The sequence below is a fragment of the Bidens hawaiensis genome, unplaced genomic scaffold, assembly GCF_021521415.1.
Source record: "Bidens hawaiensis isolate Kalapana, Puna unplaced genomic scaffold, B.hawaiensis_p1.1 tig00029892_1, whole genome shotgun sequence".
Classification (NCBI taxonomy): domain Eukaryota; kingdom Viridiplantae; phylum Streptophyta; class Magnoliopsida; order Asterales; family Asteraceae; genus Bidens; species Bidens hawaiensis.
The window spans coordinates 148,387-220,475 of NW_027494966.1; the positions used below are offsets into that span (position 1 = coordinate 148,387).

The 72,089-nt window shown below is 36.7% G+C and overlaps 2 protein-coding genes and 1 pseudogene across 2 annotated transcripts; 2 read left to right on the forward strand and 1 right to left on the reverse strand.

Annotated features, from left to right (window-relative positions):
- The first annotated feature begins 24,957 nt into the window (after positions 1–24,957).
- LOC143579664 (aluminum-activated malate transporter 9-like) lies at positions 24,958–27,478 on the forward strand. The gene is made up of 5 exons (XM_077062906.1): positions 24,958–25,255; positions 25,596–25,736; positions 26,058–26,327; positions 26,400–26,539; positions 27,071–27,478. The coding sequence occupies exons 1-5, from the start codon at positions 24,958–24,960 to the stop codon at positions 27,476–27,478; spliced, it is 1,257 nt and encodes a 418-aa protein (XP_076919021.1).
- Positions 27,479–29,441: 1,963 nt separating this feature from the next.
- Positions 29,442–35,688, reverse strand: LOC143579651 (6-phosphogluconate dehydrogenase, decarboxylating 1, chloroplastic-like; annotated as a pseudogene).
- A 16,164-nt stretch (positions 35,689–51,852) lies between these two features.
- LOC143579659 (ethylene-responsive transcription factor CRF2-like) lies at positions 51,853–52,896 on the forward strand. The gene has a single exon (XM_077062903.1). It carries the CDS (start codon positions 52,157–52,159, stop codon positions 52,865–52,867), a length of 711 nt encoding a protein of 236 aa, XP_076919018.1. The 5' UTR covers positions 51,853–52,156; the 3' UTR covers positions 52,868–52,896.
- Positions 52,897–72,089: the final 19,193 nt, after the last annotated feature.

The window sequence follows — 72,089 nt, forward strand, 5'->3', positions numbered from 1 at the left end:
TATGCAGATAATAAAGCTAATAACGATTTAATAACTAATAATAATATATAATAATACACTAATACATGTTTTTTACGCGTGCGTGCGTGCGTACGTAAATATATCGTTACATCATTATATTGCATCCCGTTCGAAACCCATTCCGCATACCGTTTGAAGACCAAAATGTGTAAGTGGTAATATTTCTAAAGCCAAAATCAAATAATCTATATATGTATCATTCTTCTGCTAGTTTTTATTTTGTTGTCACACCGTGTCTAATTTTGTTTAAGATGTCAAACATTTTAAGGCTGAGTGTAATGGGAGTGGGCGACAAACGGGCGCGAAGGGGCTAGAACCCCCCCCCCCCTGGCGATAATTGGGCGAAAAGGAGCCGGGGCGGGTTGTATTTGTCGCCGGTTGGAGAAGAAAATAATAATATTATATATAAATGACCGTTTGACAACGGTCAAATGTTAAAAAAAATTAATTAATTTAAACAATACATATATATATATATATATATATATATATATATATATATATAAACATACACCCTTCTTCTCCATTTCATACACAATTCATACCCAAATTCTTCAAAAAAAATCTAGCAAAATGAATCCTACAAACAACCCGAACCAACCGAAACTCGTGGAACTCGCCGCTACCATGAAAGAAATCATCAAAAAACACAAAAAAGTGTGTCGAGGAACTCAACGATGTCATGAGAGAAACCAACAAACAACAAGAAAAGATTGCTGCTATGTTGGAATTGCAGGAAATGAGTGAAGAATACGAATCTCTCAAAGCGGTCGGGTTACACGAAGAGGCCGCATTATTGCAACGACAAAGAATTGAAAAAATGCGCGAATATTATGGATATTAGTATTTTTTTTAGTTATGTATTTTTTTAGTTATGTATTGTCACACCCCAACCTACGACGGAAATAATGGGGCGATTGCCACAGCTCACAAGGTACTATCATGCAATTGTAAAGCGACAATATCTAATTAACTTATTAATTGTCAACGAACATTTAAGTCCAACAAAAATAGAGAAAATTACAATACAAAATCAACTATTCTTGTCTATGTTTATCATCCTAAGTTCATCTCTACGTGAGCTTCAGTTCGATAAGCAATCCAATCTATAACCTGCAAATGCGTACAAAATATATATATATATTTGTCAACAACACATGTTGAGTGAGTAGATTCACCAGTTTTGACATGAACAAAATGATAATATATAATGATATAAATTATAGAGTAAAAATAAGCAAAACTGTTATATGTGAGTATAAACAATTAAACCATAGCACATACATAAACAATCAACCATAAAGAAAGGGCTATACCGTTGCCATGCGAATGGGCATTGGTTACCAAAAATGAGGTGTCTGTGAAACCATTGCCAATGTGATCGGGCTCCGGCCACTACAACGGTCGTATGATCATACTATAATGAGATTATGTTGGACCTCTCCGAATGCAATTCAAGTAAGCAAGTAAGCAAATAGCAAGTGACAGGCAATCATTCAATTGATACACAACACAAAGATCACTGTTTGCGTTTGAGAAATAATAAGATAAATAATATAATAAATGGTACGCAAGTGTCCCCAAAACATTTGAAAACAAGTAAAATACGGAAGTGATTACTCACCTGATCGGATGAACGAAAATATAAATGAGGATGGTGATGAGGAAGATAAATCCTTCGGGATATACCGTCAAGGATTCCTATTTAAATAATAGTAAGAATAAATTATAAAAGATAACACCTTTTACTTAATTAAGATTTCGATATGATTTAAGTTATGCTTACGATTAGTGCGCTATTTGGTCGAACGATTGATTTCTAACGTTATAATTATAGTAAAAACAATATAATTGTCTAGCATTAAATCATAAGAAGCGTTATTATTTTGAGAATACCATTAAATTGAATATAATATTTATACGATCGAATTTTAAACAGTTAATTACGAGCCGAGACATAATACAATAATAAATGTTTATGAATATATAAATAAATTATTTTAACGATAATAATACGTAATAAGTTTATCATATAAATAAATACTTTATTTTAAATCTCTTAACGATAAATTAACAGTTAAAATATACTTAATCCCTTTAATACGTTTATTATACTTTTGTTTAAACGTAAAACATATATATAATATAATATAAAGATAATAAGTTTTTTAAAAAAACGCGCAACAACTAGAAAACGTGAATTTAATGTGTCAAGTTTTAAATAAAATAAAATGAATAATGTTTATTATTAATATTTACTTATATATATATATAGTACGAAAGCTTGTAACGGGATTATTTGATAAGAAACGTCAATTCAAAAAGGTGTGGTTTCATAAAATAATATTGGTTTATTATTAGTAGTAGTTACAATTTGTTTAAAACTAATTAAAAACATAATTTTTAAAAATAAAACTCAAAAACCGGGCTAGAGGGTTCGAAGCCGCGCCTCCAGCCGGTTCAAATGGGTTAACCAAACACGCACCTTCCATCAAGGAAGGTGCTTGACTTGTAAAATGAATGGAACCGATTAGATATAATACAAATAAGCAGATCAACCCCAAATCAAACCAAACTCTAGATCTATAATCCATCAATCTGGTACATGATTTCCCAATTAGTGTTAGGGTTATTGAAATACATGATGAAACGACCTAGAAGCAGGAATCAGTTACCTATAAACGTGCTGCGTTGATAATGAACGACGGGTTTCGGTGGCGGCCAAACTTAAATCACGATTAGGATACTTGCAAGCCGACATACTTGAATCCCTTTTAAGGTTTTGGTCGCGGACTGATATAGATGGCGAGGACCAGTTTAATTTGATTATTATTAAGTGTATACACGCAAACCCTATTCTCCTAATGGCGGTTCGTTATTTTTAGGATTGCAATCAAATTGGGATTTGATTTCTTAATTAATTGGGATATAAGAACGGCTTAATACGTATTAACGATATGGACGAATCAAATTAGATTATAAACGAAAATTAAGGTGCAAGTAAACTTAAACGGGTCACGGGTCTTCAGATTTGATAATCTGGGTATTGGTAAACGGATCATTGGATTGTAATAGGTATTAATATATAATATTTGCAGTTTAGACCCTGAAATATGAGGAGAGAAACAAATATAGGTAATACTTGTGGTTTGGGTTAAAATCGTATATCTTTCAAAGTTAGTTAGATATATTAAATATATATAATGAACACATAAAATAATATAAAAAGTTACTCGCTAAACATAAACGCGATAATTAAATTGATAAAATTTTCCAAACATGAAATGGGTCGGGTTATTTAAAATGAAAAAGACCGAGTTGTTACATGTATCTTTTTTTAGTTATGTTTTTTTTGTATTTCTTTTTTATTTTAATGCATTTTTATTTTATTATTTAAATAAATTAGTTTTTATTTGATTAGTTTAATTATAAAAAGGAAATAATAAAAAAAGACATTGTGGGCCCAACTTGTAACCCTTACACCATTACATCTCAAAAACAAATTCTCCCCTTTTATTGATTGGACGCCACATGTCACAATTCGCCCCATTTGTAGCCTCTTCACTACGCATAGCTTAAGAGATAACTAGTAAATAAGGTCCATTCCGTGCTTCACGATAGGTTAAAAATACATAAAGAGAATCCTACGAAGCTGTAGCAACTTCATTTTTAATATAAAGTAAGGCTGCCCCCCCCCCCCCCGCGATAATTGGGCGAAAATGGGCGGGGGCGGGTTGTATTTGTCGCCGGTTGAAGAAGAAAATAATAATATTATATATAAATGACTGTTTGACAACGGTCAAATGTTAAAAAAAATTTTAATTAATCTAAACAATATATATATATATATATATATATATATATATATATATATAAACATACACCATTCTTCTCCATTTCATACACAATTCATATCCAAATTCTTCAAAAAAAAATCTAGCAAAATGAATCCTACAAACAACCCGAACCAACCGAAACTCGTGAAACTCGCCGCTACCATGAAAGAAATCATCAAAAAACACAAAAAAGTGTGCCGAGGAACTCAACGATGTCATGAGAGAAACCAACAAACAACAAGAAAAGATTGCCGCTATGTTGGAATTGCGGGAAATGAGTGAAGAATACGAATCCTTAAAAGCGGCCGGGTTACACAAGAGGCCGCATTATTGCAACGACAACGAATTGAAAAAATGCGCGAATATTATGGATATTAGTATTTTTTTAGTTATGTATTTTTTTAGTTATGTATCTTTTTTTTAGTTATGTATTTTTTTTAGTTATGTTTTTTTTGTATTTCTTTTTAATTTTAATGCATTTTTATTTTGTTATTTAAATAGATTAGTTTTTATTTGATTAGTTTAATTATAAAAAGAAAATAATAAAAAAAGATATTGTGGGCCTAACTTGCAGCCTTTACACCATTACATCCTAAAAACAAATTCGCCCTCTTTACTGACCGGAGCGCCACGTGTCACAATTCGCCCCCATTTATAACCCCTCCGCTACGCATAGCCTTATAAACATTCCTTATGATTTCGAATAACCAAAAGAGAAAACCCACATTAAGCCTAAAGGAAGAAGTTAAAGAAAAATTACAAATAAGCAAGAAAGTGAAAAATATAATATAATATAATATAATATAATATAATATAATATGACTTATAACATGAACGATACGGCTATGCGTAGTTGAGGGGCTATAAATGGGGAGCGAAAAGCGACACGCGGCGTCTTGTCAGCAAGGAATGAGAATTTGTTTTTGGGGTGTAAGGCTATGTGTAGTGGATGGGCTACAAATTGGGGTGTTTTGCGCCGTGTGGCGCTCAGTTAGCAAGGGGTGAAAATTTGTTTTTATGGTGTAATGGTGAAATGGCTACAAACTGGGCCCACAATATAATATATATATCCCCCTCTGTCAATCACAATATAATAATAATAATAAACACTTTTCGTCCCCCACAAATAACACAAGCCGACGATAAAAGCTTGCCCCCCCCAATTCGCCCCACATTTCGCCCAGGGGGCGTTGTTGAAGCCCCTTTTAGCCCAAATTCGCCAAAACTTCTCGCCCACTACATATGGCCTAATGGTGTAGGGGCTACAAACTGTTTATCCAAAAGATAATCGGGTAAAACCATCATCACCAACTTAAATTAGCATTGTAATAAAGTATTTAGTTCGATCATAATGGTGTTCGGGTTTTACTATCAGTGAGCCTTCAGAGGAGTGAGTTTTCCCCGGAACTGGAGATAACTTGGAGTTGCTTAAGGGCTTCGTGCAGCTGGGTTGGGCCAGCTGGCGGTGGCCTTTGTCATTAGGTCACCCGTATGGAGTACCTAGGTAATTTTGTTTGTTGGCCGTTAAATAAAATAAAGCATGTAGTTAAAATTAGAAAAATAGTTACATAATAAAAGAAATATAAAAAATAAAAAAGGAAAGGTAAAACAACCAAATTAAAAGATAAAATATCTAAATATTTTTTTTTAATGGGCTTGAAATGAGGGGCCTGGATCCATTAAAACAAAACAGTAAAGGCGCGTTTGTGGTTGTTGAATGGGATCAAACTCCAGGTGCATGCAGCAACATTTGAATGCGGATAGGTTAACAGTTGCTCATTGTTAAATATGAGTCGTTAATTTATGAAAACTTTTAGTCACGTACTGGCGAAACCTGATTCTTTTTCTTAATGTGTCAATTGTTCCGGTGTCAAAATTTTTGGGTCGGGTCAAGTTACATAACAAAAGGACAATATCATAATAAACATACATGGTCACTAAAAAGACATCAACAACATAAAAATTCATTTGAAATTGATTTAATAACTTGTATTTAAATTTAAAGTTGATCGAATTTTTTTGTCGAGTAATCTAGCAAGAGGAGTGAGTGACCGAAAATCCAGAATGACACAATACGGATTGTTAGTTAGAGTTCACCAAATACAGAAATTAATTAAACTAATATGGTTTTCGGCAAAGGTTATTATATTTAATTGGCTAACTTCTTTTCCAATGTGGTGTAGTGGTAAAGAGCATACGTTTCTCAACGAAGACCCAAGTTCAAACCTCACTCACAACACTTTAGGGGGATATTGGTGGCTTAATGAAGAAATAATGAGATCTTTGTGATCTCCAATTCGATCATGAGGGCGGGCGGGTTTTCCACCAGTGGGCCTTCGGGGGTTGAATTTTCCCCGGAACTGGAGATAACCTGGAGACGCTTAACGGTTCTGTACGGTTGGGTTGGCCAGCTGGCGGTGGCCTTTTGCTACTAGGTCACCCCGTACAAAATACCTAGACATTCTATGTTTGTTGGCCGTTTAAATAAATATATTTAATTGGGTAAAAATTTACATTGGATCATTGTCCATTCGGTCTAAAATGTTAAGTAGTTGGACAATATCTTGGATGTTATAACTAGACCATTGCTTATTGTGTTTCGATTTTTCTGTTTTTTAATTTAGACAATTATTTTGAGGTAAGTTTACATTAATCAATTTGTATTTTTATTTTGATCAAAAGCTAAAACATCAGTTGGAAATCCGGATAAAATTTAGCAAAGTAAAACGTGAGACAAGTGGCATATATATTCAAAGACCAAGCGTACTGGGGCGGTTTCTCCTATCGTTTTGGCCCAAAACGCTGGGTACACTGCCCCTTTCGATGTTTTCGGCTATAATTTTGGGCCATGCATTTTCACCACATCGTTAACTTGGCTCTAATTTTGAGAAAATGGACCATTGGTACAACTGAAATTAAAAATAAAATAAAATTATTTATTATAAAATCTACCTCGTTTCATTTTTGAGTGAATTGCGGTTTTCGTCTCTATGGTTTGTCCAAATCTGTAGTTTTAGCCAAACAGTTTCATATTTGCGATTTTTATCCCTATGGTTTCATTTCACTTGCAATTAAACCCGACTTCACTAATCCTGTTAAATATGGTCGTTAAACCAATCAGAGTGTCCTTCATGTGAGAAGCAGTTTTGTCCATTCCCCCCCCCCCCCCCCAAAAAAAAATACACCCCACCCCCTCATGCCAGAGGGCTTGTGAATTAGGACCAAGGTTTATTTGGGGCCCCTTATGTGAGGGGCATGCTGATGGGTTTAACAACCAGACTTAACGAGGTTAATGAATTCGGCTTTAATAGCAAGTGAAATGAAACCACAGGGACGAAAATCGCAAATTTGAAACTGTTTGACTAAAACCGCATATTTGGACAAGTTATTGGGACGAAAACGACAGTGTACTCTTCATTTTTTTTAAAGTATCTTCATCATCTTCTTATCAAAAAAACCTTCTCATCCTCTTTCATTTTTTTTTTCAAATTACTCGACAAATATGAATTCATTCAACAATAATATGCTCCGTTTTAGTCAATACTATCGACAGATTGACTCAAACACTCCCAACACAAATTATCCACAACCGAGCACCACCTAACCAACCCGTCAATAACCGTACCCGGTCTGTGTTAATTTTGACCGGAACATTTAAAAAAATACAACCTTTATTTTTTTTTATTTTAATGTAATTTTTATTTTTAATTTTAATGTGTTTTTATTTATAAAATTTAATACAGTTTTTTTTAATTAAATGCAGTTTTTGTTATTTTAATGTAAATTTTTTTTTAGTAAAAAGTATTTGTTTAATTTTAGTTAAAAAAATTAGAAATGCAAAAAAGATAAATGATTGAGTACTGATTGTTGCAGAGTTTTAGGGGATTTTTAATTTTTGACTCCATTCATTTTTGCAAAATGTTGAAATGCTAACTTGACGCCAGATGACGTAAAATGTTAGGAGATGTCTAGTTTTGACTATGCATAATTTAAGGTAATATTACTATCGACCAGCTGTAAAAGAATGATGTTATAAAAATTTAACTTTTTTTTTCTTTGATGATATAAAATAGCATTAAGTAACTTTCTATGGCCATAAATTATTTTAGCAAATCAAACGATAAGAATCACATGCTCTTTCAATGGACCATTAGTTGGTAACATAATCACTTTTGATTAGCATATTTGTCTCATGGCATAACCTTAACTTTGACCGCTTTGAAATATACCAAATAGAGTTAAAAACGTAACTAAACTCGTACGCTCTTTAAATCAAATTCGATTCCGTGTTATCATTCGAAAATTCAAGATTACCACATGACACAAACATCACCTATCACAGATAATTTACGAACGCATTGATTTGATATGCTGAATGACCATGAACACACTGAATGTGCACATATATATTATGACTACATTAGAATTTAAATTCATGGTAATCATATGTAGAGATAGGGTACCAAAAAGACTCAAATATCCTTAAGTACCACCTGCGGGTCACAGAAAAACCTCTCACAGGCCACCCGTGGGACATATGGATCACCCGCATATCACGGTAGAGGAGGAACGTCCTCATACCACACACGGAAACATCCTGGCACCCTCAAAAGTCATCCGCAGGGCGGAACATCTATTCGCCAAAATGACTGGAAGGCAATGCCAATTGGACAACTGTCACCAATTAACTACCATCTAAAAGAGTACCCACGATTGTAACTTGAGGAATACGTGACCTACCAGCCAATGAGCAAAGGACACCTGGCTAGGTTGTTATAACCGTGCACATGGCCAAGGTGTGTTTCGTCCTATCGTTGGGTGATGTGTGTCCAGGTTGTTACGCCCATGCACATGGGACGTATGGCTCAACCTATCATGAGAGGACACGTGCCCAGGTGGTTACCAAAGATCTTCTAGAAGAGGACAGCTGGCCCAATCATCTTCCTACATCATTCGGCTATAAATACCTTGTCAAACGGTATGAGGTATTCATTCACTCACCTACATTCTGACTACACTTAGTCTACTTTCTCCATTTACGAGGGTTACTGATTCTCACGCCGGAGGGTGGTTACAGGAAGACCCCCCCTCTTGTCCCTCCTGTAACGAGACTCAAGGTGTATGTTTTGCAGGTTCCGGTCATCGGACTTTGGGAAGTTATACTCATATTGTGTTAATAATTACCGTATAGTACCCTGTAGACTCATTGGATCCAGGTCCCATACCAGGGGAACTGATATGTGTTTCTTCATTAGCGCCATCCGTGTTTGGTGTTAGAACAGCAAAATTTTTCGTTGGTTTTTTGGTTCGTTCGATATGAGTAAACTTCCTGAAGGGCCGACGGGAACCCCTGCACCTGATTCACGTGTAACTAACACAGACGCACCTCAGGGTCTTAGTGTTTTTGCACGTATTACGACTCCAAGTGGCGTACTCTTGAACGTGTCACAGCTCCGGGGTCACGAATCACTGACGTAACACCTGGGGGTTTTACCCTAGAAAATGTTACAGCACCAACCGGTCCCACTCCCACAGACATGGGACGTGTCTCGGCACCGGAAGGTTCCAATTTGGGTATTCTCAGACGAATTACGGAGGAGACTCGCCGAAACCGGTCAGTATTGGATCTGGAAGATGATTCAGGCGATTCTGACATGGCGAGGTCTGATCAACGTAATTCTAGTCCAGAGGAACGTTAACTCCTAAGGAGGGGCTCCACGTGCAACAACAAAGTTTGGTGGCTGAATACGAGCACAGAAAACATAACGAACGACTTCATGCTCGCACTTTGAATTATGAGGAATCTCCCAAGAGATCTCCTTCTCCTCCACCAACAGTGAGAGGAAGTCAGATCCGTTACAGCCAACAGACGGAGCCAGAGTTTGGCGAACTACCGAGGTTACGCCCTCGTCCTCGCATAGATATGCGGATGCCGTCTTACTTAGAAGAGTTTGACAGTTATGATCCCACTTATCAACCGGGAGACAACAGTCTGTACACCAGAGATAGTAGGATGAGTGTGCGGGCAAGAAGCAGCTATCCGCAGGACATAGTACGCCACACAGAGTATCATAGTAATGCTGAGAGGGACTTTACCAAACCATACCGCCCGAAAGCTTTTGCCGAGAAATCAAAATTCATAGCAAGTATTGCTACGACACCCTTTCCTGTTAATGCTAAAATACCTACATCGGTAGGTAAATACAATGGTATGACTGATCCAAGTGATCATCTCCAGAACTTCGTGGCAGTAGTGGTGTTAGCGGTTGGACGCTCCCCTATTGGTGTCACATGTTTGCATTGACACTAACAGGGGCAGCGAGAGAATGATTTGAAAAGTTACCTAATGGTCAAATTTCTAGCGGGATGACCTCGTAAAAAAATTTTCTCAACAATTCAGCCAGCAGAAAAAGCATACGCGAGACCAGTCTGAAATTTTGGATGTCGTTCGCCGTGATAACGAGTCTATAGAAGATTTTATCACCAGGTTCAACGACGAAAGTCTGAACATCGGCGGTATCATCAGCAAAGACATGCTTCGCGGTGCCTTCCGCAAGAATGTCAAGTGTGATGATCTAGTCCGCACACTTACTGGTAGAGATGAATGCCAAAAGAATGGGATGATCTTATGACCGCGGAAAAGTTGTATGCCAACACTGAGAAAACATTGAGAAATAGTAATTCGAAGCAAAAATTTAAAGTCGAGTTTCGGACTCCAAGACCAAATAGACAGGCGAAAGGCCCTATCTGGTCAAGACTTCAGCCAAGTACGAAAGTGTCAAAACCATTTGATGCGAGATCTCTCATAGGCAACAAGAACAAAACGGGACCCTCAAACCGAGGTCCCAATAGTTGGACTCCTCTCTCAAAGACTCCCGCCGAAATTCTCACTACAGAAAATGTGAATTTTAGAAAGCCACAGCCACTGTCAAGAAGGTCATTCCTAGATGCCAAAAAGCATTGTTCGTTCCATGATGACATCGGTCATAACACGAACGAATGTAAATCACTAAAAAATGAAATTGAGGCGGTTGTGAAGTCTGGAAAACTCGGACACTTGGTAAAAAATGGGAACCTGACAACGGTAAATCTCCCGCTCGGGACAACCAAGGCCCGAGTAAAAAAGCAAGTTAAAGATTTGAACGTTCATATGATACAAGGCGAGTACAATACAGGGAAAAGAGGAGAGAATCTGATGATGAGGAGTGAAAAAATGAGCCAGTGATCTTCCCTCGAATCAAAGGGGGGCCCGAACAACAAGAATCCCCTGATCATCACTGCCCTCTTCGGACACTATCGCTCCCAATACGTCTTCTTCGACACCGGTAGTACATCGGATATCATGTATGAACAATGCTTTGAACAGCTTAACAAAGACGATAAGGAAAGATTGAAACCCTCCACGCTCCAGTATCGGGGTTTGGGGGGAAATAATGCATCCGCGAGGGGTAATTTCATTCCCAGTCACCCTAAGCGACAGAACTCATTCGAGGACCGAGGAGGTCGAATTTCTGGTTCCGCCAGCAACATCGAAAAATGATATTATCCTCAGACGAGAGGCAATTGGTGAATTCAATGCTCATCCGTCCACGGCGCATGGTGCAGTAGGAGTTCCAACTTGCACTGGCATAACAATTATTCATGTCAATCGACATTGCTTTGCAACCGAGAGCTCAAAACCCAGTAAGATTCCAAAACAAACTGTGAAAACCGAACCAGAAAAAATGGTTTTGAACAAGAAGTTCCCTGATCAATCTGTAACAATCGGACCTGCTATCTCCGAGATAATAAGGACTTTCCTGAAACAGTTATTATCAAAAAACATTGATGTTTTCACATGGCAACCCGCGAACATGACTGGTGTCCCACGGAGCATCGTGGAACACAAATTAAGAGTAAACCCGTTGTTTACACCAATTGTTCAAAAACAACGTAAGATGGGTCCGGAACAAACAAAGGCAATGAATGAGCAGGTTCAGGACCTCTTACAGGCTGGAATAATTCGTCCAATCCGTTATCAGACATGGGTCGCTAACCCAGTTATCGTCCCCAAGAGCAACGGGACATGGCGGATGTGTATATATTTCAAGGATCTAAACAAAGCATGCCCAAAAGATTGTTATCCTCTGCCAGAAATTGACCTCAAGGTCGATGCTGTGGCACAATTCAAATTCAAATGCTTCCTGGATGCCTACAAAGGCTATCACCAGATCCGCATGGCAGCGGGCGATGAAGACAAGACAACATTTCGTACTGATCAGGGCACCTTTTGTTATAAAATGATGCCTTTTGGATTGAAGAATGCGGGAGCCACATATCAACAATTAATGGACATAGCGTTTAAAGATCAAATTGGTCGAAATCTGGAGGTTTATATGGATGATCTCGTAATTAAAAGTGTTGAGGAAGATCAGATGTTGAGAGATATTGAAGAGACATTCGAAACCTTGAAGAGTATCAACATGAAGCTGAATCCAGCTAAGTGTTCATTCGGAATGGAGGAAGGAAAATTTCTTGGAGTAATTGTCACGGATGCGGGATTCAAAGCTAACCCAGATAAATTTTAAGTTGTAGCCCGCATGCCTTCCCCCTCTTCCCTCAAGGAAGTTCAGACACTCAATGGTCGATTGGTTGCTTTGAATCGTTTCTTGGCGAACCATGCAGCCAAATCTCATCCTTTTATCTCAACATTAAGAAATTGTCTCAAGAATGCACAATTTAAATGGACCGCGGAAGCGGAACAAGCTTTCTTGGAAGTTAAAAAATGTTTAATGGAACTGCCCACGTTAACAGCACCTCGCGCGAGAGAACCTTTAACGTTATACCTATCAGCTTCTGACATTTCCATTGGGGCTGTCCTTCTGACAGATCGAAAGAATGTTCAAACGCCGATCTACTATGTCAGCAGAATGCTGTCAGACCCAGAAACAAGATACTCCATGCTCGAAAATCTTGTTTTGGCACTGGTCTATGCTGCCCGACGCCTCCACAGGTACTTCCAAGGGCATCCCATCAATGTCCTAACCGGATACAAGCTCAAGAACGTTCTCAGTAAACCGGAATTGTCTGGGCGATTGGCCAAATGGGCCATCGAGCTAGGTGAACACGCAATAGAATACAAACCTAGGCCAGCAATCAAAGGGCAGGTGTTGGCGGATTTTGTCACCGAGGTCCCGCGACACAAAGAGAAGGAATGTCTGATTGAACAACAACCTCAAACGCCTCCAGAATTAGGACAGATCTGGTCTTTGTTCATGGATGGGGCCTCAAGCAGCGAAGGATCTGGCGCGGGCCTCAGGCTAGTCATTCCCGAAGGTCACGAGTTTACATACGCCATAAAATTAGACTTCAAAAGTACTAACAATGAGGCATAGTATGAAGCTTTCTTGGCAGACTTACGGATAGCCAAAAATCTTGGGGTTAAGCATTTGGAAGCCCGTGTGGACTCCATGTTGATTGCGGGACAGATTAATGGAACATATGAAGCAAAGAATGACATAATGGCTTCATATGTGTCACAAGCAAAAGATTTGATGCTTCAGTTCTCCTCATGCAAAGTCATCCATATTAAAAGAAGCGAGAACAAATAAGCAGATGCTCTTAGCAAATTGGCCTCCACAAACTTTGAACACTTTGCTAAAGACATCCGCATCAAAATTTTGGACCGCCCATCTGTTCCACAACATCAAGTTTTGGTAATTCAAACCGGAACGGAATCTTGGATGACATCAATTACAGCTTATTTGTCATCCGGAACCCTCCCGGAAGAAAAAGCCGCGGCCCAGAAGATAAAACACATAGCCTTGAACTACCAGATACTTGACGGTGTTTTATATTGACGATCCTTCCTCGGACCACTACTTCGATGTGTGGATGCCAAGGACGCGAACTATTTGATCAGAGAGGTCCATGAAGGCATATGTGGTCTTCACGCTGGCCAGCGCATGGTCTTAGCAAAACTAATGAACGCCGGATATTATTGGCCAGGAATGCATTTGGATGCTGTGCAAGAAATCAGAAAGTGTGATTCATGCAAGCGTCATGCTCCTAACACGCTACGACCAAAGAACGAGTTAGTTCCAGTCACTTCAGCTTGGCCGTTCCAGAAATGGGCGATGAACATAATGGGACCTTTTCCCGAAGCCCCCGGACGTGTCAAATTCTTGATAGTAGCCATCGACTACTTCACAAAGTGGGTGGAAGCTAAACCGGTTGCTTCCATAATAGCAGCAAGTGTTAAGAAATTACTGTGGGAATTCATAATATGCCGGTTTGGTCTTCCTCTGGAACTCGTTAGTGATAACAGAACTCAGTTCGCGGACAGTGGGTTACAAGAATGGTTAACCTTCCTTAAAACCTAGTTGGCGGCCAGCCCGCTTGGATGCCTTCAGAAGAACAGCAACACAGTTTCCAAGCTCATCACTCGCTCCGAACATCAGCGATGACCTGTTGGAACAATTATGCATAAATAACTCTAAAAACTTAGATTATTTATACCAAAAACAATGTACATACCTTGGGGATAGCTTCCGCTAGTAGCCATTTTTGATCCGCTTTGGCCTGGAAAGCTCCATCTTATGACCGGCGCATTCCAAGGCTTGATCGCGGCTCTTGGCATTAAGGTCAGACAAACGCTTGTCCTTGGCCGCCGACTCAATTCGAAGAGCTTCCATTAATTTGGCTTGCTCATTCATTGATTTGACATGTTCATCAAGTTGTTTCTGGAGAACAATCCTGGCCTCCTCGGTAGCGGACCGAGCAACCTTCTCCGCTTCCAGAGCCTGGCAGTTTTCTCTGGCCTCGTTCATGGCCTTCAAGGCTTCTTTTTTGGCACTGGTAGCAGAAGCCGCCAGCTCATCCCATTCCTCGTTCATCGCCAGCCAGTCTCGGGTTATTTCTCGACTAGTGGAAACAGTATTCGCCAAGTGATAAGAGTTTGAGTTCAGCAACTCTTGACGAATACTACGACGACGACGCTCCTTCTCAGTAGGAGGAAGACTCTCCTGCAAAAACTCGAGGCATACGTCCACATCATGAAATGTTGAATCTCGACGTAAAGACCAATGTGGACGATGCGGAGTAGGGTCCTCCTCTTGAGGAGCTGGAGAAGTTTGAGGAGCATGAGGAAACATGCTCACACCCCCTTGATCTCTAAAATGATGAACATTATATCAAGGTGACATACTGACACGATCAGTGTTGTCAGATTCCTTGTTCTTCAATGGAGAGTCATCAATTACAAAGATTGGATCTTTGGCAGTATTGGAAGTTACAAAGATTGGACGATGCGGAGTAGGGTCCTCCTCTTGAGGAGCTGGAGAAGTTTGAGGAGCATGAGGAAACATGCTCACACCCCCTTGATCTCTAAAATGATGAACATTATATGAAGGTGACATACTGACACGATTAGTGTTGTCAGATTCCTTGTTCTTCAATGGAGAGTCATCAGTTACAAAGATTGGATCTTTGGCAGTATTGTGAGGCGGAGATGGTGGTGGCGGAAGAGGAGTTGAATCTTCAAACCAGAAACACCTTCAGAAAGGTTATCCAGTTAAGGATCATCCGCGTCAAGTTGGTCCAAATGCGCTTCCAAAGTAGAAGGCTTCGCCTTCTTAGACTTTTTCTTAGGGGCGGCCTTAGCAGGATTCACCTTACGCTTGCCAGCCACCTTTGAAACGTTCGCGTCAACAATGGGACGTTCACCTTCAGTAATGACATCATCAGGTTGGGGGTGGTCCCCTTCCGCAGTAATTTTAGCATCATCATGGAAAGTAGCCTGGCTAGTGGTGGCTCTTTGGCGGGTGAGACATGCAGTTGAGTCCACAGCTTTATTAGCATCAACTGGAAAAACTTCTTCACAGAGTGACGACTCCTCGTTTGACGAAAAGAGTACAATCACCCCACTAGAAGTAATAGCAGTCACAGGTCGGGGTCGTAGAATGCCCTCACCTTTGAGAATGGATTCTCGAACATACTCCTCACCTTGGGCGTACATAGCTGCAGACACCACAGGCTCCGAGCGAAGTTCAGAAGGGAATAAGAAATTAATTCTGGTGCGGTCCAAAAAGGGTCCGTCCCTTGGGTCAATCGGGTGACGCACCATCATTCCCCCTTCATGATCTAACAAAGTAGAAAAGACGGAACCCTCACCTGTGCAAACAATAAAAACAAGTCAGAAATTACATGTTCATTAAGAAAAATACAGATACAACAATAAGCTTACCCTTGTCGGTCTTCTCGTAATATGGCTCCAACTCAGGAAACGGCCACAAATGGCTCATCTTCGCACTCACCATCGCTCCCTCATGAATGGGACGCATGGGAGTTGGCGTGGCAATCAGCGTATTATACCACCAATGACCTTCATGAGCAGTGACCAGAAACACAGGCATGGCACCTTCCGCCTTACGTTTAGTCATCGTGAAAGGAATAACATCCTCTCGGATCCAGAAAAATTTTGGTTTCTAACCATGAAGGCTACGGATCCATTCTGTACCTATAACCCTCTTCTCAACCGAAGCAAAACTGTACCATCCGTCACGGAAGGTCATCTTGTAGAATACGGCAAACATGCCGGCAGACGGTTCAAGTCCACGAGATTGACAATAGAATTCAAAATGACGAATCCTCAACATCCCAAAAGGATGGATCTGCGACACATAAATTCCATAAGTTGTCAGGATCGATTGGACGAACTTCGTCACATGAAGCCGGAAGTTTACTGTCATAAAATGATCTATATATACAACCATTTTCCTCGGAGGAGGACTACTGGCAACAGAACCACTAGCCGGGCGTTCCGGCTCCCATTCTGGTGCTAAGCCGTATACATTTACAACATCATCATCATAGTCTTTTTGTTTAAGGTTCACAGTGACCTCGGTAATAGTAGGAGTACTCTTCTTATCCCCAGCCATTTGGTCAGATGAATAAAACTTGATCGGAAAGACGGCAGAAAGAAATCTCAAAGGCCTTAAAACCTAGAATATTTGAGAAGGAAAATATTTGAAAGCGATAAGAGTTGAATGAAGGCTACAAGTGGTTTATTTATACTCATTGCAATTAATGCGACTGATGGGACGCCAGAGGAGAGAGAAACCGCGGGCCGCTAGATGATTGACACGTCAAGCGGGAAATTCAAGAAAGTGTAAACAACGACGTCATACACGTTTGGTCAGTCGCCCTCAGGAAGTTTCCCTCTCCGCCACGTCATCATAGTTATCCAAACTTTCAAAAAGTTGTAAATTTCAAAAATATCTTCTAAGAATATTCTCTTCAAATAGTTGAATGTTCACAAAAGACAAAAAACTCTTTCTCATTAATTATCCAATAAATAATTACAAAAGGAGAAAGAAAAATTGCAAGTTAAAAAACATCTAAACCTATCCTAAAGGTTTGAGACCGTCTTGTCTTCCGGAGACTTCGGCGACGTGTCTTCCGAAGAATCATCCTCCGACTCATCACCAAGAAAGATCTTCAACTGGTTCACACCATCAGGGGCGGACACGAACTCCGGAAGCATGTTCTGAAGCGGGAAGACGAGGTTTTCATGCTCCTTAATCTGTATCTCCCGCTCCTGCTTGACGTCAAGGCTATGAAGAGGATGATCCTTGAATGAATGACCACTTTGTATATAAGTCACCCCTTCATTAAAGCCCCTCACACGTCCAAGTTGGGAAGAAGCAGTCATCAGGTTGGCAAAACTGTCAACCATTTCTGGACTCCCCTTGATATAGCGGATGACCTACAAAACGAATCACACAAGTGTTTAATGACAAAATACAAAACAGGGAATAAACTAGTAAAGTTGAATAAACTTACAGCAACAATTCCCCGAGTAAGGAACCATTGACGGTTACGCTCCGCACGTTCTGCCCGCACTCGGAGCTCTTTGGATTCCACAGTTGCCTCCTCATGAGCTTGAAGGAGGGAGTCATAGGCAGTTTGAATTTCAGCAGCACTCTGGTCCTTAAGTTCGACTCGCTCCTTCTGCAACTTTAGCTCCGCCTCAAGCTCTTGGATTCGATCACCTTGAAAGGTCACCTGATTTTCCAATGCAGAGTTGGCTTCTTGAGCACGGGCCAAATCATCTCTTTCCTTTTGAGCCTTTGCCCGAGCAGCTTCAAGAACGAAATTTTGTTTTTCACAAGCTTCTTTCCATCGGCGAGCAGCGTCAGCATTATGATCTTGCTCACTCTTAAGGGCATTCTCCACGTTGGCTTGCTTCCATTTAGCAGTATGGGCCGCAATACGGTGCTCCTCAGCCTCTTTCTTCGCAGCCTCAGCGGTTCGACGAGCTTCTCCCACCTTCCCGCCTAGAGTACGCCACTCACATAAGACCTCCTGGCTACTGGCCAAAGCATTAGCCAGATGATAAGCTACATTCGTATGAAGGTCGTGGCGGGAAATGTCACGTTGATACGTCATCTCAGCAGGTGGCGCACAATGCTCGACAAAGTCCATACAGGTCCCAGGATGAGAAAACCGAGACCCGTTAGTAGTGTCCCATGGAGGGACAAACAGATCATGTCTGTCACCCAGGTTCGTATCCCCGTAGTAACGGGAACCCGAAGGTTTAAGACGAGTCGGGGTGGAGGAAGGCTGTTGTGGAGGAGGTCGAGGAGGAAACTCCTCGGTCCTGGAATCCTCCTCATTAACAACAGGATTGTTCTGCTGATCACTAGTAAAACTCCCAGTCTGAAAAAGATAGTCGAAGCGATTATCAGGTTCAGACTGGTTGTTGGGTCCTTCCGCTGAAGCATCAATCGGAGGAGTCGGCATCCTCTCCTCTACGATAATCTCAATTAGAGGAGAGGTCGGTCGGCCCTCCGTATCAGCACCACTAGGTTGAGCAGGCGGTTTATCTCCCACCCCTCCCCCTGGAGGAGGAGATGATTGTTTTTCAGTATGAAGAGTTGGGGTGGGCATCTTCTCAGATATGTCTTCCCCAAAGATCGACGGATTTACATAAAAAGCTATACTCAGCTACACACCCTAAAAAAGTATAATGTTTAAGGGTCAACACGTACCTTCTACAGTATCAATGCGGTCGGCAAGACTGTACTGTGGCTTCTTAGGGCGATGGATTTTTCGTCTCAACGGTCCCGCCTCAGTATCCGCAATCTTCGCATCCGCTTGACCCGCTTGAGAAGCTAAGAAAGCTCTCTTTTTCTCCAACTCTGCCAGTAAAGATGAGACAGAGGAAAGTTCAGGAGCATCCTCATCAGAGTCTCCTTTCTCTTCAGAAGCAGAGAACTCAGAAGCATCGCCATCATCATCGCTTGATGATAAGATGGCGATCATCCCGTTGGAAGTAACGACATTAAGAGGATGAGGGTTTAGAACATACGCACCTGTTTCAAAGGTGGCATCCGAAATGATAGGTTCAGCTCGAACCTTCTTTGGAAAAAGAAATCGAGACTTGGTTTTTTCAAGAATGGGTTGGTCCCCCGCATCGCGGATGCCCTTACGGACACAACCCCTATCCTCAAATAGAGCATTAATTATCGAACACCGACCTAAAAAGATAGAAGTTTAATCATAAACACATTCAGCAAAAAAGAAGAGACAATAAGAAATAACTTATGCTCGTTCAGGTTCACGAAAATAGGCTCCATAAATTCAGCCGGCCACAAACGGCTCATGCCTGCCCAAACGAGGGCTTCCTCTGGCAAGGCCCGCATGGGTGTTGGTTCTGCAGTAAGAACACGATACCACTCACGACCCCCGTGAGCAGCCGTGACAACGTCCGGAAGAGCGGAACTCGCTGGACGATGAACCATGGCCAGAGGAACCACATCCTCAGAAATCCAAAAGAACTTGTTCCGCCAATCTGTGGACACCTTTTCAACTTCGTACCCAATACTCCGATCGGAAAACCCTTGACATGTATACCAACCATTACAGTTAGCAAGAAGGTAAAAAACCGGAAATCTATCAAAGTAGGGCACCATGTCACGTGCTATACATACAAATTCGTAGTGACGAATTCGCATCACAGCACGCGGGTGCAGCTGGGATAAATGGATCCCATAGGCGGTTAAAACTTTCTCGAAAAATTTCGTTATGGGAAAACAGAAATTCCTATAAACGAAATAATCAGCGTACACAGCCATTTTCCCAGGCGGTGGGAAACTGGCTATAGAACCAGGGGAAGGGAACTCCGGTCCCTATTCAGGTGGAATACCGTATGTTTCCAGCAGTTTTTCATACTCTGAGTGATCCCATGAAACTTCTATTTCATCGACTTCAGTCTGAGCGTTCGACATTATAATGGAACTCAGTAAGAAGAAAAGATATATGAGAAGTTCAGAGAAAAGCAATAAGATAATCAGAAGGAAAGAGCGATAAAACTTCAAATAGAAGGAGTCTCTCCTTATTTATACCCATCGCAATTAATATGATGGGATATGAACAGTAGAGAGAGAAAACCATCGCCCAATCAGTGACCGCCACGTCACGCGGGAAATTCGAAAAAGAGAAAAAGTTGCACAGTCGGGTACAGTGACAGCCGTCAAAAATGTTCCATCGTCTGTTCACGCGCATGCGAGTGGTCAACTTGTCCTTTTTTCATGATTATCCATACCAACAGAAGATATTTTCTACCTAATTTCAAAATCCAAAAATCCCCAAACATACATTAAGTCCAGAATTTCACCCGCGTAAAGACTTCACACGGAAGAAACACTGGACTGTGGGGGACTTGTAGAGGTAGGGTACCGAAAAGACCCAAATACCCTTAAGTACCACCCGCGGGTCACAGAAGAACCTCTCACAGGCCACCCGCGGGACATATGGATCACCCGCATATCAAGGTAGAGGAGGAACGTCCTCATACCACACGCGGAAACATCCTGGCACCCTCAAAAGTCATCCGCAGGGCGGAACATCTATTCGCCAAAATGACCGGAAGGCAATGCCAATTGGACAGCTGTCACCAATTAACTACCATCAAAAAGAGTATCCACGATTGTTACTTGAGGAATACGTGACCTACCAGCCAATGAGCAAAGGACACCTGGCTAGGTTGTTATAACCGTGCACATGGCCAAGGTGTGTTTCGTCCTATCGTTGGGTGACGCGTGTCCAGGTTGTTACGCCCATGCACATGGGACGTATGGCTCAACCTATCATGGGAGGACACGTGCCCAGGTGGTTACCAAAGATCTTCTAGAAGAGGACAAATGGTCCAATCATCTTCCTACATCCTTCGGCTATAAATACCTTGTCAAACGGTATGAGGTATTCATTCACTCACCTACATTCTGACCACACTTAGTCTATATACTTCAGTACTTTCTCCATTTACGAGGGTTACTGATTCTCACGCCGGAGGGTAGTTACAGGAAGACCCCCCCCCCCCTTGTCCTTCTTGTAACGAGACTCACGGTATATGTTTTGCAGGTTCCGGTCATTGGACTTTGGGAAGTTATACTCATATTGTGTTAGTAATTACCGTATAGTACCCTGTAGACTCATTGGATCCAGGACCCATACCAGGGGAACGGATCCGTTTTTCTTCATCATAGGAGTTACATTGAATAAAAAAAAAACGAACTACTAGTAACTGAGAGATGATTTTTATTATATATACTTTATTACAAAACATATTCGATAATTAAGGCGTGTAAGTTTTTTTTAAAAATGATTTTTGGCAATATAAGTTTTGAGAACATATACAATATAAGATGAAGATGGCATGACCATATCCAATTTTGTTATGATAAAATGCTAATATCATTTATTTTCTAAACTAACAGGTAAAACTGATTTGTTAAAAGTATATAATTAATATGTTTGAGAGGGCAAAAGAAGAAAACCAGTTAACCATTTTGCTTTTTATTCAAATGTAAAAAAAAAACAGTCAAGTCAATTATTTTAATGTAAAATTTCTCTATTATTTGAAAGAAATGGCGTTTTACAGGGTCTTGGGCGTTAATGTGTTATTAATTATAACGGCATGTCCAGTCGCATTACAATGATGCATCTTGCTTTATTATAACTACAACGCTGGTTCTAACTAATTATAAATACGCGTCAAACTTTTTAGTTTTTGATTTGTTTTCATCTTGAGTTTGACGCATTGTTATAACAACTATGAGTTCGACACATTACAATAAGGTGCCCCCCTTTCAGAGATCACACAAGTGCTTTATTCTCATTACAAAAATATATTTAACCTATTACAATAATGCATTTTATATCCACAAATGTATTTAACCTATTACAATAATGCATTTTATATCCACAAATGTATTTAACCTATTACAATGGTGCCTTGATTTTAGAATTTGTTTTAGGCAACAAATAACCCGAAAATAAGCTATAGGTGTAAGGTTTTAACCTTCCTGGAGGAAAACAAAAGAAAATATACAAGTACCTCAAAGCAACCAGAGCATTAACATGCATGTCCTCCAATATATGCAAATAATTCAACATTTGATAAAATCTAACATAAAAAGAGTTCAAAAAGATTGAAAGGTACGCATGGTACAAAGGAATAGAGCATCTATCCATCTATAATCTACACGAGCAGCCAGATGTGAGAATGAAATCATCCATCTAAAAGCATGCATTGAGCGAAGAATATTAGCTTAAACTACAAAAAAGTGAAATATCCTCTAATCTAATGTAGGGAACAGTCAGGATAAATGAACCGATACCCATCAGTCACTTATTTGATTTTAATAGGTCACATTTCTGTTATACGAAAGTATGACATGTACAATGTAGACAAGACAAGACATCTACCGTTCTATGGAGGAGGAAAAATATGCTTCCACAAATACTAGTAATTAAATAGGTGACACAAAATAACGTGACGGTTCATGTGAAGTCTTAAAGAACTATCTCCATTTGACGAATTTGCATTACAGGCTTCGTAAGATAGTGGCAAGAGTTTTTAGACATGGATAATTTGAGGAATTAACATGCACGCCGAAGTTCTTTGTATATTTTCAAAATTGCAAAATAAATTGTGCATATGAGATTAAGTCTTAGACAAAATAGAGATTTTGGGCGAATTTCGTATCCACTTAGGAGCAACTTCCCTAAAAATCACCAATTTTTCTTTATAAATAATTCCATAATTAATATAAGGAGGAGGTGCTCATGGGTGATGGGTTCGGAGAACCCTTAAGCACACCCTTGGCGACTTAGCTATCCATCAGTATGGGTGATGAGGCTAATGTGGCCTTCCTTTTTTTGACATCAATGGTCTCATCCGGGTTCATCGAAAACCGATTCACTTTGATTGGTGCAACCCATCACATATAGATGGCTAAATTTCAGTTCATGATCGCATTTACTCATTTAGTATGGAGTGGAAACTAGTCATTGCGACTCATTTAGTAAGGATAAGGAATGGTTCTAGGACTGGACATGGCGTCTTTTTGGTTATAAAATCATTAAGAAGAACTGATGAATACCCAATTTTATGTTACTTACCACTGATAGTTAATTACACCTAATGAAGAAAGTTCCAAATGATTAGATGAGCTGACTAGAGTTACGAGCCAAGTTTTGATGAGTAATTACCACCGACGAGTAAATGCCACTGACTAGGAGATCTCGGCTACAATGGATCTTTACACTCACAAGTGATTTATTGCTCATACGGTAACTTGCTATTGATGGCTAGTTACCACCAATGTTTTTATAACCAGACCGGATATCGAACCAACAGCATTACTGGTCAAACAAGTCAGATCGTTCGGATCGGATTTAAGAACCTGGCGGCAATATAATTTGTTTAAAAATTAAATATAGAAAACTTTAATTACAAAATAGTTTACTTTGATTACTTTTTTATTCAAGTATTTGAATACAGTAATGCTCAAAGGTTTTTAATCGTTTTGTGTGATTTAATTGTGAAATAGTTATTTTGTTTCAAAGTATTGTCGATTATTGGGTATTTAGATTGTTTAATTGCTTAAGGTTGAAAAGTAAAAAATATAGAATAAGTTTTAAATTAAGCTTAGTAATTTTTAAGGGTATCTCGTGAAACATATTAATAATCTCAGCAACACAAATATCAAGTTAGTTGAGTTGGAAACATTTTATTCGCAGGCCCTGTCATGAAAACCTTGGTTACCACCAATGATGATGAAGTTATTGCTACTAAAGGATTCTTAGGCTTGATACAAGTTGTGTCGTGTGGCTTGCTTACGAGGTAAGTTACCATAGATTAGTAACTTACAAGAGCATCTATAAATTACGAACCGTCACATCTACTACACATCATATATCAAACTCTTCTAAAAAAACACCAATTTTCTTCCATCAACAAACCTTTACAAACTCACATGTCAACAATAACATGGTCACAAATTTGTCCCCGACTAAGTCACAATCAAACCACCAAAGACATTGTGGTTGATAATATCGGCACACACTAGCCTCATTTTAACTTGGTTTAACGACATGGCAAATTGTTGTTGATCGGCCTAAGGCCTCAAGATCTGGTGACAAAAGTTATGCTTTGTAATGGATACTTATTGTATTTGTGCAATTATGGTAGGATCCGAATAGGATTGTAGTTCCTTGAAATCCTTGAAAACCCAATAAGTCAGCTTATCACTATCAAGTACATTGTTGACAAGGGATTTTATACATGTTGTTTCATTTAGTCATGTGAAACTATTCGCTGCCAAACAGTACGTTCAGCCTTAAATTAAGCTATGAGAAACACTTGATTTCTTTAAAGATATAGCCTTTCTTTAAGTTAATAAACTATATATTTTGATCGTTGCTATGACTTAGTTTTTTATTCTTAACCCAAAACAAGAGAAACACTTGGGACTCACTTGGGTTGTATTTCTGATCGATTATTAACGGTAAGCAAGATCAACAACAATAAATTAAACCCATTTAGAAGTCTTTATCTATGAAAGAACTGTTGAACTGAGCATCTATTCTCTAGTTACCTTGGTGTTTATTCCTGCCAATATTTTCTAGTACCTTCTATCAAGCATTATTCTTTTTCTATGTCTCCGGGACAAGACACACTTTTGCCAATTAAATCACACTCGTATTTAAATGCCTATTCCTTAATCCGAAACCTCATTCCTCCAAAACTTTCCTATAAAAGCACTAAAGATCAATGGGAGTTCATAACAAGAGTTCGAGAATGAACGGGAAGGAGGACAATCTTGTCGTTAAAGTATCTTCTAGCACAGAAGATAAACCCCAAGAAACCGCAAAAAAATCCAGATTTTTATTGCATAAAATTTGGGAATTCGATAAAGAAGATATCAGTAGAGTGACATTCTCTCTAAAAGCTGGTCTTGCTGTTCTACTTGTGTCTTTACTCATTCTGATCCAAGCACCTTATCAAATGTTTGGCAACTCCATTATCTGGTCTATCCTGACTGTCGCTATCATGTTTGAATATACCGTAGGTATGCCATCTAGACTTAAAAACGAAAGAAAACAGAATATTCTTGTAATTAGGAATGCATAAATATATATATATATATATATATATATATATATATATATTGCAACATGTTCACTTCATAACCAATAATATGTCGAGAATTGCAAGAACCAGATAATAGAAGAGAAAGTGTGGCTATTACATAACCATCTTATGTATCACATTAAAAACTATGTACAAGCTAAAGCTAGTAAATTGTACGGTTCTTGCAGTTCTAAACACCTTATTAATTCTAAATAAATAAATATAGTTATATAACAACTAATCACCAGGTAACTTTTTTTTATTATAATCTGTTGAAGGGGCAGCATTTCAAAAAGGATTCAACCGTGCACTTGGAAGCTTGTTTGATGGAGTCTTAGCCATTGCAGTTGCCGAATTAGCGTTGATGACAGGTCCCACCGTTGAACCTATAATAATAGGCATCAGTATTTTCATGATAGGTAAACTCATAAGCAAAATAAGATATATATCATGGGTCGATTTGGGTTGTTCTTTATCAAAACGCATTAAATTGGTTGAACTGCCGTTTTGGAACTTGTCCAAGTCTATTATTTATACATCTCCTTTTATTCACAGATTTAATAATAATCAAAAGAATACTATGTTTGTAAACATTAATTACAATTGAGATGCTTAAACACAGACCATTTTGATCCATTACCCTAGCCTAACCCACCCATCCTGCCATCTATGTGCCTAGAACACATGATGAAAACATAAGTAATAAGGCTAAGCAAAAGTTTTTTCTTTTCCATTTGCAGGGACGATAACGTCATTCATGAAGTTATGGCCAAATCTTGTGCCATACGAGTATGGTTTTCGAGTTATACTATTTACATACTCTATGATCATTGTTTCCGGGTACCGAATGGGTGATCCAATTAGAAAGTCGATTGATCGGTTTTACACCATCTTGATTGGAGCAATTATAACAGTAGCTGTGAACACTCTAATTTTCCCCGTATGGGCTGGTGAGCAGTTGCATGAGGAACTCGTCAAAAACTTTAGTTCCGTGGCTGATTCACTTGAAGGTAGCTTTTTTGCTATTTTATATCTCTTTATCTTACACTCACAATAATAAACTTACAACTTTATGTCTTTAGAATGTGTCAAAAAGTACTTGGCTGATAGTGGATCAAATCATCCAGTGTGTACCAATACTTTCATGGAAGAATTCCCAGATGAGCCTGCTTATGAAAAGTGCCGAAATACATTGAACTCATCGGCTACAATCGAGTCCTTGGTAATACGGTTAATTTGTTTAAATTTATCAGATTTCTTTGTTTTTCTTCCTGACTTTAAAAGTTAATCTTGGTGGTGAAAATAAGGCCCTTTCAGCTAAATGGGAACCTCCGCATGGTAAGTTTCGACATGTTTTTTATCCTTGGAGTGAATATGTCAAGGTTGGCAGAGTTTTACGATATTGTGCATATGAGGTTATGGCACTTCATGGTGTTCTTCACTCACAAATTCAGGTTCCTTACTTTTCCTACTTTTCATATCTTGTAATTTGTGTAAACGAATAAGATGAACACGAACGGGCTTGTTCGTGTTTGTTAGTTTAACTTTAATAGAACAAATGAAAAAATGCAAACAAGTAACTTTAATATATTGGTTAGGGTTTATTGCATAAATAAATTTTACTATAGTTAGGAGATATGATTCGTTTGTAATTATACTCATTGTACTTGAAGGAGACTAGAGTTGATCAATAGTACATAGTAAGTGGTCAAAATTGTAACTTTTATTGGACTTGTTAATTTGTTTCTCATAGGCACCGTATAATTTGAGATTCATATTTGAATCAGAGATAACAGAAGCAACAATCAAGGCTGCTGAGTTAATAAGATGCTTAGGTAAAGATATATGTGACATGAAACAAAGCCTAAAGAGTTCTTTAGTGCAAAGTGTACACAAATCAACAGAAAGACTCCAAAGAGCGATAGACATGCATTTGTTCAGCAAAGATAATGCAAAGGTTCAAGTAAACTACCAAAGTCAAAGGCGGTCAAAAAATGGTGCCAATGATATTGCAAAGATAGAAGCATCCGGGAACACTGAAGCATTCTCACTTGTTACTTTCACATCATTGCTAATCGAGTTTCTTGCTCGACTGGATCATTTAGTTGAAGCGGTTAATGAGCTTTCGAATATAGCGAAATTCAAACCTGAGAGTCCATGAATAACCTGTTGTTTCCCTATACTGATAGACGAAGTTCTGAAGTTAATCGTCCAACAAAAGTTAGGATTGTGATTGTAGTTACTATAACTGTTCAGTATGTTTTGGAGATTGGAGTTTATGTTGGAATATGAAACCTATACTTTGTATTTAATTATTATGTAATTATGTCACATTAGTGACAAGCATAAGTTAGATAGGTGCCTAAATAACTTTGGCTGGTTATTAACTTATTAGGAGGCACTCCAACTGAAGGGGGTGTCCCTTCTTGGTGTCATTTCGATTTGTATAAATAAAGGCGGAAGATTACAATTAATATAACAATCATGATTGGTATGCTCTTAAGTTTTAAGGATTCCATCTGCATTGAAACCATTTTGCCTAGGATCAAACTTTCTGAACAAACATACTTATATTCACAGCAACACTCACACGTAAACTTTCTATCTATCGCAATCAAAATCATTTTGTATTGATACCATATCATCTTTAGATCCAAGAACTTTGTTTCATTGGGCACTACAAACTCGAAGAATTTGTGATTGCCCTGTGAATACCGAAGCAACCAAAAAACATATTGTTCGTCATGTATACCAACCAACTTTGGACTGACAATTGGAAAAGCAAACAAGTATGGCACACGCTTAGACTTTGTAGAAACAAGAAGAAACTCTAAAAGCAATTTAGCTTTCCTACACATCCTATGAACATCACCCACGTTTCTAAATTCATGGTACTTGGGTCGGGTTCTAATCTTGGAACCATCTATGGTACATAAATCTGAATTTTCAGAAATCATATGTTCAATAACAAGAACTTAGTCAGCATCTTAGAAGATTGTTTGGCAAATGACATACAAACCGGAAAATGCAGACTACTATCAATGCATGGGATTAGCACCATTAAAACTATCACTAGACATGGAATAGAAGAATTTTCTTAATGTTTACTATATATGTTTTTAATCATAGATATTAATGTTCTTACTTCTTAGCATGGAGCAAATAATCTTTACAGGTTATGAAATCAATATTGATATAAGTGTTTGTGATTTGATTAACAATCATCACAAATAATTTTCGGTTGGAAATAAATCTTGCACATAGTAGCCCAGTGACTAGTCGGTGACGAGTATGGGATGACACTGGACGATTCAGATTAGGCTCATCTAGGCTGGGACACAGCATGGAGAATGGGCTGTCCCGTGGGATTTAGGGTTGACCAATAAAGAAGATTATTGGGCCTTAGTAATTATAGAGGAACTGAACGACAGGTTTGGTGGGCTATGGATATGGGTTTGTAATGCCATGTGGGCTTGTGGGATAGTGAAAGATGATCCACGAAGGGAATGACCCCGATTCAGATACGTTGATCGAAGAACTTTAGTTATCTGACACCAGTTCGAGAACATATCTAGGAGTTAGAACTAAACCAGGATCAAATGGTTTCGAAAACAGATATGAGGGTTGAGATTCGAAACTTTGACAGAAGTGTTTTAGCTAATGACTTCATTCATTGGATCAACAATGCTGAGAAGGTATTAGCGGGTGAACTATTTTAATACTTTAAGCTTTAAAATGACTAACTGCACCTCAAGCTCACTTTAGTCCGAACTCATTTTAACCCAAACTGGAAAAAAAAAATAAAGGTTCTTTCGACTGCACAGAGCCCGATGTATCAATTAACTAAAATGAACTTTTAACCACCCCTTTTGATCCAGACCTATTTTGCCATGTATCAATTAACTAAAATGAACTTTTAACCACCCCTTTTGATCTAGACCTATTTTGCCATGTATCCATAAGCTAAAGAATTCATTAATATACAAAATCCTGCAACCAATATGGATCGAAACCAAAAAAGTGAAATACCTAACACGAGCACACCCAAATAGAACTCCTTTAGTCCTTTTGCTTCTTTAATAAAGCTGCTAAAACACTCATCAACAAATCAATAAATTAACACCTCACTGGGTATGAAAAGCACCCTCGCGATCAACCCTCTCATAAGTGTGAGCCCCAAATAAGTCCCTTTGAGCCTGAACAAGGTTTGCAGGCAACTGAGCCCGTCTATAAGTGTCAAAATAAGAAAGACTAGCACACATTCCTGGTATACTAATCCCAGCGGACACCGCTAGCCCCACCACCCTCATCCATGCCGCCTGCCGCTGCACCATCTCCTTAGCAAATTCCGGGTCCATCACTAGACTCGCAAGATTAGGATGCCGCTGGTACGCTTTTTTAATCCAGTCCAAGAAAACCGCCCTAATAATACACCCACCTTTCCAAATCCTAGCCAACTCCCCAAAATTCAAATTCCAATTCCAATTTTTCTCCACACCTTTAGCCCTCAACTAATTCATCCCTTGTTCATAACTACAAATCTTAGAAGCATACAAAGCTTGTCTCACATCATCAATCAACTTCTCTTATCGATCCCACTTCTCACACCCCAACCTCATCTTTCATCCCAACAGCCGCCAGCACCCCAGCAGCTGCCTCCCTCTCCTCCTTCAACCTACTCAAATACCGCCAGTCCATTTTCCGTCTCCCAGCAGCTGCCTGCTGAACTGTCCATTTCCCTGTCCCCTTCATCCCCGTCTTATCAAGAATCTTATCCACCAACCCTGCATCCCCATACTCGTCCTTAACTTTAAAACTATCCGCCGTAATCTCAACCAAAAAAACTTTCCAACTCCCCTTTATTCCACTCATCAAAAATCTCCGCCAGCTCATCATTACTCTACCAACCAACATGTTTCAAAACATCTAAGGTTCATATATTAACTGCATGTCACCATACTCTATCCCATTATGAACCATCTTAACAAAATTACCGGACCCACCTTCACCAATGTACATCACACACGGCCCATCTTCCACTTGGGCCGCCACTTTAGCGACAATATCTTTAATTTTATTATACGCCTCAAAAGACTCACCCGACATTAGCGACGGCCCATTTCTTGCACCCTCCTCACCACCCGACATTCCCATTCCAAGATAAAGCAGTCCTTTACTACTCGCTTCGATTATTCTGCGTTCGGTATTTTCGTACCACTCGTTTCCACCGTCTATGATCGTGTCACCAGGCTCCATGTGAGCAGATATAATACCTGTACATTCCAGTTCGTTGTATTACTAATTTAATCCCTTGTAATTGTCAAATCTTTCATTTCGAATCCTTGTAATCTTAATTTTGTGACTAATGGAATTATATTTTGAATCAAACATTGCTTGTTAATACATTATTCATGTTTAGTCAATTAAACGCATACTATTATTCAAAACTATAAAGAAATGAAAATTATATTTAATCTATCACATTAAAATACTTGATTTTGAACGCATTCAAGCCGATCAAATAGTGCACGAAACCGAGCTAAGGCACAGTGGGAATCACAAACAAAAGTTTGAGAACGTAACCCTCGACATGCATCAAAATTCAAGTTTTAAACCCAACTCTCGACACCATGAATGTTGAATTACTCTCTTGCATATCATAGTACTTTGAAAATAGTGAACGTAGGTGAAAACCGTGTGCGAAACGGTGTTATAACGAAGCGGGAATCGCGAAAACAAGTTTGGTGTTTATTGTTGATTTTTCAATACGAAAATTGTTGTTGCTTTGGCTCCAAAACCGGATCCACCTCCTTTCCCCCTCTTATAACCTTTTTAATACCTCCTAGACTCCCCAAAATCCAACCTCATTCCCTTTATATCCATTACATTTCTATTTAACTTATTACATCTTCCCCATAATTCCATTTCACCTCCCAAATCATCAAAACTTCACCATTAAATTCTCCAATATTCAACCTTCATCTTCTTGGTAAGAACTCATGTTCTAAACCAAAACTCTTGAAGTTTCATCTTATTTCTTAAAAATCACCTTGTTAATCCTCTAGGATCTTACCCCAAGTTTCACAAAGGTGAACTTTAGTGGAAGAATCCATATAGAGATTTCAAGGTGTTATTTTAGCAAAACTCATTTGTGTTCTTGATTTTCTTTCAAACCATCTTGTGTTTTGGTAACAATAGACTAAGCTATTAACTATATTCATGTTATTTAGCTTAAGTTCTCAAAATGTTCAAAAGTTATAAATGTTTTTCAACCTTATGTTTTGTTTATCAAAGAATTCCATCTTGATTGTGAGTGAAAGATTATATGGTGAAGTTGCAAACAATAGTTCTACAATCATAAACCCACCAAGCATTACACAAGAAAATGGATTAATATAGTTTCTAAAATCTTCCATTAATAAATTCTAAAAATACTTAACTCTTGTTCATGACCCTCGAAATCATATTTTGGTTTGTAGAAGTGGTATTCCATGACAATACTTGATAAACTAACATAGTTTGTGGCTTATACCCAAACTCTCTTGATAACTAACAAAAATTGTGGTTTATACCCAAACTCTCTTGATTCTAACATATCTAACAAAGTTTGTGGTTTATATTCAAACTCTCTTGATTCTAACATAACTAACAAGTTTGTGGTTTATGCCCAAACTCCCTTGATTCTTGATGTCATGACTCTCAAAGTTATCTTTTGATGAGTTGTTGAAGTGGTAAACCTATGATAAATTCTTGACTAAATTATTATGACTCATGTATATATATATATACATATTTTACCATTCGTGCTTACACACTTCCGTTTACCTTTTAGGGTGACTTCGGTGTTCAAACTTCCAAGACTTTAATAATTCCGTTCGTAACTTAAATCGGCAAACCGTGAGTTATACTTGATCCCTTTTAAACTTTTCACACCTTTGGGATGTAACATTGTTATTAAAAAATCACATAAAATCAAACACACTCTATTTTCATTCAAGCAAACTCAATTCTAGTACATGCTAAATCTATATGTTTGTTTATTCAATCTACATGCTAGAATAAGTTGACGTGCTACTTTCATTAACTTCGCAAGCCTCCCTTGACATGTATAACGTTATAGGATTCGCACACTGCCTTTTTGTATGAGGTCATTGTCAAGTATTCTATTATGGCTTTGTTATGTTGATAATAAGGATATGTTTGTAATATACGAAAATCTAAAACTCTAAAATATTAAAATGATGAATTAATATGTTGAATATTAACGAGTTGATAATGATGAAAACGGAAGGAATATTAAAATGTATTAACCGAACATGATAAATAATGAAACGTTAATGCCGAATAACCAAACTTTATAATAATAATAATAATAATAATAATAATAAGAAGAAGAAGAAGAAGATGTACATGATGGTTAAACAAAAGGGTTAAAATGTAAATGTTTAAATTAGTTAAAATAAGTTCGAGGACCAGTTTTGCCAGTTCCTAAAACATAGTTTGAATCATGCACATCTACGTTCCTTTCCGGGGAAGACGAGAGCAACCAACAATACGACTATATATCGGAATTTGATTTTGTTTCAAACTCGTTTAATATATATATATATATATATACACACACGATAACATTCCAACGACTTTCATTGATCAAAAACCTTAAATCTTAATTTTTTTCTCTACCGCCAACACCACCGTAGCCGCCCTGCGAATCGCCGGAGAAACCGCGGGCACCGCAGTCACCACTATGGGAGTTCTCGCCGACGGCGCTGGTAGTCACACACAACCGCTCGCCTCCGCTCTCTCTGTTTCTGCATTAAGCCGCTGCCACCGGAACTCGATTAGGAACAGCCGCCACCCTGTAAATCGCCGGAAACACGCCGCCACCACCAGCCGGACGTAACACTCGCCATCGTCAAGCCACTACCGTAAGTGTTGTCTACTCCGACGTGCCTCGGTTCCGCTCGTTGGGAGTCCGAAACAGATTGTTCATCTCGGGTCAAGGTAACACACTACATGCGGGTTTTTTTTTAAATTCCATCGTTGATCAATAATTTTGAACTCCAAACCAGAGTTTGAAAAGAAAATAAAACTGGCTTTCAAAAGAAACAAGTTCAACGTTGGAACTTTGCTTTGCAATCTACTCTTTTAAAAATAAATAAATAAAGACATGGTTGGACTAGTGGTGCTGGACAGCTCACATTAGTGTGATTTAAATAATGCGTATACATATGAATATGTGAATATGATTTCACATTACTCTCAAAATAGTTTTAACATCTAACTATTTATATTATGTTAAGGTATATTAAAGTTATATCATAAATCCACAACAATTAATATGTGATTATTAATGGAGATTATAAATACACAAAGAGTGAACTTATTTTCAAATCTTGAAAACGAGAGACTACATGTAAATACCATAATATAATTTACGTCAGAATAATATTATAGGTCCCGGCGACGTCTAATTCAACCTTACGTTACCGCTATTTCGCTTATAAGGTACGGATTCTGGTTTCTTTCACTCATAGCATTAATTATGTTCCGTTACTTCGTAGTACGGATTATGTGGTCTTTTACTTGTAGAGTAAATATTGGTTTCATCATTTTCATAGTGTACGGACTTCGTGGTCTTGCACTGGTAGCGTCATACCGTGTCTTTGCTCTCATAGTATATGGATTCTTGAGTTGTTAATCGCGTTATGATTATTGAGTTGATTCATAGTGTCGTGTCACCGTTATCGAATAGTTTCGTTCTTTATTTATTGCATATTGTTATTGTTCAATTGATAAGAGAAATTGTCATGCATGCGATAGAATATATTTTATTACACTCATTATCGCATGTTCCTAATAGGCCATTGACTGATTGTTACTGAGACATATTATATTGGTATTTACCATTATTATTGCCTTTTTATTTGACCTCAATACCCGAGCATTTATCCACCTATGGGGACGTAGGGCGTCAATCGAGGCACCTTTGACGTGCTCTTTCTGTGGCGGAGCGATTAGTCCACAGCGTCTCTATTTTATTGTGCGACGAGAGCATTAACTGATTACTGAGAGACGTACGGATCGATCCTAGGTAAATTGTTACTGGAGTGAGATAGTTAGGTGTGTGCCCACATTCCTATCTCACTCAACTATTGGTGCATTAGTCTGCAGCTAATGTACATACTGTTATTGTTACTGTTACTGTTACTGGATCACATGGGTATTTCCATAGATATATTGTTATTGTACTTATTCATAACTGATAGTTCAACATATTGTTACCGTTATCGGCTCGCAAACTGTAACTGCTTCTTCCTTGATTTTTCATCGTATCGTTTTTAATCGTTTGTTGTTACTGCTATTGTTTTCCTCCGTTACTGGGCAATTTTTGGCTCATCCGTGTTTCTTTTGTTTTGTGTTTCCTTTAATTTGTTACAGGTACTTAAAGGAATCAGGGGAATGTGTGATAAGAGAGTAAAAGTAAAAGGCTAGAAGTTGGAAAAGAAGAAACTTAATAATTTATTTTGAATGAAACAACTTTATTTATTTTCGTTGTCAATGATATTGAACCTTTTTGGTATTTAATGATTTTAAACTTTTAAATTTGGATTTTTATTTATCGTATCAAGTGACACGTCGGCCCTAACTGGCTGGGGTGTTACAATGTTAGTGCTTAATCTATGGTTTGAAATGTAGTAATGCATGCTAGTATGAATTCTAAAACTAAACATAATTTAGTCATGTGGATTTGAGATTTATTATATATTATGCTATGTAAATTCAAACTTGTATGCTCACCAACATTTTTGTGTTGACAGATATTTTTACAATGTTGCAGGAAATGCTTGAAGAATTGTTGCAAGAAAACCATTTAGGGTGGATTTAGATACACACTAAATTCTAAAATCAAGACTATGCTCTATTATTTTGTTATTATATGTTTCATTATGGTCAAGTTGTGTTTTCATTAGTAATGTAAAAGAATATTATTTAATCTATTGAAATCTAGTTACGTCAATGATTTCTTTGGAATCAATCTATCAAATTGCACCCCCGATGTTTCCGCCATCGGTTGGGGTGTGACAACAGATGATGCAGCAAATGTTTGATCAACTGGTGGGTTGGCCTTGACGAGAATTATGATGGCCCGGGGCTTTTGGATAGATAGGATGAAGTGACGGGGAGTGTAATGGTTGGTTAGTGGGAGTGGGCGTTCGGAGTGGGCTCGGTGGAGGGTTTGGTCGACTTTGGAGATGGTGCGGTTGTAGACGGAGATTGGGAAGCCTTTTCGGCGATGTTGAGGGCCAGGTTTTGGTCCATGATGGCTAGACCGGCTATGCCGATGCGTGAGAGATTTGCGATGTCCATTGGTGGTGGCTTGTGGGCTGAAAAATGAAATGATGAGGGTTTAGGGGTTAATGAAATGAGATGGTGAGTGGTGTGGCCTCCTTTGTTGGAAAATTTGTGACATTGATTCAAGTTGTTGGTATTTTGGGATTAATTGTGAGTGTGAATTTTGGTACCTGATTTATTTATTTTGGTACCTAATTATTGGAATCACATGACTTATTACATGCAGTCACATGCGTGGAGAATTATTCTACTATCTTATGCTTAAGTTTAGTTATTTTTTTTTGTTGAATAAGACCGAGTCTCTAGGAGAGTAATGTTAATTATCCAGTGGCTCATAAGTAGTTTAAGTCTTCCTTGATTTTTGGTTTGTTTCCTGTTTTTCAGTATTTATAGTTTTCGAACGTTGTAATAGTATGGCTATTTAAGGGCTTGATGTTATTCAATGAAATCATTGAATTCAGTTATATTTTATGTTTCTATATACACTTGACACTTCAAGTGGTATCAGAGCACAATTGAGAGATCCCTTAAAGAGCTGAGTGCGATTGTAAAAGGAGAAGCTCGTTGCCAAGAAAGAGTATGGCTGAAGAATCAAATCAGTTCTAAGATACCCATGTTCCTAAGTTTGATGGAGATTATGATCATTGGCACATGGTCATGAAGAATCTCATTCAATCTAAGGAGTGTTGGAATGTCGTTGAGACGGGGTACGTTGTGATCAAAGATGGAGAGCATGCTACGGCAACATGGAGAAAGAACTATGAAGAAAATAAGCTAAAAGATTTGAAGATATTGGATTACTTGTTCCAGTCTATAGACAAGTCCATTCTAAAGATGTTTTCTCAGAAGGAAACCTTGAAACAGGTCTGGGATGCGATAAAGAACAAATATCAAGGGAGTGCTCGGGTCAAATGAGCACAATTGCAAAGACTAAGAAGAATTTTCGAGACTCTAGAGATGAAGAATGGAGAAAGTGTAAACGATTACCTTGGAAGAGTTATGGTCATGGATAATGATATGAGAACGTGTGGAGATGATAAGCCAGATATGAAGATAGTAGAAAAGGTTCTACGCACTCTCACCGAGAACTTTAATTTTGTGGTGTGTACTATAGAAGAATCTAAGGATCTCTACACCATGACTGTAGATGAGTTACAAAGCTCACTATTGGTTCATGAGCAAAAGATCCTAAAGAAACCTACCGAAGAACAGGTCTTAAAGGTTGAGCAGGAAAACTCATATGGTAGAGGAAGGGGAAGAGCTAGCTATACTCGAGGAAGAGGACGTGGTACCTTCGATAAGAGCACCACGAAATGTTACAAGTGTCATAAGCTGGGGCATTTCCAATATGAATGCCCCTCTTAGGATAAAGCCGTTAACCATGCAGAGTATGATGAAAATGAAGAACTGGTCCTAATGACAATAGTGGATGTGGAAGGATACAAGCAAGAATAGGAGAGTATACGGGCAACGAGAAATCTAAAGGATGGGAAGGAATGCATCTGGTTTCTAGACTCAGCCTGCTCCAGTCATATGACAGGCAACAAGGCTTGGTTCACAAACCTTGACTCAAAATTTACTCATTTTGTGAAAATGGGGAATGACAGTGGGATGATTCAGATCATAACCAAGGTGTATTATGCTCCTGATCTATCATCCAATCTTATAAGTGTTGGGCAGCTATAAGATAAAGGGGTAACCTTTTTTTTCAAAGAAGGTGATGGGAAAGCGTATCACCCTATGAAGGGTCTACTCTTTGCTTCCAAAATGATGAGAAATCGTATGCTTCCAATCTTTGATGTGCATGATAAAAGTGAGAAGTGTAGGCAAGTCACCACGTGTAATGATTTGTGGCATTAAAGGTATGCCCATGCAAACCACAAGGCCCTTAGAACTATGCAGTTCAATGACATGGTTGTTGGGCTTCCAAAAGTTTCCCAGAAGACAGGAGTATGTGAGGTATGCGTCGTGGGTAAGCAGAATAGAATAGAGATACCAAAGAAAAGTAAATGGCACACCTCTGAGAAGTTGCAGCTGGTCCATACTGACATTTGTGGGCCAATCAAGCCCATGTCACAAGAAAAAAAGAGGTATGTGCTAGTGTTTATAGATGATTTCACCAAGAAAACACGGGTCTATATGTTGGGATTGAAAGGGGAAGCTTTTGAATGCTTCAAAAGGTTCAAAACTCTTGTTGAGAATGAAACATGTGCTAAGATTAAATGCTTAAGAAGTGACCAAGAGTTTATTATTGAAGAAGAAAATACCGTGATTGAACCTTTGGACCAGAGTAAACCTTCACCGGAGGGTGAAGAAAATGATCAAGAACTCGATCAGCCCACAGACCAAGGTGAAGATGTAGAAGAAGATCCACAAGGGGTTGAAGAGGAAGAAGAAACTCAAGACAATCAAAAAGAAAATCAAGACAATCAAACAACTACAAGTAATCCAACATCCAATAGTGTTAAAAGAATGCCTACATGGATGAAGGACTACCATGTTAGTTATGCAGCCAAAGATACTACGGTTATCTACAGTTCATTTGAAGATCCAATCAGCTACAAGGAAGCAGTGAAAGAAGAAAATTGGGTATCGGCCATGAAAGCAGAGATTGAAGCAGTAGAAAGCAATCACACATGGGAACTGGTTAATGCGATGTTCGATGTGAAGCCCATTGGTGTAAAATGGCTATACAAGACCAAGTTAAATTAACGGGATGAAATAGAAAAGCATAAGACGAGGCTTGTTGTAAAAGGATATACACAAAGAATTGGAATAGATTATGATGAAGTGTTTGCCCCTGTTGCTAGATGGGATACAATCCGGATGTTTCTCGATGTTGCTGCCAAAAGAAACTGGATGGTATACCAAATGGACATGAAGAGTGCTTTCTTGCACGGGGAGTTAAAGGAAACAGTATATGTCGAACAACCAGAAGGATTAATAAAAAAGGGGGGAAGAACATAAGGTGTATAAACTGAAAAGGCACTCTATGTGCTTAAGCAAGCCCCTAGGGTATGGTACCACAAAATTGAAGTGTATTTCAAAAGAGAAGGGTTCAAGAGGTGTAGCTATAGCCATACGATATTCACTAAGAAGATAAATAATCAATTCCTGATGATAAGTTTGTATGTAGACGATAAGTTTGTATGTAGACGATTTGATATATGCAGGAAGTGACAATGGGGTATGCGAAGACTTTAAGGAATCAATGAAGAGAGAATTCAAAATGACAAATTTGGGACGAATGAAATATTTTTTGGTAGTTGAAGTCAATCAGACTAAGGAGGTTATAGAAATCAGCCAAAAGAAGTATGAGAATGAAATTTTGAAAAGGTTTGAAACGGAAGAGGCATATTCCGTCCACATACCAATGGTGCCAAGAGCGGTACTATCAAAGGTCAGATCAGGGGAGGAAGTTAATCAGTCCGTGTATAAAAGCTTAGTTGACAGTCTCATGTATTTGACAGCCACCCGGCCTGATCTCATGTTTGTTGTCAGTCTTATCTCAAGGTTCATGTCCAGTCCAAAGGAACATCATCTCTTGACAGCCAAAAGAATCCTAAGGTACATAAAGGGTACGATAAAATATGGATTAAGATATGATAAAAGGAAGAAAGATGGTATGGTTGTCTACACAGATAGCAATTATACTCAAGACTTTGAAGATAGGAAAAGCGTTTCTGGATACTTATGTTTATTAAGTGGGGGTTGTAGTAAGCTGATGCTCAAGGAAGCAAGGAATAGTGACTCTATCATCGACCGAAGCAGAGTATGTAGCGGTTGGGTTATGCATTTGTCATTGTGTGTGGATGAAAGGGTTACTCAAGGAGATGGAGGAGGAATTTGGCACGGTAACTATCTACTGTGATAATACGTCTACCGTAAAATTGTCTAGGAATCCTGTTATGCATATAAGAACGAAGCATATTGATATTAGGGATCATCATTTGACGGAATTAATTGAATCTGGAATAGTCAAGTTAGAATTCTGTGGTACTAAGCAACAAGTGACAGGCGACATGATTATTGCAATTAAGGAAGACACATTCAAGATATTCATAGAAGCTATGGGAGTATGCATGGTTAAACAAGACTCTTAGCTAAGGTCTTGTTTAAGGGGAGGAGTTTATTGGAATCACGTGACTGAGTACATGCAGTCACATGCATAGAGAATAATTCTACTATCTTATGCTTAAGTTTAGTTATTTTTTCTGTTGAATAAGACCGAGTCTCTAGGAGGGTAATGTTAATTATCCAGTGGGTCATAAGTAGTTTAAGTCTTCCTTTATTTTTGATTTGTTTCCTGTTTTTCAGTATTTACAGTTTTCGAACATTTAAGTGGTATGGCTATTTAAGGCCTTGATGTTATTCAATGAAATCATCGAATTCAGTTATATTTTGTGTTTCTATATACACTTGACACTTCACTAATTGTTTTATAGGTATGATTATAAATGGAAAAGTACATCTAATTGGAAGGATTTATGTTTGGGATTATAGATGTAATTTATGTCGGACACTTATTTTTTGGCATAACAAATTGATCTCTTCATCTCAACTGGTTACATGACTCGATTTCTCGGTATAAGATGCAACCGAGGCCGTTGAAGTACAAGTTCCCGTATGGGAAAGGAAATAAAAAAAAGAGATTGAACGAGAGGTTTTAATGATGATGGATATAGGTGAAATTCTGGGTTTTAGGGTCACAGATCAAGAGGAAAGAATACAAAGTATGATCATTAAAGAACTGGAGAACATCGGTAACCAATGAATTATATAGCATATAAAATAAGGGGTGTGAAGATGAGCGATGTTAAAGCCTACTCCTTCACATGGGTAAATCACAGGAGTAAGAGAGCGAGTATCGACGCGTTCCTAGTCGTGGTGTACGTTTAATTTTGTTAATTTTCATTAATAAGTTCTTGTTTGTTTTTTGATGATGGCTTGTAGTTTCTTTGGTACTGCATGGGCTTCTTGTTGCTTGCTTGAAGTTTTCTTTATTTTTCTATTAAAAACTGGCCTTTAAAAAAAACTTATTTTAGGTTTAGATGTTATTAAATTTGAACCAAAATCACACATCTTCCCTATTTGGGCCGCCCCAAGACAGTAGCCCAAATCACTCTTCTCAACTCAAAGTTTTTATTTAATGCCCACTTACAAAAGAACGTTAACAACATTACTTGTGATTATGTTCGTCCTCTAGGCTGACATTATCTTTGGATCAAATCTCGTTGTCCTATAATGCCTTTACATATCGATAATGCCATGCTTCCTTTTTCTCACCAAAAATGTGCTTCTAGTACTTGGTCTTACAAAAACTAGAGAATGTAGAACATAAACCCTTCAATGACCTGCAAACGCAACCAAGACGTCATACATATCTTTGCGTTATTCAGCTTGTGCGTGATCATCTTATTTTATTTTATTATTTTTTTGTATTTTCCAGTCATGGTCTTTCCATTCATAGCGGCATACAGTCCACCGCATGCAACCTAAACCTCCCAGCTCTACTCAATCGTAGCTAGCATCACTTCCTCGTCTCAAATCTCAAGATTTGTGGCACACTTGTCGAACAAGTCCTTAATGTTTATAATGCTTGTCAGCTTATGTTATATGAAAATATATTAAACTTTATTTTTATTATCTTTGACTTGTATTGATTCGTTACGTGTTATTTATTGTAATATTTGGTCCATATTCGTGTAGATCTTGTTCGGGTTTTAGATACGTTATTAACATTATCGACCATTACAGTCAGTTTACTTTAATCAATCCAATGACATAGATTTCAGGCCTGTGGTTCATTTCTCAATTTTAAAACTCACGTTGATTATCCCTTCTCCACCACCATGATCAAGTACCACCAATGTGAAGGTGCGGTGGTGCGCACTAACTTGGCTCAAGGATTATTGGGTCATTTATGTCTAAATCAGATTTTATCTATCGTATTTCACGTCCTTACACACTCCAACAAAATGCATCTGCAGCTATTTGGAAAAACCAGAAACATATAGATCGATAATATGAAGAGCAAAATTATAAAAACTAAAGATATTGGACTTTTTAAAATTTAGGTACAGAAAAGGTAAACGAATAGAAGATTCATAATTAAAAACGTAATGGTCAAACTAATATTTTTTTATTAACTCTTGAAATTACCCTCAATACCCAAGTAAGTTTTCCTGAGAATGAAGGTTCATAGTTTTGACGTTCCAGACTTACCGGAAACAACATCAAAAAGAAACCAAATTCTGTGAAAAAATATCGTTGAGACAGGTTTTGAAACTGAGATCGTAAAAATCACAAACCAAAATATCAATTGCTAATTTAAAATTATATTTAGTATTATATCATATAAAGCTAAAATATACGTGGGCTTTACCTAATTTTGTATCTAATTTAACAAAGTAATAATTTGAAAACACATGAGCCAAAGTGGTGGAGGTCGCACGTGACAGTCAGATGGCGTGGCACACATGTCAGTGGCGTGGGCGTGAGAAGCATGAACAGCGCCGGTAACTAAATCACGTTGACTGTCCCGCCGTTGTGTCTCTTTCCGACAATATGACAAATCACCCGACGCTCACCTTAATTAACTGCAGCTTCCTTCCTTGAGTCACCGATTGCTTCTTTTTATAACTAAATCTATCTTTGATAATGTGCATGTCCTTTTGTCAATACTAGATAATGTTTCTATAGCTTACTTGATATTAACAATCATTTTTGCTAGTTATGAAAACCTTAAATCGAACTTTAAATATATATGGGACGTTATACAAGAAATAACCTCAAGGTAGCAAAATAACTCAATAACATCCCGGGCTGCCACCATTTTCTTCACTTGTTATATGCTTTACCTATACAAGTTATATAAACAAAGGCCAATAAAAACGTATGTTTTTTTCCTTATTGAAACAAAGATGAAAATATGAACAATATCAACTTGAAGGACGAAAACGGTCGTTATGGAAAATACATGGGTGGTATTAGGGGTGACAATCTTGACCCATGGGTTGTATCAAAATGTATAATATGAGTCAGAATAAGTCAAACTAAAAAAAGAAAAAAGAAAATGATTGAAATGGGTCAAAACGGGTTGACATTTCTCTGGTTTTTTTTAATGGAACGAGAAAAACGGGAAAAACTTTTTGGTATTTTTACTTTTTACGTTTTTGATTTATATATCGAGTTATAATTTTTTAATTATTTTTTTTGAATTTTTTGGTGAGTGGTTTTGAAATGGGTCAAAATGGGTTGAGATTTCAAAACCCATTTCAAAACCCCTCACCAAAAAATTCAAAAAAAATAATTAAAAAATTATAACTTGATATATAAATCAAAAACGTAAAAAGTAAAAGTACCAAAAAGTTTTTCCCGTTTTTCTCGTTCCATTAAAAAAAACCCTAGAAATGTCAACCCGTTTTGACCCGTTTCAATCATTTTTCTTTTTTAGTTTGACCCATTTTGACCCATATTATACATTTTGATACAACCCATTCAACCCATGGGTCAAGATTGCCACCTCTAGGTGGTATGGTAATCTTTAAAGCGGTGGTTAGAGCATGGAGGACAGGAGGAGATTAACATGAACATTCAAAAGTTTAGGCTAAGAATTTAGAGTCAAAGCTTAGTTGCTAGATGTATGCTTATCTTTAAGTTTTCTTGTTTTCCAAGTATTTAGGATATATATATATTAGTTTTGTTTTTTTGTTTTTTTCATAAGTTGTTTAAATACGAAGGTGGTAAAGCAATCTCTTGTTTTTAATAAAAAAAAAAGTTAGATCGTGCTTTGATAAAACCCGAGTTTGTGTGTGGAGTTCATGCTCTCCCGGTTTAAAAAATTGGTATCAAAGCGACATATGATATGAGATGTGTCAAGTGTAGAAAGACCAATCACATTCTCTAAACAAAATACAATTAACAGTATTTAGGATTATTTTGTATTGATGGTTTCACTAAATAAGCAAACGCTTAATCTTGGCTAAGGTACTGCATGTAATCCTTTTTCATGTGTAATTGGTTAACGACTCGGTGTGTGAACAGTTTGGATCATATGTCAAAAACAATGTTGGTGTCTTTTTTTAACACACAAGTCTAGTGGTGGGCAGACATGTAAAAACTAGAGATGTGGATAACAAGTCATGAAATTAAGATCGCGTAGTGAGAAGGAACGATGTTGTGAGATCAAGATAGAGTAATAAGAGTTTCTTTGAAGTTTTATATCACGTAAATAACAATTTAGAGTGAAAGTATGTATTGGATTGTTTAATTTTGAAAACATGATAAAATATCATATTTTTTCTGATTAAATTAATTTTTCATTTTCCAGTATTAATCATATGAGAAGCAAAACTATGTAAAAAATAATGGGGAGGACAGCTATATTTTGTTTGATCCGTCGTAATAAGTGTTTGGACTTTCCAAGCTAAATGATCCAATAGTCTTGGGCCGGCTCGGTCCAGCGGTAAATATTCAAGTCAACACAAATTGTTACTTATGCTAAACTTGTTGTTTCCTAGGAAACATGTTTCATGTTTGATAATTCTTTGATTTGTACTCCCAACAATATATAAAACTAGTTGGATGACCGCTGCGATGCAGCGGGGTTCGGCTGTAGAGGACATCGACAACTTCGACAAATTCCATTTATGGTTGGGTATTCATGACGTACTTGTATTTAATATAGGCTACATATAAAACAGTTTAGATGATGCCCACTGCCCATATTAGTTGTCTATGTCCATTTACAATATACAAAAGATAGCCTAAGTTCAAGCATTGCTACTTGCAGGTGGTGTTGGTGTTGGTGTTGCTTTGTAGTATCAAAGTATGCTCTGCTGTATTCCTTCACAAAGATATCCATCAAAAACCATTCACATGAATTTCAAACATCAATCAATCATGTCACACAATACTGTGTACCAATGTTTATGATGATATTTAGTGGAAATCATGTATGATCTTTAGCCTAAAATTAAGACTTTACTCAATAAAGCAAACTTAATTAGAAAGTATTCTCGTTAAGAGATAAAATCACAAATAGGCTCAAATAAGACCGCCATAGACGGCCGAAAACCTGCTGCAAGAGCATCACAAAATCTCTCATTCAGATTTTAATTAATACATCATCATAGCCCCTACAATGCAAATCGACCCAAAACCAACCGTAAAGCTACGACCCAAAACCGACCGTAAAGCTGCGCAACTACAACTGCCACCACCACTCCATCACCACCAAGGGTTCCGAATCAGACCCTTCGTTTAGTCAACTATCGTACACTTTAATACATAAAAAGTTGGTAAACATACACAAAAGCTAACATGATGCAAGCACAAAGCAACACTCACATGAGCCCAAGTTCCCCTCAACACCAACATACAAAATTAAAAACTCCAAAAGTCAAAATCTAAGATGATGGAAGGGGAAGCAGAAACAAAAATCTTGTATATAATAATCAAATTTTGAAAAAAAAATATTTTATAAATTAATAATCCTGAATTTAATGATCATAGTCACGAAGATTGGCCCGCTTAAGGAAAAATAACATGTTTGGTTGTAACAAAAGAGCAGCAACGGTGTGATTATGCACAATAGGTTACAAAAGAGCAACAACGGTGTGATTATCCATAACAGTCATATAGTAAGCTATGTTGGTAATATACTTTTATTCTAGTAGTTATGAAATACATTGATATTTTTGATAAAAGCATGAAAGTTCAAATCTACATTTACAAAAGATATAAAGGATCATATTCCAAGTAAATAGTAGTGTGGTTTAACATGTAGTGCAGATACAGGAATTAATGATCATGATGCCAGCCAAGTTATTTTTTAATAAATAATAATTGCATTTTGTTTTGTCAATGGCAATCTATCATATGCTTAATCTTTGCATAACACAAATATATGTGTTGTAATTTGAAGTGTAGCCATTGCTTCATAATCTAAGGTAATTTAGATGTTTTAAAAAATCCCAATAAGAAACCGGGATAACAGGACATTTTTGAAAAATTAGGCGTGAATTCGGGATTGTGTAAACTCGAGACAAACCCGAGTTATTGTCATTGCTATATAACACAAACAATAATTGAACACCTCACATGCAACAAATAAGCAATGAACATGTATAAATGGGACATTTTTGGGTAATCCGTTTTGTGGCCTGGACTGACTAAAACCGACCCGAACCCGAGTAATTGTCATCCCTCTATAACACAAACAATCAACAGAACACGTAACATGCAACAAATAAGCAATGAACATGTAAAATGGCAACAGACATTTCATCATACACCTGGCGTGCAACAAAAAAAATAAAATAAAAACCAATACAAACAACTACATAAATTGACCAAAGATTAAAACAAAAGTCATCGACAACATGCATTTGGTCCAATAGAAAAGAAAATTAAGCAAATTGAAATTACCTTTAGGTGTTCAATTGGTCCGATGAAGAAAACATTCTGTTGCTGTTGGCTGGTCGTCAGGCGAAGAATACGGTTGCCGGTTGTTTCAATTATGCTGACAATAATGCAATTGATTATAGAAGGGAAGAAGTAGAATACAGAAGTGAAGGAGAACTGGAGTTGCTGGACACGTGCAATGGTAAATACACGTATATGATAACAAAGAGTAAATATATAGTGTACAACAACCAAAGCATGAAAAACAATATTTCGAAGCACATTGCTCCCGCTTTTATAATTATATAAATAATACACGTTATATATAAGTTGTATGTAATAACATTTTTTTAACAATAAATTGATTTCCATTCAAATTCGTATTAACCTTACACTTTTCAAGATTTGAACATATCATCTCCATCTTTAAAGAATAGACATCACATCACTAGACCATTAGGTCATGGATAATAAATTGTTAGTCATATTAGACTGAGGGGTGTGGGGCTTCAACGGGGGCGCTAGAGCCCCTCCGCTCGCGCCCCCAGGCGCGAACACCACACCACCAGGGCGCTAGCGGGAAAAACAAGGCAGGCGTGAGCTGGTTAGCGGGAGAAGAGAGAGAGAAAGTTGTCTTGGTTTTAGAAAAAGAGTCGTTGGGCTCTTATTAAATTAAAAAAAAAAATACTTTCTTAAACTTTTAATATATACCTTTATAAAATCTCCATTTCACAATTATACACCTTTCCTCCTAAAATCCTCTCAAAATTAACACAAAAAAAATGTCGTGTTACTCGTCTGATTCCGACTCCTCCGAAGAGGATGATTTGCTTCTTCATGTAGGGGGAGTTTTGACCGCAACCGTGGTGGATCTTTTGCAAAATCAAGCCCATCGACCTCGAGTCCCGAGAGTTAGAGCACCACCTCGTGATCGTGATCGATCGGGTGCTAACGATACTTTGATTAGGCATTATTTTAGCCCTCAACTGGTATACGAGGAGTCGGATTTTCGAACTCGTTTCCGAATGAGCAGACAATTGTTCATGCGTATAGCAAGTGATTTAGAGGCACGGTATCCCTTTTTTCAACAAATGGAGGATGCTTGGGGTCTCCCCGGTTTTACCTCTCTTCAAAAATGCACGGCTGCTATCCGTCAATTAGCGAACGGCATTTCGTCGGACGCTTTGGATGAGTATTCACAGATGTCGAAAAGGGTTGCACGTGAATCCCTTCATTTTTTCTGCCAAGGTAAAAAACATTAATTTTAGTTTTTATTAAATATTTATTACATTTTTTAATATATATTATATGTTTATAGATTATTTTAATGCCTATAACTATAGATATATATATACTTATATCGTATTTATATACGTAGGAGTCATATCGATTTACTCTCGGAGATATCTGCGTAAACCTACAATGTATGACATCCAACGCATATAGATTATTTTTTTTTGTAATTTGAATTTTAGATATTAATGTGTTTTTTTATTAATGTGTGTTTTTTAATATTTTATGTGTTTTTTTAATAATATGTTATTTGAATATATTTATAAAAAAATAAAAAAAATTTCGCTGGAGCCCCTCCACACCATGGGCCAGGGGCTCTAACGGAGGCTCCAACACCCCCCTTATCCAGTTTCTCTCTCTGCCACACGTCATAATATTATTGGTTGGAGCCCCCACTAAAGCCCCCACACCCCTTAGTCTTAGTATATTATGTAATTTCATAATCATATTACTCATATTATTGTATTGGGATATTGGATTTAATAATTCAAACTCTGGCATATTGGCCGATATTACTTTCAACTTAAGAAATTTTTTAGGTTAATCCTAACTTTCACCATACTGGTATTCATCGAGCCTATATCTAACGGAGACTAACCCGGTTAGTTTTAGGACAAAAAATGTCATTTCTTCAAGTTTATGGGACATATGAAAAAGGTTATAAAACTTCAAAACCAACCGCCACCTCTGCCGCCACCATCATTTCACTAGTCACTACCACCACCACCAGTATGCAGATTATAGGTTTATGATGATAGAGTTTGAAAATTGATATTATTATTAATTAATATATAGTGGTGGTGGTGGCGACGGTGGCAGGACGATGGTGGTTGTGACGGCGGTGGGTTTTGAAGTTTAATTACGTTTTTATTAGTCGCCCAAACTTGAAAAAACAACATTTTTTTGCCATAAAACAACCTGATTAGTCTCCGTTAAATAATTGCTTGATGAATGCCAGTAAGGTGAAAGTTGAGACTAACCCATGAAATTTCTCAAGTTGAGATTAATATCGGCCAATAGGCTAAAGTTCGGATTATTAAAATCCAATATCCCTATTATTAAATTGTTAAAGTATTTTAATAATTAAGAGTAAGATATTTGTCATTCGATATGACATTCCTTGTTTTAAATATATTTCTTTAAATCATTTAAAATTATATGGTATATATTCTAAAATGAATTCTAATATAGATAGCGTATTTGATGCAAGCCCGTAATAATTGGTAAGAAAAACAACTAAATATAATGAAGAAGGTTGTTTTTTTCTTTTCTTTTTGAACAATATTTTTTTATTATTGGTTGCAAATAGAATTTAACACCTCACGATTTGAAAAAATAAAACTTTATCCAACACCTTATTACATTAGATAAAAGAAACCCTGTGATTGAAAACTCACCTTATAGTATAAAAGTTAAACTATTAAATATCAATAAAAAGTGACTATTAAAAATCAACAACATTGTATTATAGCTACTAGACTACTAATAGAAAATTTAGCCGTGAAAGAAATTAAAATGCACACGAACTCCTGTATTTTCACCTTGTACAAAACAACATTAACTGAATTTTGGTGTTTAGCATTTTTATAAAAAATGAATAATATATAGACATGATAATGAATAAAAAAACATTCGAATTTTGATAGGTTTGCACGTCACTTATTGTAGGAGGTTAAGTCATAACTAAGTATCAAACTATCAATTTATTTAGTAGTTGAGGGAAAGGACAAGTGAGGTGGCAGAAGAGGAGAATTAGGCCACTCTGCTGCGGTCACGTGACCTACTTCGATAAGAGCTGACTCATAACCAACCTTTTCCAATATTCATTAATATATACGCATGTCACGTGTTCCGCCTCGTGCTCAGTTGCAGGAGTTACCGGAATCTATTCAAGCTTCTTTTTTTCCTTTTTTTTTCTTTTCTGTTAACACGATATTAGAAGACATGTTTGTACCAAGTATCAACTATACAACAATGGACTTGTAATGAATGTGTAAATAATATACATAGTGTTATAGTCATTATGTACGCATATAATAATAGTTTTCATTACAGGTTATGTATTAAGGCTGAAATTTAGTTATGTATCCTTAATTTGCTAATGGCACTAATTTTGTTATACATCTTGCCCTTTGGTGTCCTTGTTATAAGTTATAACAAAAATTGTCAAGGAAAGGAAGTCTTAAGAGCATCTACAACACTGAATGTATGCAAATCTTCACATCAATCTCACGTTAAATTCTAAAACTTTATCAAAAACATTCTTTTTTTTTTCTCACAACCTCAAACCTCCACAAAGCTGATTAAAAAAAATATTATATTTGTATATATGTATGTGAAAGGGGGGGGGGGGGTCCAACCTTGGGCGCCACCTTAGGTGCGTATTCAAATTTGTAGGCAAGGACTTGGTTTTCACAATGCTACACTCCCCTTTTCCGTCTCCTTTACTATTCACATGGACATTACTACCTAGGATGAGTTGTGCATCCTCTAATACAAACTTTCACACATATTTTAGGCTTTAAATGTTTAATTCTACATTGATATGAAATCAAAGAATTATTATTTATTCGGTTAATAATAATAAAAAAATTGATGTGCTAAATGCTCTTAATGTTACAAATGCAATTATTCTAAACCCTTATATAACTGTAATTGGAACTCCGTAATCAATAATTGTGTTCCAATAAGCTTACACGTTTTACATCTATTTGCAACTTCGAGTTATATGTTTTTGTGGGCGAATCTTTCTTTCTCCTATACTTTTGAATAAATAAAATTATCCGGGGATGATATATGATCTTGTACTTGTAGTGACTTTGCTATACTTCTTTATGGGTTCTTTTGTTCTTTTATGGTCATGAAATATATAATAAAATTACACATGAAATATAATCTAAAGGTATACAAAAGATAACCACGCATCGCATGTAGAGGACACATGCATGGAGGCATGGCTTTATTATTGTGCATGTGTATGCCAAGACTTCCCCAATTGTGAAACCTCAATAGTCTTTCGAAAAATAAACTCCCCATTGAACCAATGGGGTAGTTGACGACAAATGGTTATTAAGCTTTATTGATTTCTAACTCAAAAGTGATTTACCAAAATTCATTAATTTTGTCTTGTTTATAAAATGTTTGTTAGATTTCACAAACACAAGTCTTCTAGATTGACAAGTATTATGTTACTTACTCCTGTCACGTCGACTTTCACACTATAATTCATGTTTCTATTTGACATGAATGAAGCGTTTCCAGCTTCTGATATTCCTTGTAGAAAAGCAAATTTAAAAGTTCAACATCTAGATGAAACTTAGAAATTCTGATTTGTCTAGTTGAGCGGCCAAATCTATCTACATTCTCTTAGTGAGAAGCATAACACTTGTACGACATTTACACTTATTATTATCATAGGTGATAGCACATTGTCGACTTTACAACTTGTCTTACATCGACTTTGTGAAGTTACTTGAGCTACCCAACACATGATTTGCTTTTATAACCAATGGCATTTCACTAAGTGTCATGCTCATTATTTTTGGTAAATAAGTGGAACCTTGATATCCATCGGTTTATTATTTAAGTGGGTAACTTGTACATAATATACGTCTAGTCACTTCTTGTGAATTTTTATAACCATGTTGTGCCGAAATGAACCATGTGTACGCTAACCCATATTATGCATAATATACCCTTATTAAGAATTCACAGCATTTTTTATTATCTCACTCTAATAGTGTTTTTGTTAAAATGTTGATACAATAAGACCCGGCGGAATATACACTATACGTATTATGTTAAATACATGATTCAACCACGTCAAAGAAGTAAACACAGTTTTTATTCACCCCAAGTTTAAAATTAACAAAAACATCTAAAATTTTACAATAACTTTGTTTTTAGTACATTACGACATGAATTCATGACTATGCTACTACTTACTCTAACAACGTGAAGATAAGACTTCTTGTGGTTTTGTCTAATGAGGAAAATATGAAATATGATAATTTTGGATTTATCACACTTATGTTAAATTCATTAAAAAGTTCCCAAAAGAGAACCCACATTTCCAAATTGTTAACATGCAAATTTAAATAAGCAAATTAATATTGCCAAAAAGATATGGCATTTCTCTAGAAGGAAAAAAGTGTTGTTTTACCAAATGTGTTATTATTATCACTTGGATAAAATATAATAATTTAAATTGTTTTCGAAATCAGATTTTGAGAAAACTTTAGAAACATTTTTATTTTAATTTAACAATAATATAAATAATAAAATAATGATAATAAAGATAAATGAAATTCCCCCTGAGATATGAGCCTATAAAATTGCAAGTTGGGCGCAGCCTTTCCGTCTTCACTCTTCACGCCACTAAAACCCCACTCCACTCTCTCTCCACCTTTCGCCGGAACTTTTGACCGGACCTCCGTAATAAACACCACCACCGCCTCACCACTCTATTCCGAATCTCCGGCAACTCCTCTGTCATCATATATCTATTAATGTAACCCTAAACTATTTCACAATGGCTAAACCAGAAACCGAAACCATCCATTCCGTCAAGTTCACCGAGCACAAAACCCTAACTAAAATGCTTACGTCATCCTGTCAAAATGATATTAATTCCGGCGATGAACGTCCTTGAGTCGTGAGGATTACAGTCACTGATGCTTACGCCACTGACTCCTCCGGCGACGAGTCCGGCGAGTGCTCAGCCAGACAAAGAGTTAAAAAGTACGTTAACGAGGTTACAATCGAAAATCATTTATGTAATAATATGAGAAACGTTAACGGTAACGGTAACGGTAACGGTAACGGTAACGGAAGCAGAAACGTGAAAAGAATAAGAAAGAAGCTGGCCGGAAAAGTTAATTCCACGGCGGTTAAGTCGAAGATTAATAATAATAATAATAATATTAATAAAACAGGTAAAAAGTTTCGCGGTGTACGGCAACGGCCATGGGGAAAATGGGCGGCTGAGATTAGAGATCCTTCGCGACGTGTACGGCTGTGGCTCGGTACTTACAATACAGCAGAAGAAGCCGCTATGGTGTACGACCACGCGGCTATCCAGCTACGTGGACCCCACGCGCAAACAAACTTCACCGTACCGTCACCGGTTCCGGTAATAAGTAAACCCTCGCCGGTTTCCTCTTGTGAAGACTCGCACAGTAAAAAAGCCACGTCACCAAAGTCCGTTCTTCGGTTCTCGTCCGCTTCCACGGACGAGTCAACTGCTGAGTCGACTCAGAACGACGTCGTGTCTGAAAACCTATCCGGGTTCAAGCCTTTTGACGCGCCTTTCTCCACCCCGGACTTGTTTGACTTCCCGGATATCATACCCGACATTTTCCAACCCGACCCGGTTGACGTGTTTATGGACTTTCAAGAATCTGATTTCGGGTTCGGGTTTAGTACTTCGCCTGCAGACGATTACTTGAATGATTTCAGTGATATATTCGGGTCGGATCCGCTCGTTTCGCTTTAGGAGCGGGTTTGGAAGTGAAAGTGAAAATGTCTAAGAATTTTTGTACGGAATTAGGAAGTTAATTATTTGTTTATTATAATATAGATAGATACTTAAATATTTAGGTTAACTCCGTTACCGTGTGTGGTAACGGACGAGTGGCTAAAGTGTGTGGATGTTAAGGATAAAGCACGTGGCAGTGCACGTGACTAGAGAAATGATGGTGGTGTTTTAAATTAGGTGAAGAAATGAAATGGAATGAATGCTACGTGGTTTGATCATGCATTATCTGATTTTCACCCAATTTTATTGCTGCAATCGTACGTATTCAATACTTGTAGGTTTCGGGGTATAACTCATGTTGCATGGCGTATATATCCACTTTATGTTTCATTTTATAGATATAGATATAAATAATCATGTCGTGTGTTTTGATGGCTACATATGTATATTGATGACATTTGTGTTATCGGTTTTGAAGAAACACTAAGTGACCCCGGCAGATTATGGATAATCTTAGGATTAAGTAGATGTTTCTCACGAGGGTTAGGTCCGGCAAAGATGGTTATTCTTCTTGACCTGCAAAACAGACACCGTGAGCTCGTCACTGAGAAGGGGGGGTTCCTCCTTGTGACCACCCTCCGGCGTGAGAATCAGACTAGATTGCTCTGAATATAAGTGTACATAGAGAGAAATAGCTAAAGATAAGATTATATGAGATGCCGATACCGTTCCAAGGTGTTGGAGTATTTATAGCCGAATGTAGGTTTCCAAGCAGGTACGGCCAGCTGTATAATATTCCTTTTCCACCAACTATGGGCTATGTACGTGCCACGATGGGAGTTGGTGGGTAGGCAGCGGCTGATAGTGACATTTTGTACTAGAGCGTGCTCCTCCTCGTACTATTGTCGGTGAGCTGTCACCCTGTGATTGGTTCATGGGCTGCTTTGGTCAGATCTTGTCTATTTTGTCCATACCTTGGCAGGTATAGTACAAAAGATCTTCCAGAAGCGTACGGACTGGCTCTTTTGGGCGGGAATATTTCCGCCTAGCTCATTCCTTCAGGGGACATTGCTGAAGTTAAGAGTTATTGCCTTATGCGTGTAGCCTTACCGTTAGTGCGGGTAGCCTTCCTTCTTGGCTTGTACCCATAGCTGCGGGAACAGGCAGGGTACTGTACCAAGGGAGGCTTTCCTGCGGGAACAGCTGGCTTACTGCGTGTAAGGTCTTCATCTTTGAGCATGGTGGGTCATGCGGGACCAGTTAGTCTTTGCGCAGATGTACCTCTTCAAGGTGTGTCTTGCGGGTCCAACTGGGCTTTGCGGGGACCTACCTCTTCAAGTTCCCCCAGTCCATTGTTCTTCTCATGAATTATTAATAAGTGAGGTGAACTTTTGGACTTTAAGCAAGGGGTTTTAAAGAGATTTTTGTTTTTTAAGGTTTTCCGTGGGGATTCTTCCCGCGGTTTTCCTAATGTCACTTGCAGAAATTCCAGACTTTTCTGCCTGATCTTTTGTTATAATGCGGGTAGGTGTTTAACCTCTTCGTAAGTCGGGAGTGTTGAATTTCACTCGTATAGACTCTTCACGAGGTTTTGGTAGTTTTGGACATAGTGATCAGTTATGTTAAAACTACCAATTCCACCTTGAAGTTTCAAACAATCTAGTTCTCAACGTTCCTGTCATGCGGAGGTGTTATTTCCCTTTTCCGCAAGCATGGCCCATAAGGTCCTTCTTGGCTTCAATTCCCTGCAAGTGCTAAGTATGTGAAGGGTTTCGCCTTGACACTGTACCCGCATTTGTCTTATGGTTTTTTGCTTCCCAAGGTAAGGGGGGTATATTCCCTCTTATTTTTGAATCTTTTTGAATCTTTTTGAAATTTGAAGAGTTGGTGAAAGGATAAGAACAGTCCAAACTGTTGAAGGGACGTTAGCGTCTTCTGACGGTTTCTTCTGGCAGTTCAGGATGTGCAGGAAGTTATGGCGACGTGACAGTATATGGTCATTCCAGACACTTTTTCAGGCGCGCGGGCGCGAATTTTACGGCACGCGTCTTGTCGACAGCCGTTGCCAGCTTGTTTTCCACGTGTCGTCATCTCATTGCACCTGCGCTCTTCTCTCTCCCCCGCATTAAATTCATCGCATTCATTGCGATGAGTATATAAAGGGGGGAGAGGATGCATCTCAACTCACACTTTCACTTCTTCTTCTTCTAAGCGATTTCCGGCGAATACTCTACTTTTGTCGAGCATTCTCCTGAAATCGTTCTTTACATCTAAAACATGTCTTCCATTCACGATCCTGAAGTTACTGCTGAAGAGTCCGACGTGTATTCCGAGAACCCGACGTCCACGTCTGACAAGGACGATAAGAGTACTGCTGGCGAGTGCCAGTGTGCTCTTTCCGTCGACCTGTATCACTACATCGTGAAGAAGTTCATGCTCGAGCCCTTCGAGCATGAGTTTCCAGAGCCCCACCAAACGGTGTATGATGCCCCCAAGGGCAAGATAGGGGTATATGCTGCATTCTTCATATATGGGAATCTCAGATTCCCATTGACGAAGTTTGTATATCGTGTTTTGGAGAAACATAGTGGACACTTGACGGAGGTACACCCAATGGCGATCGCTAAGATCCGCCACTTTGAATGGGTGTGCCACATTCTGGGTGTTGAGCCCCGCGTCGACCGCCTGATGACCTTCTACTCTTGGAGGTGCATCCAAGGCTGGTACACCTTGGTCACTCGGATCAAGGGTTTGAAGATCTGTGCTACTGAGCGCAGTCTTCGATCTTGGAAACGGGAGTTCTTCTATATCTCTGCCCGTGTCGTCCCTATCGCGATGACATTCAAGAACGAGAGAGCACTCCCCAACCTTCACGCCTCCAACTACTAGGAGGCGGAATGGTTTACCAAGATCTCCCGGATCCAGACTCCGGTTTACCGCTTTGCGGAGTCTGGGATGGTGATGTTCGGGATGAGCCGGGTATGGAAGGATGCCGGGGCAGAGACGCCGAAGATACCCATCGTCCTCGAATACGGTTTGAACTCTATCCCTTACGGTATGCTCCGTCTTATTTGCCAATTTAGGGTTTTTTTTCTAACCATTTCTCTTTTTATTTTCAGAGGGAAACACCTTGCAGTCGCTTCGGCAACCGCGGGAGAGCGGTGGTCCCGCTCGGCTGGGTACTCGTGATCTTGACGAGAACGAGTTGCCCATCCTGGAGCAGACGGCGGGTCTGTTCGTGGAGGTCTACCCGCCGGGCCACGAGATTCTGAGCGCCACGCGGCCAGGTAAGGGATTCTTTAACCCCCGCCCTCTTCATGCTCAAACCTCTGCTGGAATTCCTCTAATTTTGTCATCTTCTGATGAGGAATCCGCAGATGGTCCTTTCTTCGAGAGGAAGAAGAAGGCTGCCGGCGTGAAGGGCAAGGCGAAGGTTACCTCCGCCGATCAAGGGAATCGGTCTGATTCGGAGACCGAAAGCAAGGAGGCGGCGGGGAATCCTGGTGATGGTGAGACCGCTGTCTCGGAGGTTGAGACGGCTGTCACCTCCGAGCAGCCCAGTACGACGACGGCGACCGGCATGAAGAGGCCGGCTCCATCGGGTTCGTCCCCACCTGTCAGAACCTTCAAGATCAAGAAAACCCGTAAGTATAAATTTCATTTGTCTTAACCGCATTTCTTTCCGCCATTATATTTAATATCTTGTCTTCATGCAGGCGTGGATGCAACCGCATTCCAGAGTGTTGCGGGAAGAAGCAGTTCTGGACCCATGACGGTAGGTTTGGTCAACCTACCCGAGGCGATAACCCAGGCGGCTGCGCCTGTTTCACGTATTGGTTCAGTTGCTCATCCCGTTGAGCCAACTGTTCCAATTGTGACATCTCCGCCGGCTGTCAGTACCATCTTCACTGCCTCCTTCACTGAGCCGGCGGTGATTTTTTGATGAGGTGTGAAGATTTGTTATGGAATGGTGGTGGTTTATTGACGAGGTGTTAGGTTTTGGGTAAACGTAGAATAAAAAATCTAGTGTTTAGGCATGAGTCAACTCTTTTTCACTTGACACCTGCCCCCGATCTTTAATTCCTTGCTTCAACTTTCCTCTTTCCTGCATTATTGGCTTCATCTAAGATTTTTTACTCAACAATTCGGCTTATTATTTCTTTATTTCATAGGTCAATTACACTAATATAGTAATATATAGTCAAATTTATCCATTTTTATAATAATTATTATTCATATCAAACTCAAATCTCTATCATGATATCATGAACTTATAAATAATGCTATTGTATAAATTGGATGAAGTGAAATTCTAGCGGACTCTGATGACTGGTTATAACCTTATTATGCGACGTGTAACATATACGATACGATAGTTGGCTACTTTTGCTAACTTGGGCAATCCATAATCCCTACTAGAAAGCCGTATTTAGAAAAGAAAATCGAATGTGGATTTGGGTACGAAGAAATTGGTTTACATGGGGAAGATGAAAGAAAAATAAGGAGTAATCAAAATGATGACAATTAGTGGTTGATTTGTATTAATTTTATAGAGATTAATAATAACAAAGCATGAACGTTTCACTTGTTTATGTATAATTTCATCAAAATTGATGTGCCATCATCACATGTCAAGTTTGGTCGCCTCAGGCATACAATAGCAATTGCTTTGCAAGTTCAGTGCATATAAAATTAGAGTAAAAAGAGAATTTGGAATAAGATACATTCAACTTTAAAATGTGACAAGTTCGGTGCAATTAACCAATACCAGCCACCTTTTCAAAAAACAAATTTGACAAGACATTTTAAATGGAAAAACAAGTACATATGTTACAAGTAGACAAACAAAATGTGTAATTGTAATAGGGTTGAAATAGGACTCTCTTAATATCATTACTTACAACCTGATCTAAAACTTATACAAGCAGTACACATCCTATAAGTATCTTTAGGGGAATTAGTATAAACTTACAATGCTTCCATTTTGAATTATGTCACCAAATGTCTTACAAAATAATAAGCTGCAGGTTTACAATTAATATGTACTATCGATCTGAAATTTAAGAAAGAAAAAAAACTCGTAAGACAAAATACTTAAAACACCAAACATATTTGTTCATATCTAGATGTGTTTAAACACCATTTCATTAGAACTTTCAGAGTCGGACACTTGTAGCATATTAGGAATCATAGAGTTAGTTATCGGATGCCATAGTTTGTACCATCGGAGTACGCTATAAACTAATAGTAGCATCATTAAAGAACTTAACTAAAAGTTTAAATAAAAAATACTAATGCATGAGCATCCCGAACAACCAAAACCAACACAGCCCGCCACAGAAATGACGTACCCGACCTAGGTGGTGACTCGACTCTTAGATTCTTAAACCTTTTATTTAAAAATTCTACAACAATACTATGTTTATAGGTTTGGAGACAAGTTCACTCTTCAGGTAAGTTGTTAAGATACTTTTTGACAAGAAAATTGGAATTTACAAGTTATAAGGCGTGTTCGTTCACAGAATTCGTGGAAATACAAAGGAATTGGAATTAAAATTCCATGACATGGAGTGTTTGGTTCGTTGAAATTGAAATCTTAATTCCATTTTGGTGTGTTCCGTTCAAAGAATTTAAATTGAATTTGATTCCTTCAAATTTCTTTAAATAAAGAAATTCTAAATCCTTCCAAAATGTGAAGTAATTCAAAGAAATTCGTTGAAATCTTTTTCGAGTCTTTTTTTTTCTTTTTTCTAACCAAGGACAACGAATAAACATTTAGCTTTTTTTTTTTCTTTTTTTGTTTTTAATTTATATTTTAAATTATGAATTTATTATTATTATTTTTGAATATTTTTTGAGAGGTTTCTGATCTTAATAGAAAACCATAAAAAAATTCAAAAAAAATAATAACGCAAAATATAACTAAAAAACAAAAAATCTAAAAAATACTAAAATCTTTTCGCCGTTATCCTCGTAAAAAAACGATTTTTATTCATTTGTGGTGATAGATTACAATTCATTTGTTAAACGAACACATTAAGAATGTAATTGGATTTCAATTCCCTCCAATTCCAATTCATATTGGAATATTCAGATTCTAAATCCAATTCTTTAAAATTCGAAATCTTACGCAAGTTCAAATTCCAATTCCATTTCATTTTGTGAAACGAACGCGCTCTTAATTACTAGTCTGAACAGACAAACATTAGTTAAATAATTAGCTTCCTAGAGGTATTGAAAACCCAAGATAACTACAAAATGGAAAAAATAAGGTTCATCACTGTTTTATATTTACAATATTTTTTTGTTTATAGCATGCAATTTTGTTTCTCGTTTATTAACTAGTGTATTTGTTGGAGTCCCATGTTGGATGAACAAGCAATAAATAAATAAATCCAAAGTTTCTCCTATAATTTATTGTTGTATATGCAATGGTGTTCATTTGATATTATAAGCATAAGGTAGGGTAGTTTTTTGTGTACTCTTTGTGATTATATATATCATGCGTATGCAAAAAAGGCATGCCATATGACGTATGTCCTACCAATATATTTGTTAGAAGACCTATTAATGTATGAAAACAATGAGACATATCGTCTTATAAAATATAACCACTAAATAAACGTGCACCTAAGCATTAGGATAACACACCAATCAAATATCCTGACTTCATCTCTATACTCTTCTAGATTGCAAGTGAGAAGGCTCATCGTATCCGAATATCAATCGTACGACTAACACCCTTATAAGCATGGCAATCAGATCATTTGTTCCAAAATCAAGAATCGTGACGATCATCAAATTCCCACCAACATCAAAGACTTCCTGTACATGAAAATGAACTCATCATGATACTTAAAAATCTTCTTATCTTTCTCTTTGATTCTACCTTTTTTTTTTGAAATGGCAATAAATTTTTTTTAAATGACAACTTACAAGCAGCAAGAGTCTCACTTAGAAAAAAAAAGGGAACAAAAAATATAACATGCAACATTGCAATGGACAATTAACGAAATTAAATTTGCTACGCATTTCCAATCCATCAACAATCTTTTGTTCATGTTCTTCACCCAAAGAAATAATTTATTTTGATTTCATTTATCATGTTGATACCGACGATGCTTTTCCATTGAATGTTAAACCATTTATTGACTTCCAAATTGTCATGTTCTTTTCCTCTTTATTACTCTTGTGCTCATTAGGATATTCGATAGTTCCCGAACCGTACCAAAATTAGCTTTTATTCTCTTTGATTTTACAAAGTACGTGTCAAGGTCATTCTTTCCTACAATTTTAGGTACGTTGAAAGACCTATTAAACACTTTTCTAGTATAAATATTCAATAATTAAATAAGCTAAAAACCAAACGATAAGGTGAAACTTTGGTGACTCGTATCCATGCACCGCTATCTAGTAATTGATTAATACCCAAAAGTTAGATATGGACACAAAGTTCTAAACTACCTTTAATTAAAAAAAACACTACGAGTATCATATTAGTATTATATAAATTTCAGTGAATGCATTTAAATAGTCATATCAGAAACTCAGAAAGAATATGGTAATAAAAATAAAGTTTTATATAAAATAATTGTACATGCGAGAACGTGTTCGGAATAAGCATATGCAGCTTTTAATAATCCCTTTTATACAAAGTGAGATATTACGAATTAATATTTTTTATTTCATAGACGTATAAAGAAAATTTTACTGGATGATAATTTTTTTTAATGAAATCTTTTTATTGGATTCAGTTAGACAGTTAGTTATTAAGAGTAAATCTTGAAATTTTCGTTTTAAAAATTTTAAATGGCCGTTTTATTGACGAAAATAAACAACTAGATCACAAGAAAGATGTTAGGCTAGATAATAACATTAGATTCGCTAAATATAAAATATCATCAAAATGAACAAGAACATCATATTTCCTAACTCAGTCTCACTTCTTTACCCCTATTCTTGCTTTCCTTCATTCTATTAACCAAGCCCATTTGTTATAAAAAAAAAAAAAGCTACATTCGTTGCTATTTAATTAATATTTTCCGTATGATAAACCTATTAATCACTATTTCCCTAATGAGTATTTTAAGGTGATATTAGTTCAACTTTAGTGTCATTTGAATTTCTCAAAGAAAATTAGAGTAAATGTAAAATTTTAGTAAGAAAGTATGTCATGTAAGGGTTGCAATTAGGGGTGTCTAAAATACATGAACCCCGAATAAGCTAATTAGGGTCAGGTTAAATATGGTCAAAATTATTAATCGGGTTAACCCGAATAACCCGAATTGTTAATAGGGTCTGGTTTCGGGTTCATTTTTGAAAAAAAAACCGGGTTTCGAATTAACCTGATTAGTGATGATACGTTACTTCAAATACAATAATAAAAATGTGAAATAAGCATTAAAAAGTTAATACTGAAAGTTTTATAGAGTAGTTAATTATTTTGCTTGTTCATAAACCATTAGACTATAAATTCTTTTAAAATAAACGCATGAACAAGAACAAATGTTTCACACGTTCACCTATGTTCGTGTACACTAATTTATGATCGTTCATTTAAGTTTATTTACTTTCTTTCATGTTCGTTTACATATTAATAGAAAATTATTAAATATTATTTGCATTTAGAAATTATATCACCATAGTATGTTTATATTTATTTATTTGTGTTCATTTAAATGTGTTCGTTTCTGTATGTTTGTTTTCATTAATGTATGTACATGTTCATTCATGTTCGTTTTATCTTTGTTTAAATGTGTTCATTTATGTTCGTGAATTGTTCGTTTATATTTTAAATGAACGATCATAAAAAAAACACGTACATGGTAATTTTTAACTAACGAACATGAACACAAATATTTGTTCGATTAAGTGTTCGTGATCGTATTTGTATGAAGTTAAACAAACGAACACGAGCATGCCTTTGTTCATGTCCGCCCGGTTCATTTACAAGCCTATATGTAACTATAAGATAATTACTTAGTGAAAGAAATTGAAAATTGAGTGGAGCGAGAAATTTTGCAACCTATGAGTTACAGACGTAAAAATCAACTTAAAATTATAAAGTAACATGGTCAACCTGGTTAATCCCACTAACCCGAAACCCGAATAACTCGAACCCGACTAACCCGAACCTTAATCGGGTTGGGTTTCGGGTAATATATGTTTTAAGAGAAACCCGACCCGATTAACCCAAAACCTGATCGGGTTGACCCGATGAACACCCCTAGTTGCAATTTTACTTTCTGCTTAACAATTATTGGAATTGTTAACAAAAGGATAAAATGTTTATTAGTAAGAAAGAAAGTTATGTTATGGTAAATGTGTGAAGCGAAAAAAAAGAGTCACCAAGCTGATGGGGGGTTTCAATTCCGCTTTCATTTTCATTGAGGTGCGTTGTGAGAATATGAAATATGATAAGAGTGAGTGATAGAAAATTGATAAATGGTAAAATGAAGCTAACCAATTTATTTGTAACTTTGCATATTAACGAATAATAATAATAATAAAATATCAACCATATCCGTCTCCACGCCCGCTAGCTCCACCTTTCTCCATCGTAGTTATGCTTTAGCCACCTGTCAGGGCATCGTTCACGCCCATGCTACCCACGTTACGGGGCTTAACGCCCTTTCACAGTTTCACCTCTCACACGACATATAGTTTTATTGTGTCGTGTCTCTATACAAAAAGATGACCCGTCCCCAATCATGAGTCATAGTATTTTGACTTTTCTTATTTGTTTATCAAACAGAAAAATTAATAAAAATAGTGTTGAATAACAATACATATATATATATATACTAGTTTGATCCTCCCGTGTTACGGGGGTTTATTCAAGTTTTTGTTTTAATCGTTTTGCTATTTTATGATGATTTTATTTTTTTAACGTAGTTTAGTTTTAATTTTATACATATATATTAGTTTGTTATTATATTTTTTAGCGTTTGGGTTTTTTCAATGAGATGTGTAGGTTTTTTAGATTTTTAACGAACAAACATAAACAGACACGGGCATGTTGATTTTTTTAGATGAACAAACATGAACACAAATATTTGTCTAATGACAAAGGGGATATTAATGTAGTAGACAATAGTGGATAGTATCGGAAGTTAACCGGCGATTAAGATGAAAGACCAGCAACAGAGAACAGGTAAAGAAGATAAACTAAATTAGGGTTTAATGATAGTGTTTACCAATAAATGAGATCTTATAACCCATTTGAGGACTATTAGGGTTTTGTAAGACCCATAACCCGTGTAAATTATTCTTGGGATTTGATTATTAAGAGGTTATTTCACAAATAAATGAGATGTTATAACCCGTTTAGAAGTTATCCGGATTTGGTGAGACCCATGACCCGCAAAAATTATTGTTTGATTATGAAGTTGCATAAATAATGAGATGTTATAACCCATTTAAAGACTATCTGGGTTTGGAAAACCCATACCCGTGAATTCGGGTCAAATGCATGAGAAGTCTCCATTTAGAAATTAAGCAATCTGGTGGCTCTAGAGAATGGGGGAACAACCTGAGAGCGACACATAGGATATTATGGTAGGCAATTATATAGATAGTTAGATATAACAATAATAATAATAATAATAATTAATAATACCAATTTAAAAAAATGTAAACCAGAATATTTAGCCACTAAATTATGTTAAATTTCACTAAGTTAGATAAATAATATAACTTATTTTCAACAGTTGAAAAACACAGAGTCAACCAATCTAGGAAGTGAAAAGCACTAGTATATAGCAATCTTGTAGAATATTTTTTTGTGATACTTGGGGACTCTTTAATGCCCCAGTTGCCAAATGAATCTCACTTTTTGTACTCATGGGTCTACAAAGATTTCCCATATGCATACATATATACCCTTTCAACACCATGCCACCCAACCACTAAACCGATTCCATAAAATTAATATAAATCATAATATTCAACTCACATCTTAGTATATCACCCTTGAACTATTAATTAATAGTATCCAATAGCGTTTCGCACCCCAGGAAGGTGTTATTTACGAGTCTCTAGACGGTTTTAAAAGATTTTTTTAACGACTTTATCAACTCATAATAAAGCGGCTATACATGCACACTGCATAATTTGACCGCCGGATTTTTATATAGAGGAAAAACGTCTTAACACCATGATGTCCCTTAGATATTGGTTTAGAAATTGAAGGCGTATATTTCAAGAATATCATGAGCAGAAACAGCAACCGTTATGTAACGGTGGTCCTATTTATCACTGTTGGAAGCTACGTGTTCTTCATTGGGTTCTTCACACCAAACGACATGAAATTGGACAAACCCTCAAAACTGGCCACAACTTGCATCTCTCACCTCTTAGCATTGTTATTCATTGACAACTTTTGGCACTTATTTGGTTAAAAGGTTACCAAGTTGAATTCTAAACTAAAAAATGCATATATTTATTAGACGTACATCAACCATAACATAAGCACTTTTAAAAATAGCCAAATAGGTAATCCAAACACGACAAATATATAACTCATTTATCTAGGACGATCATGTTGATGAGTTGTAACAAAATGGGTTAAGCATGTCATTTAATGGGTTGACCATGTAATTTTTTTTAATGATTTATGCTCGTTTTAAACAGGGTTAACTGGTCAAAATGTTTACCTAAAAATGTCAACTCAAACACAAGTATGTTTAATTAAACAATGTTAACTTAGTCGACCCATAGATGACATGTTTGTTAAACGTGTTAGACATAATATTCAAAACTTTGTTATTTTTTGTTCCATTCCATGTCATGTTCAGGCTTGTATCATAAACCCTTGGATATATAAGTGATAGATACTTGTTTAACTGTATTTATAAACAGATTTGCATATAACAAACCATAACAACTTGAGTGAATAGTTTCAAATTTGAGGACACGTTGCCCCACGCAATCTTAAATCGGGCCACAATCTTACATAATACCTCTAAAAGTGTCTCTTTCATGCTGTTGTGTTTTTTTGTCTCCTTACAAATTGGGCCTTCGGTGAGTTGTTAAGTACATCCCTAATAATTGGTAATTACATTTTGGTCTCTAGCTTTCTTTTTGGGTTACAATTTGAGCTTAGGAAATTGCTTTTGGACCATCAACACTTATTTGGTGGAGTTTTTATGCCAAGATAAGATTCTTTGAAAGGGTGCTGAGTTCACTGACTTGTATTAAACGAACGGTCAATCAACACCAAATAGAACCTATTCGAGAACCGAATATAAGTTAGATTCTACATAGCTTAAATTTAATGTAACATGTCTGGTGATTGTTGGTTGTTGAACAAATTAAGCAACCGTGTGCAAACTCGGGTGTGATGAATGTTTCAGTACGAGTTTGTTACATAGTATTGGTGATCACTTTAATCCAACACTCAAGTTTGAATGTTTATGATGTGTTCGTCAAAATTGATTGTAGCTGTAATTGTTGTAAGTTGTAGATATATGGAATAGTAACATTTATAAAAGGATTTGTAGCATTAATTGAAATGTAACAAATGATATACATGGCACATATTAGTAAATAAAATATTAAAAAGAATTAACATTATACAAAACATATCTTTTTGAGTAGTGATTTTTTATATGCATGCAATATACATGGAATAATGAAAACGGTCAAAAAGGATTATCCAAGCAATGGAGTCATGGAATAATCGAGAGGAAGAATGTAAACGAAATTTACAAAACGTGGACTATATACATGGTTAGGGGTGAATATGCGACTTTGTAAGCGACTGATGAAAGCAAAGTCTATTGTCATACCATCACACTGATAACTGTATTAAGTTGCTTTAAGTTCTGAGTATAAAACTCAAGTTCGAGTTTGACACACATGTAATTTTACAAACTCTAAATGTCTTCGTATTTTTTTATATTAATTATGAAACTACATATTTGTGTGTAAAATTAATGTAATGAATATCCCATCATCTTTAGCATAATTATATGTATGCTTATTATGTAATTACATATTACATTATATTAAATAATAATATTTATAAGTACATAGATATTATGATTGTTTAGACTCGTAACCCTAATCAATTTTAGTATATTAAGCTCAGACTTGAACTTGAGCCTGTTAGTTGATGTGTTTCTTTGTTACAACTTGAGCTAATTTTTTTTTTTTAAGAAAAGTCAATTTTGAGTGATTCATGAGTAAGTAGAGCTTGTTACCTCCTAATTGAACTTATTAAAATTCAAGAATTTTTCTAATAGCATGTTATCCTATTCTTTTTGTATTTAGCTACGAAAGCAATCAAGCAAACACCAATAGGACAAGAAGGAAGAATTTCAAACCAATTTTAAATGGGATGGGTTTATAGTTTTTTTACAAATCAGCCCTTCAACTTCCGCAATACTAATTAAACACCCTTATCTTTTCATAAAGATAACATCTATCTTCTTTGGTAGCAACGAAAGATAAAAGGGAGGCTAAGCAATGTTACTTTCAGTCAGATATTGGCAATAAAGAGGAAGATACAGTTGAAAGTGACAGCAGGCCTACAAATAGAATTATGTTCGTTTTTATTTTAACCTTTTAATTCTGATATTTAACTAGTTGGCCCCCCTACAATCCTATATTTTACATCTTCGGTACTTCTTTTTGCCACTTACTAAAAGTTAAGGCCAAGAGTTATTTGGAGGACAAAATATATGATTTGACCCCAAATTTGATAGTTAGAGCATTCCCATCCATCCCTCATAATTATGTGAGGGGGATTGGTAAATTACAGGGTGGGGTTTTAAATGATTGTGAGTGTAAATTATAGGGTGGAGAGAGAAATGTAGTGATTTTTTTGTAAATTTGGGGAAATATTTGGGGAACTTTGTTTGTCCCTATTTATTTTTTAATATTTGTTAGATTGGTTGTGGATATAGGAGAGAGAAAATTGTAATGATAAATGTATAAAATATATTATTTAATTGAACAGAAGAGAGAAATGCAATGTTTTTTAGTGTAATTACAGAGATGGGGATGAGGGATGAGATGTGAATGCTCTAACACATAAATGTAGAGATTTGTAATCTTTTGTGATTTCATGATGTTTGACAAGGAAAAAATGAGCCAAATAACTTGAATAAGCTTTAAAGCATGTCTATTATTAGTTATTATTATTACTTTTTTTTTGGTGTTCTATGATAACGAAACTAAATTTTCGAGCCATGAGATATTTTTAGATTAACCATCTTAAATTCAAATCTATGATTAGCAAGGTCCAATGGCCCTGAATCTTAACGCTAGTTTTTGAATAGGTTACACAAAGCAGTTTGAGGTATAAGTCAAGAGATGTGGTGAAAAACGTGAAAACAAACCGGCTCCAACGGATTAGATGAAAAATGAAAAGAAGAAAAAGTATGAATCTAAATAATTTAGTTGGTTCATTTTAAAAGTTAAACGAACTTTCAATTCATATAAAGTCATAAAACTAAAAATCAAACAAAAGAGAAATTATTCATAAATTCAATAAAATGGGACAAGACTTACATTTTACAAAAATTCATATACATTTTTACATTTTGCTTATAACGATGGCAACCTTTTGGAGTTGATACCTTCTTAATATAATTAGTTACCTTTGTTGATCGTAAACAATATTGGTGCACCATCAATAGCATAGCTATCTATAATTTCGTCTACCTACAAACGCAATATACAATAAGTTGACTTTAATACACTCTTGACCATTTGGTACAACAGTAATTAATCTTTACATTACATGAACACGCATGAATGAACTAAACCGATGGAAAAAACCGAAATCTCTACATCCTGATATCTGCCTTTTTACAACCCTGTGACGTTTCGTTGCTTAATGCTCCAAAAGACGTTTTTATTTTCTAGCTTTCTGCCCGTTCGCCCTATCTCTCGACTTTCTTTATCAGTTTCAAGTCTTCTGACTAGTATTCATAGGGAGCCCTCACAACTCACAACTAGACTTACTAGAGATTAAATATTATAAATTTCACGCTAACGGTCACTCCATACATGATACATCATTTTTTTAATTTATTCAGCCCAATGTCACAAGCCCAGCTAAAGGTTTTCTTTATATAAAATGTGGGCTCCTTTTCTAGGGCTGAAGTCTTATGTATATGCATCAAACACGAGAGTGACATTGGTTCATGTAGGGATGACTAGTCACTAGATGAGCAAATTCGGTACCGGTATCGATTGGTACAGGTACTGGAATTGGTATCGATTTGGTGTTGTCGAACCCGAATCGGTACTAAAGTTTTGAGTTTCGGGATCGATACGGTACCGGTACGGTACGGTACCGGTATTTCCCGAATTTTTACATTCGGTACCAGTATTATCCCAGTACTGTACCGGTAGCGGTACCAAACCGAATATTTCGGTACCGGTACCAAGAATTCACGATTTTCTGGATCGGTATTTTAGGTACCGATACGGTACCGAGCTCATCCCTAGTTCATTGAACATTCTATTAATTATATTTATCGTTTATCTTTGTATCACTTAATTTTAGCAACTAACACAAAACATGACTTTAGCTCCTTTTCCCCCCGGTTCTTTCCTTTTCAAGTCTTGTTTGATTATGACCTTTTGACACTAATTTAAAAGGATGGTGATTTTTTATTTAAGGTGCCTTTGTTTTGAAAAATTAAAGTTTTCTTATAGAAAAAAAATACAGCTAACATGTAAGTTGTAGCGTAATGCATATATGACATGTCACGTCTAAATGTTAGAAACTTCCATTTATCATATTTTTATAAAATAAAAAGGTGGTTTTTAATACTCTTTCGAGGTCAACCTTTTTTTCAAATACATCTTCATTATACCATATTTTTACTTATGTTGTAGCAACCGTTTTATTTTCGGTATATATCATTATCTAATTCGTATAAGTATAATTGAAAAGTTTGATTTTACAAATATGTTTTTTCTAGGCTTTTGAATATAAGATATATTTGTAGCAACCGTTTTATTTTAGTAGCATGGCATGTGGAATTCCTTAATTCAGTTTTAATTTGTGATGGCAATAGGGTAAAGTTAAAACAAAAAGAAAAACTAAATAAGAACTGTGTGAAAGATTTCTGACCACACAAAAAACACTTAAAAAATAATTCAGAAAAAATCATAACTTAAAATATAAATAAAAAATCAAAAAAATTTAAAATGTGTCTATCATCATTATCGTTCAAAAAAATTAAAAAAAATAAAAATTGACGAAAAGACACAATGCCGAGATCAAAGATACAATAATAAAAATAAACAAAAGACACAATATAACTAAAAAGAGACAATAAATCAGAAAATATAACACAATGCCGAACAAAATATAACACAATGTTGAGTAATATAACACAATATAAAGAAAAAAATACACAATGTCAAGAAAAAAACACAATCAGTGACGAAAATAAACACAAAACACAATGATAAACAAAAAGACACAATGATTTTTTTCACTTACCATTATGTATTTTTTTTAGATCGAGAAAGACGGTGAAAATATTTTGTGTTTTTACTTTTTTCGTTTTTTTTTTAATTTTGAGTTATGATTTTTATTAATTTTTAAGGGTTTTTTTTGTGTGGCTACAAAACTTTTTTCATCTTTCTCATTTTTGTTCCCTTTATAGAAAAACTTGACTCTAGTTACCTATCAGGGTTCGAGAATCTGGCTCCAGATACTTGTGTTTCATTTTTTGTTTCCCTTGTATGTTTCATTTTTTGTTTGTAATGGTATTCTGAATCCGGCTCCAGACCCTTATATGTTTCATTTTTTGTTTGTAATGTTATGTACCTTTGAATGTTTTTATGTTTGTAATGGTTGCATTGTAGCACACATGTACATGTGCTCTAGCATGGCTTACAAGGTTTATATGCATGGATATTCTTCCACCTATTCTGATGCGTGTCTTCAGGGCCGTCTCTGAGAAATTTTATACCTTGACTAAGCCAGAATAAAAAGGCATGTATCTTCTAACGAGTAACGAAATATATAAGCTATTTTTTTTAAACAATACTAATGTTATAACAATAAATATAACAAAAATTTAGTAATAAAATCATATACATTAATACCTAACGGTTAACTGATGATTCGTTCTCCTAGCATTCTTTACCAAATGGATTCTGGTTTGGGCCCAATAACCAAGATTTTACCAAATGAATTATGAATAAAAAAAATATGGATTTAACGACTCACCTCTGCAATACCGACAACGCTCGGGTTTTATCAACGTTCTGGTTTTACCGACCAAATAAACGTCATTTTAAATATTTTATTTGTTTTGACGCTTGAGTTTTAGGGTTTAGGGTAACGTGACGGGTACATAAACTGACGCGACCAGTCCCGGCGCAATGCGCCGGGTAATTTACTAGTTTATTACAAATTCAATTAACATACCCCTGGCCGAGCCAAAATAAAAAGGACATGTAGGCCCTAATGAATAACAAAATATATAATTTAAAAGCTTAAACGATGATTAATATTTTCTTTTAGTTTTTAAATTTAGTTCGGGTCAAATAGCTTAAATGGATAAAGCAAAAGTATGGGACATTTTATTGATTCTCTCTCTTACAAAGGGTCATTTTGGGAGCATTTCCCTCCCTCTCTCTCTCTTCTCATCTTGAAGATTATCAATAAACCTCATCTTCGTCTCTGCATCTTCATCATCGCAACAGCAGCTAACACCACTTTTTTCGGCACCATCGACTCCACCCCCCCCACATAGCCATCGTTTCCATTCCCCACCGTCCAACACCGCCAATATCGATGCCAACTCCATCGTTGATTTTCGAAAGGTCCTTCCCCCTCGAATTGACAAATGTACCAAGCAACAACGATAATGAAGAACTCGTCTCCGGTTGACAAACCATGAAGCCATGAAATTAGATCTACAAATCCTGACTTGAAATCCCATCGGTTCTAATGCTTGTTCCACCATGTTAACTTAGATCCACCATGTTGGATAATAAATAGTAGAAAATGGTTCAAATAAAAAACGTTTTTTTTTGTGAGAAACGTGAGAAGGCTTTAAAATAAAGTACATCATTTAAATAGGACACTATATCATGTAAATAGGAAACTATACAAATTTTAGAAAATACCAATATCAACCACTATATCCTAGATCCAAGGGTCTACATCTATTCTTATGTTTCTCACAAAACTATTGTTTTTTACGTTAACCCTACCTTAAATAGTATTAATAAGTTATCATATTAAAATTCCTGAATTAATAATTAAATAATTTGTAGGATTGAGAATTACCATATCTAAATAATTGAATTAGCAATTAAATAATTTATGAGTATTAACGTGGGTGCGAAACATAAATAAACAGTTTTATCATATTATTTTAACAGTCATATAATAATTTCATTAAAAATGCTTTCATAAAACTAAATTGTAATGCTTATAATTATCATTTATTCTTTATCAAATTGAAACACATGATAATTTCATTCAAACAATAACATTCTAATGCTTATGATTATAACATGTTCTTCATTTAATTGCATGAGCAAAATCCTCCCACACACCATTTACGAAGCGAAGGGGCGCATGGGTAATCAGCACAGTCAGAATTGTTATTACAAACACGAGCCTCAACATCTCGGACAAAAGTTACGGATGTAGTCATATTTTCAACATCGGTGACTACTTTGTTAGCCGAGTTTCCCAATCTTGCTTCTAATACTACAATAACAAGAAGAGTGTAAATCATCATTCATTTTTTTATATGTATTGAAAATAAATAACAAGCACAGCAATTTCAAAATAATACAAGAGAAAAGAGAGCGAGAATAACCGCAAACATTGAGCAATAATGTGACTAAAAAGACAACTTTGAACAAGGCATCCGACATATCTTCTGTTTACTTGCTTAAGATAGTTTGTATTATGAAATCAAGCTACTCATATACATTTATAGTAGTTCAAGAGTTTTATTTTTATTAAAAATGTGGCCTTTAATTTATTATTAATTAATGCTATTTTACTACAAAATATAATGTGAAAATTTAATTGTGAATATATTTTATTTAATATTAATTCATGCTATTATACTAAAATAGTAAAAATATAATGTGAAAATTTAATTGTGAATATATTTTATTTAATATTAATTCATGCCATTTTATTACAAATATAATGTGATATTTTAAATGTGAATATATTTTATTAAATATTAATTCATGCTACTTTACTACAATTATAATGTGAAAATTTAATTGTGAATAT

Coding starts and splice junctions, on each gene's coding strand:
- LOC143579664 (XM_077062906.1), top strand. CDS start 24,958: ATGGGAGTTCATAACAAGAGTTCGAGAATGAACGGGAAGGAGGACAAT. Junction 25,737..26,057: donor CATCAGTATTTTCATGATAG/GTAAACTCATAA, acceptor TTCCATTTGCAG/GGACGATAACGTCATTCATG. Junction 26,540..27,070: donor CGGCTACAATCGAGTCCTTG/GTAATACGGTTA, acceptor TGTTTCTCATAG/GCACCGTATAATTTGAGATT.
- LOC143579659 (XM_077062903.1), top strand. CDS start 52,157: ATGAGAAACGTTAACGGTAACGGTAACGGTAACGGTAACGGTAACGGA.